The 72,089-nt window shown below is 37.2% G+C and overlaps 1 long non-coding RNA gene across 3 annotated transcripts; it reads right to left on the bottom strand.

The window, feature by feature from the left end:
- Window positions 1-17,511: 17,511 nt before the first annotated feature.
- LOC143544873 (uncharacterized) lies at window positions 17,512-58,648 on the bottom strand. 3 transcript variants are annotated; one of them, XR_013137325.1, is made up of 3 exons: window positions 58,085-58,648; window positions 55,870-56,211; window positions 17,512-17,867 (listed from the first exon to the last, which is right to left on the bottom strand). It is a non-coding gene; the product is annotated as an uncharacterized LOC143544873 (long non-coding RNA). The 3 variants fall into 3 exon arrangements; XR_013137326.1 differs by having other exon boundaries at window positions 17,512-17,706; window positions 56,164-56,211; XR_013137327.1 differs by having other exon boundaries at window positions 17,512-17,706; window positions 56,164-56,211; window positions 58,096-58,648.
- Window positions 58,649-72,089: the final 13,441 nt, after the last annotated feature.

Raw genomic sequence — 72,089 nt, 5'->3', positions numbered from 1 at the left:
TATACGCCGAACAACCTCCGGGTTTCCCTGACCCAGAATTTCCTGATCATGTGTACAAGCTCAGCAAAGCGTTATATGGTCTACATCAGGCACCACGAGCCTGGTATGCAACTCTGTCAGATTACTTGCTAGAGAATGGGTTTGAGAGAGGGAAAATTGACAGTACTTTGTTTGTAAAGAGAAATGGGGGTGATTTTCTTCTCTTTCAGGTCTATGTGGACGACATTATCTTTGCTGCCTCAAAGCTATGTGTCAAGAGTGTGAAGCAGTCATGAAGAAAAGGTTAGAGATGAGTGTCATGGGCGAATTAACTTTCGTTTTGGGATTACAGGTAGATCAGAAGAAGGATGGCATGTTCATTCATCAAACTAAATATGTCCATGATGTGCTTAAGCGCTTTAAGATGGATGATAGTACCCCGTTTGACACACCAATCTGCGTCAACCACAAACTGGGGGCTGATTCCGACAGTGATGAAGATGTGGATCCCATTCACTATCGGGCAATCGTAGGTTCTTTAATGTATCTAACTGCGTCTAGACCTGACATTATGTTTGCAGTTTGTCTTTGTGCTCGTTTTCAGGCCAACCCGAAGGAATCACACATGAAGGGAGTGAAGAGGATCTTGCGATATCTTAAAGGAAAGCCCAAGTTGGGACTCTGGTACTCGAAAGGAGGAGAACTGGATTTGGTAGCATACACCGACTCTGACTATGGAGGTTGCAATCAGAACAGGAAGTCAACAACCGGTGGATGTCAGTTTCTTGGAAGAAGATTGGTGTCGTGGCAGTGCAAGAAGCAGACCTCTGTAGCCATATCCACCTGCGAAGCAGAATACATGGCAGCATCTAACTGCTGCTCCCAGGTTTTATGGATACAACAACAAATGCGCGATTATGGTCTGAATATCACTCAAACTCCTATTTGCATTGATAACACTGCTGCTATCTCAGTAACTAACAATCCCGTTAAACATAGTAAAACTAAACATATTGACATTCGTCATCATTTTATACGGGATTGTGCTGAGAAGAAATTAATTGTGCTTGAAAAGGTTGATTCACTGGATAATTTTGCCGATCTTTTTACAAAAGCGTTTGATCGATCCCGTTTTCAAAACCTTGTTAAGCTTAATGGGATGATCAATCCCGAGTAACCTTTTTTTTTATTTTATTTTGATTTAAAAAAAATCACTATCGCTTAAAACTATGTCGGTTGCTCAAGTTTAACGGACATATTCCATATGTTTGGTCCTTAAATCTACTTGTAGACTATAAGGATAGCCAATAGCCAGACAACTGAAAGCAATTGATATTGGTTTAGGGAAATGATTTTATTTTTCAATCTATAACTTCGCAAGAAGTTTCAATATTGGTGTTAAAAATGAAAATTTATCCAACCTTGGAAAGTGATAGTTAAACTATTTTTGTGTGCCTAACTGGCGAAGTAATTAGGCCTAAAATACTCTAGAACAGTCATTATATGTTATGGTAGCTTTCTATGGTGCGTAAAAGTGAAAGTGATACAAACTAAATCTACTTGATTTACTGTGGAGAGTTATTTTGAGCTGTGGATGTCTCCACATATATCTCTCCGAATGATAGGCAGAAAAGTGATTACCCAGTCACACACGAGCCCGTGAGTGTTTTGATTCCCATGAAGATAGGTTATGTTTCTGCAGTGATCCAGAATCGGGACTTGCAGTTGTATTATTATACAAAAAAAAAAAAAAAAACATTACTTATTATTATTATCGTTAAGCCTTATGAAGATTATCTGCTTACAAATACCAAGAAAGAGGCAAGAAAGCATAATTCAAAGTATAATAGAGTTCGGGAAGACGAATCGGAAAGTTTGACATTGATCAGACACTACGGGTCGAAGTCAACTCGGGTGACCTGGGGAAAGCCAAATACGCTTTGAGAATAGATAGGAGGCATCACAATCTCTCATGTGATGTACATCTAAATTTTGAGCTTAATTGAACCTAATCCGTATCACAGAAGCAATGAAAACCATACTAAGTTTTATACCTGCCTACAACCTTTTTCTCTATGTCATAATACCGCTGAACATGGATCTATGTGACAGCCTCTTAATGAGTATGATTCCTGTACAGATCTTTTCTAAAAACATGTAGGGTTCCATCAAGACTGAAATTTGATCCCGTCCTTTTACTTAACTTTTGTTATGTGTTTTGTCTTCTGGTTTGACTTCATAAATTCTTCGTTACTTGTTTTTGAACGTTTTAATTTTAATTTATCTTCGCTGTGGGAGAACTTCACAGAAGGGCGAAGTTTACCATGGGCGAAGTTGGCTAAATGGCGAAATGTGATTACCTAGTCATACACGAGCCCGTGAGTGTTCTGATTCCCGTGAAGATAGTGTTATGTTTCTGAAGTGATCCAGATTCGGGACTTGCAGTTGTATTATTGTACGAAAAAAAACATTACTTATTATTATCGTTAAGCCTTATGAAGATTATCTGCTTACAAATATCAAGAAAGAGGCAAGAAAGCATAATTCAAAGTATAAGAGAGTTTGGGAAGACGAATTGAAAAGTTTGACATGTGAATATTGATTGATCAGACACTACGGGTCGAAGTCAACTAGGGGTGACCTGGGGAAAGCCAAATACGCTTTGAGAATAGGTAGGAGGCATCACAATCTCTCATGTGATGTCCATCTAAATTTTGAGCTTAATTGAACCTAATCCGTATCACATAAGCAATGAAAACCATACTAAGTTTTATACCTGCCTGCAACCTATTTATCTATGTCATAATACCGCTGAACATGGATCTGTGTGACAGCCTCTTAATCAGTATGATTCCTGTACGGATCTTTTCTAAAAACATGCAGGGTTCCATCAATACTGAAATTTGATCCAGTCCTTTTACTTAACCTTTGTTATGTGTTTTATCTTCTGGTTTGACTTCATAAACTCTTGGTTACTTGTTTTTGAACGTTTTAATTTTAATTTATCTTCGCTATGGGAGAACTTCACAGAAGGGCGCAGTTAACCATGGGCGAAGTTGGCTAAATCATCATCATCGTACTCAGTATATCCCACCAATAGCAAAGCTATGGTAGGGTCTGAGGAGGGTAAGATGTAGACAGCCTTAATGGCGAAGTTAATTTAACTTCGCCCCAGGGGTTTTCCAAAAGTATATAAGTGGCAACGGCGGTCAAACGAGGTCAAACTTTTATTCTCTAAACCCTTGGCGAACTTATCTTTTGAATCAAACCTCTCGTTAATCCCTTTTCGTTTGGTATCGAGGTTCGTTGGATTATACTGAGTCATAATTTCTATATTTTGTGTGTTAATCTGGTCCAAACTGTCCGTTTTAATTCGGTTTGTTTTGAAAACCCTTGAAGCCGTTTTCATGATCGATTGGAGGTTGTGGTGATGTTAACTGGTTGTTGTATCTCTTAATCGCACTATAGTATACTGGAGATCATCTTCTGATTGTTCCTCATTCAACCTAACTAAGTGTTTCAGATTCACAGTTTATGTGGCGAAGTTAAACTAACTTCGCTATCCATATAACTTCGCTGCATAAACTCTTGAATCTTGCATCATCTGCCTTACTTGTTACTGTATAACCTTGTGTACTGATATATTTATCTACTTTGCTTTCCCAGCGAAGTTTGTTTTTCAAACGAGCTTACTAACTCCGCTGCTTCCACAACTTCACCTAACTCATAATCTGCGAAGTTGTTACCTGTTCTATTACTTGTCTGACTTAATCCATTGTTTGTTCAGATATGGCTGCTCTGGCAGGTGCCGGTGGAACTGGTGGAGACGAAGGAGACGGTGATAAGAGACAATTTTTCCCAGGACACAACATGTATATCACCTTGGATCCGGATGGTCGTGGAACTAATGACTACCGTGAGATCATTACGTTTCTCATTCGCTCACGTATCTTTCATGCCATTACTACTACTCTTCCGATTTCACTACCAAATATTGAAGACTTTTGGAGAACCGTTGAATATGACTGTAGGGTTGAACCTCCAGTTATGCGTGCCACTGTCAATAACCAAGTGGTACAGTTCTCGGCTGATCAGATCAGGGAAGCGTTACAATTTGGGGTTGAGACAACTCAGGACCCTACTGAGTTTTCAGCTACTTTCAGAAATGGTGCGTTTTTACGTATGGGGTATTCAGGCCCATTGGATGACTCTCAGAGGAGAAAGGGTTTTTTGTTAGATCAGTGGCGATTCTTTATGCACGTGATGATTGTGTGCATGTCCGGTCGCAAGGCTGGTACAGATGGTATGGGTGCGACGATGCAATCTGCAATGACTGCGTTGACTTACAACAAACCTTACAGTTTCAGTCAGATGATATTCTTTAAGATTGATCGTCAGCGACGTGCAGTAGCACGGGAAAGGTTTCTGATGTACCCGATATTCTTACAGATGATTCTCAATCATGTAGCTCCCAATCTGCCACAATGTCGTCCTATTTCTTATGTGGAGAGTGTTTCTAAGAGAATTTTTTCTCAATGTTGATCATCTAGTGCACGTAGTAAGGAAGAGCTACGTCCAAGGCACACTGCATTGTTTGGTTATTTAGTGAATCCTGATTATGTTGTTCCTCCAGAAGATGAATTTAATGATCCAGTACTGCAACAGGCTGATATCCCTCAACCACCACCCGTGGTAGAACAAGCACCTCCTGCTGACCCTGTTGCAGCTCCCGAAGAACAGGTTGATCTTGAGGATGCCTTTGGAAGGCAAGGTTTCTTTGATATGGAAAGGATTGATCCTGCTGCTGAAGTTCAAGCCTCAGTAGTTGATGTGTCTGGTGTAAATGTTTCCATGGTCGGTCCATCTGTGGCGGATTCTGAGGGAATTATCTCTGATTCCTCCACTGATGATGTAGTTGAAGCACAGCGAGTTCTTGCCAGACAAGAAAGAATCCATGGAAAACGAAAGTAAGACTCAGATGATAGTGAATCAGATTATGAGGAGGATTTGTACGTTTTGTACGAAGATCTAAGAAGGCAAAAGTTGGTGAAAGCTCCAGGGTTGTCCATTTTTCTCCACCATCGTTATCCGGTATGTCTATGTTACCTGCTTCTTCGACAGTTTCATTGCCAGTGACCTCAAGTGTACCTTTGATGACTGTGTCATCATCATTTGGTATTCCTCCAACTACGTTCCAGTTTTCAGCACCGGAGATTGTTTCTTTACCACCTCCTACCCTTACTCCATCAGAGGTGGTTGCTAGATTTGTTGAGTCCACGCTGGTAGCGACTTCTGGTTTAACTGTCTCCTTACCGCCCACGGTTACTATTCAGCCTACATCTTATATTCCAGCAAGTTTGGGAATTCCACCGCCTTATGTTCAAGATATATCTCATATGCGGTTTGACTTTGATGCTACCCTGTCTGACTCTGAGCGGATTACGGCTCTTGAACGGGTTGTTGCTGAACAGTCACGGATTAATCTCATTCAGACACAAGCTATTCAGCGGCTTGTGGCTGAGAATCAGAGTCAATTATCACTTCTCATTGAACACGGCAAACTCATTGATGCTCTCAAACAGTTCTTAGCATCTCAGGGGGAGACTAGTTGCAAGGGTGATGAGATGGGGACAAAGAAGAGACAAGACAGAGACGATGATCCCAATGCATCGAAAGATGCAGGTGGTGAGTTGCCAAGAACTGAACAAAATCTTGGGACTTCCACATCTCAGAGGGAGTCTGCTGGTCTATCAGGCAGTACAGGTGGTGAGACTGTGGTGGTTGTAGATGATGAGGATGAGTTGGGAAATGACAAGGATGAGTTAGTTGATGATGTGCTTACGGTTAGTGAGATCGAGAAAGTCGGAGAACAGATAGAGATTGAAAGTGAGTTAGAGGAAGGAGAGATAGTTGATGATGATGTTGAGCATGATATTCCAAGTGTTGATAAAGTGAAGATAGGTCAAGATGAAAATGTGACTGGTGATTCAGAGTGGGGATATCAGCCAAGATGGAAAGAAGGTTGTGCTCAGTGGTTCTTCAAGACAAAGAAGCCAGCGGTACCCACATTGTTCAAGAAAAGCTACAATATCAAAGGTTATGCTGAGTCAAAGAAATGTATCATTTGCTGGTTATATGATGAACAGTTGAAGTTGTTTGTGATAAAGCATTATGATGGGGTTCAGTATTTTAAAAAGGCATTAAGATCGCTCAACACCTTGCCCGAGCGCGAGGTAAAAGATTTGGCTCGCTTGAGATTAATAAATAGAAGTGATGATAATTTTGCAAGATGGGTTGGAAAGATTGTGTGGAAGGAGAGTATTAAAGAGAAAAAGTTTGAGTTACTAAAGCCTCAGAAAGGGAAGCTGGTTGAAGATAAGGAATGTGGTATGCGGTCTGATGGTAAGCCCTGGATGGTGATGAAATACAAGCCAATTCGGTGTTTGAAAGAGGTTCCGATAAAGCTTATGCCACAAATGTGTTGAAGGATCTCAAGTGGTGGTTTGTTGACTACAAGACTGTTGAAGCCGTGATTGTAGATGAAGATGAACAGGAGATCCTGAGAGTGTATGATCCAATGCACTTGGTTAACTTGTCTCAAGCAGATTTTCAGGTACTTAATGATAAGAAGATCTTCTATATTCCTGCGTGGAAAGACGAAGCAAAGAAGTACCAGAGGTTGGTCTCTGTCTGTGTAAGACAGGGAGTTCATGCTTGCAGATGGATGGTGCATGCTTTTTGGGTTACAAGACACGTGAAAGATGATAGAGATATGAAGCTACTGCCAAGGGGGAGTCTGTTGGCGCATGATGCCAGTAGATCAGTATCTCGTGTTTATTTGTGTCTGTAATCGTTACTTTGTTCTTGTTGAACTTGTTTGGTTTACTTTGTAGTTTAGCGAACTTGTGTATGAGCGAAGTTAAGACAACTTCGAATAGCCTGTTAGGCGAAGTTGTCGTGGTATTAATATTGTAACTTCGGCTCACTTGAACATAACTTTGGACGGCTGTTTTGTGACACTCTTGTGTTACGTGTTTGTTTTCTTGATTATTACCTTAGCAATATAACAAGTATTCTCATATATACTCGTGTGTTTGTGTGTGATTTACGTGTTTATCGTCTTAGCACTCGTATCGTATACGTAGGGGATTCTGCACCCTCGTGTTACGAGATACTCCTGTGTAGATCCGGCTGGGAACCTACAAATCTGTTAATAGAGGTTTCCTGAATTTGTTAAATTGCAATCGCATTGTCTGGTTTAACCTAAGTCATCACTACTCTAGTTTCGTTACTAATGCTCGTAATTGTGCTTAACCTAATTGCAAAAATTTTGTTGTATCAATGAATTTTTTGAAATGTAATCGTTTATAAGATTTGAGGTTCATTTTAATTAGTTAGATTTATCAAAATTTGAACTGCCATGCATAATATTAGAGTTTATCAGTATACTTTTTTGTGGAACTAAAAGCAAGTAATTGTGCATAGATACTAAAGTTGATAATGGAATTTTCACCTGATCATTATTTCAATAAGAATTTATATGTAAAACCAACTTTATTTATGCATTACCACACTAATAGTTGATTAGTGGTACATTACATTGCAGATATTCTTACTAAAGTTGATGGTGCATGCTTTTTGGGTTACAAGACACGTGAAAGATGATAGAGATATGAAGCTACTGCCAAGGGGGAGTCTGTTGGCGCATGATGCCAGTAGATCAGTATCTCGTGTTTATTTGTGTCTGTAATCGTTACTTTGTTCTTGTTGAACTTGTTTGGTTTACTTTGTAGTTTAGCGAACTTGTGTATGAGCGAAGTTAAGACAACTTCGAATAGCCTGTTAGGCGAAGTTGTCGTGGTATTAATATTGTAACTTCGGCTCACTTGAACATAACTTTGGACGGCTGTTTTGTGACACTCTTGTGTTACGTGTTTGTTTTCTTGATTATTACCTTAGCAATATAACAAGTATTCTCATATATACTCGTGTGTTTGTGTGTGATTTACGTGTTTATCGTCTTAGCACTCGTATCGTATACGTAGGGGATTCTGCACCCTCGTGTTACGAGATACTCCTGTGTAGATCCGGCTGGGAACCTACAAATCTGTTAATAGAGGTTTCCTGAATTTGTTAAATTGCAATCGCATTGTCTGGTTTAACCTAAGTCATCACTACTCTAGTTTCGTTACTAATGCTCGTAATTGTGCTTAACCTAATTGCAAAAATTTTGTTGTATCAATGAATTTTTTGAAATGTAATCGTTTATAAGATTTGAGGTTCATTTTAATTAGTTAGATTTATCAAAATTTGAACTGCCATGCATAATATTAGAGTTTATCAGTATACTTTTTTGTGGAACTAAAAGCAAGTAATTGTGCATAGATACTAAAGTTGATAATGGAATTTTCACCTGATCATTATTTCAATAAGAATTTATATGTAAAACCAACTTTATTTATGCATTACCACACTAATAGTTGATTAGTGGTACATTACATTGCAGATATTCTTCCTTATAGGTCAGCTTGTATTCGAACCTGATGTACGATCATTGGTGCAAACCATATTCCTTATTGTAGCTCTCGTTTCAGTCTTTGTGGCCACAAAACTAATCTTTTGACTTTGATGACCACTTTAGGATATCATTTATGGTTGAGGCTATTTTATTCACAATTCATGTAAGTTTCTCCGTGTTATCGAATATTTGCAGTATCTGTACATTCTTCATATGAATATTGAGTTTTTGGGTATTGCATATTTTATTATTTATTACTCATATTATTTTACATGGAAAACAGAAGTATTAATACCGATAGTCTACAACTCAAATAGTACAAAAATTATCCGAATTATAGTTCCATGCCTCTTTGATATGTTTATTATTTTGATTGTATCTATTTATAATTTTCATATGTGAACTCACAAATGTTTATTTCACAGTACCCATCAATTATTATATGTTTACTGGTAAGAATATCAATTTAGCCTTATGTTTGTGTTTTCACATCGGTTATGACCTACAAGTTTTATGTATTTTTACGTGTATTGATATTAAATATATAAATTGCAGAATACACTAACATGTGACGTTTAAGATAATAATTGTGAAGACAATGATAAGCAGAATGATTGTCATTGACTTATTTACAGAAGTTGCTCGAAAAACTAGTTGCATATGCAAAAGATGTAGAGTGATGATGATAATTCAGTCTAAAATTAAGTTTTTTTACTTGTAATATACTGAAAACACTAAATTTATATGTAATATTAGGTAAAAATGGTTGTAGTAATTACACTTTTCTGGTAATTACTATATATGTTGTTATTCAAATATATTTTACATGTAAACATGCTTTAATAAGTTTAGTTCGTTATTTACTATCTTTGGGTTACTTGTAAAAAATATGTTTACAAGTAAAACAAATGAGTTTACATGTAAAATTTTTAAAAAATGTTTTACATGTAAATTACAAATGAAAAATGTCATTTGCATGTAAAATGTAATTGACATGTGTTTATTAAATGTTAATGGAATTTTTTATTTTTCATATAAAAATTTAATGAAATGCGTTGTTTTACGTGTAAAACATTAATGAGATTTGTTACTACATGTAAAATGTTAATGAAAAAAAATGCTGTTTTACATTTAAAATATTAATAAAAATGTTGTTTTACATGCAAAAAGATATTTAAAAGTGTTGTTTTATATGTAAGATCTTAAACAAAAGTGTGGTTTGCATTTAAAATTTTAACGAAAAATGTTGTTTTACATGTAAAATCTTAAAGAAAATGTCGTTTTACTTATAAATGTTATTAAATTTTATTTAATTTGCATTTACTATTTTAATGAAACATGTTGTTTTACATGTAAAATCTTAATGAGACTTGTTTTACATGTATAATGTTAATGAAAAGTGTTTTACATGTAACATTTGAATAAAATGTGTTATTTTACATGTAAAAATGTAATTAAAAGTGTCATCTTACGTGTAAAATTTTAACGAAAAATGTTGTTATACATGTAAAATGATAGTGAAAAAACTTGTTTTATATGTAAAATGCTAATGAGTTATTTGCATGTAAAATTTTAATAAAAAGTGTTGTTTTACATCTAATTTCTTAATGGTAATTGCTGTTTTACATGTAAAAGCTAAATAAAATTTGTTGTTTTACGTACAAAATGATAATAAAAAAGTTTTTACATATAAACTTTTAATAAAACGTGTTGTTTTACATGTAAAATCTTAATAAAACTAACATTTTTATCGGCGTTTTACACGCACGAGTGAACTTTATTGTACTATCGATTAATTGAAGTTCGTTATAGAATTGCAAAGCTATACTTATACGATGTTTTGTAAGTTAAAAGTGAAGATATTCACGCTCCGCGACAGGTTAAGGTCTTTATTTTTCATAAGGTTTAATCCGTTACAGAAGTTAGATAATTTTATATCATAAGCAACTACAGATACAAAAAGGTATATCACTAAAATATGTTGAAACGACTATTACCAACATTAAATAATTTATATCCTTTGCAACTACTACAGATGGAAACAAAAAGTTGTATCACCAAAATATTTGCTTGGTTGTTGATGCTTGCAGAAAAGGACTGAAATATATTTTGCTGCCTGCATGAATCCAAAAAAAAATTATATAAATGTGTAGAATCAATAGGACATCAAACATTTTTTTACCTACAAATGTAGCGTTTAAAAGCTTTACGCTCTTAAGTAACACTCAAAATTGGTGAGTCAATTGGCTTAAACTCGAATACACAAAAGTTGGCACAAAAGCACAACCTAACTAACCAATAAAAAAAGAAATTAAACTAAATAAACTTATCTTAGTCATGGTTATACTCTACAGAACAAAGTCAACACGCTAGCTTTCAATATCCTACACTTGTGATGCAGCTAACTTAGTTTTCTTGAGTTTCTTAACCGGTAAACCCATATGTTCTTCAACTTGCTGATATCATAGCCAATAAATCCATATTATGAGTAAGTAATAGTCACAAACTCCTTTGTTGTTCTATTATTATTAATTAATGCGGAAATTGCAAATACCATAAAAGCAATGAACTAACCATCAGCACCAGAAACCATGCCTATTTCATGACCAAAGCAAAGAAAATAACCATGCCCTATTTCATGAACTAAAAGCATTAACAATCATGCCAATTTCATAAGAACCACCAGAGATCTCCTTGTGAGAAACATATTTTCTAACCAATGAATAAACATATTTTATGCAAACCTTATTAGAGCTCCTAGTGTAAAAATCATCTATAGTTTTCTTATATGACCTTGTAACCCTTCTTTAAGAAGACTGCACACTGAACAAAAAAAATAAAAAATAAAGCAGGTTGTATCCATTTTTAATAATAATAATAATAATAATAATAATAATAATAATTAATAGAAAAATCAATTTAACAACATAATATAATTTTTTATTTGTCAAGTAATATGAAACAAAAACTATAAAAATTAAACACTTCATTTAGCGTGTTAAAATATCCAGGTTTACTTTCTTCCTAGACTTCTATTTGCTTTCCTTTTTATATTTCAGTTGTATCTTTCATTTGAAATTTACTTGAACCTTGCAAAAACAATGAGCAATAAGTATCAAACACAACAACCGAAAGAAACTGTAATTTTAATCTTAGAATTACATATAAAACTAACTATCTATTCAGAATCTGATCTTGAATATTTAGAAGGATTGAAATTATACCTAAACAAACTCGGATGTGGATATCGCTATGAATTACGATGCAATAGGACTGTGTAGAGTTGTGGTGTAATCAGATCTATAATGAAGGCTGAAAATAGAGAAGATGAAGCAAGTGGAAAATACTGGTGAAAGGCGATGGAGGTTAATAGAGATAGAGGAGATGGAATTGGAGAACGCTGGTGGAAAACAACAGCAAAGACGAGGGAAAACGACGATAGTGAACGGAGGTCGCTGGAGTTTGAGAACGACGTGGTATATATGACGGAGATCGATGGAGGGTGCTAAGGCAAAACAGATTTGGAAAGATGGTGGTTATGGTTAAACTAAAAAGAAATGAATTAAAAACATATAGGGTGTGTTTGGCAAAACTAGCTGAAAGCTGGTGGCTGTTGGCTTGAAGCTGGAAGCTGGTGGTTGTAGCTGGTAGCTGTAGCTTTTTAAATATATGTAAGGCCCCGTTCCCGGTGCCCTACGTTAACGTTGGATTTACTCAAAAACACAGTTCTAAATATCAGAGTTAATTAAAACTTTCGCAGAATAATATAAGTTAACCATTCGTTACAAACATTCAAAACTTGTCTTTAATACATAAAATAAAGTATCTTATTAAAATATCATTACAAATCTTCAATCATGCCATGTGTCTCTATCCCTCAAGCCAGCTGTTTCAATCTATTTACTCGCGTGCATACTAAAAGTCAGCTATGCTGAGTGAGTACTAGTTAATCAGGAAACATACAATACATTAACATACTTACATATATACGTATCCAGTGATACATATAACATACATAACTTGTTACCTTTCTTATATACTTACATACTCTCATTCTTTCTTTCATAGATATATACATGCATAAGTATACGTGTTTAAAAGAATTTCGCCCTATAACCTTCGCGGATATTATTAGGGTCTATTCCCTACGTTCGTAGACATTATTAGGGTATGTTCCCTACATACGCATATATTATTAGGGTATGTTCCCTACATTCGCATATATTATTAGGGTATGTTCCCTTCTTACTCGTACAAGCATGCATTCATACAATTTTAAAAATTTATCCTTACATGTTAATCTTCTAATGATTACCTTTTCTGGCGGTACGTGCAATACCTGAAGATCGTTCACACGCCGATAAGCATTCATTCATAACTTCAATAACTATCAAATAAATCATATATGGCATACACTTACCACTTAAGTTAAGTGTGTTAACTAATCACATCGAGTATGCACACAGCCCCGAAAACATAACAAGGAAATGGGGCTAGAAACTCACCTGTAATCGATTCCTTTATGAGTTTACGGTAACGCCCTTCTTGAGCTGTGCACGGATAACTGTGTATCAATTAACAAGTATCACTTAACTACTCTTAATTATATCGTATGTCTAAGTCATTACCCATTTTAAACGTTACCTTTCCTTATTAATTAATTGCTTATATTTTGCCAATATATCATATAAGTCCATATCTATCGTTACGTACATATACGCTGTTTATCTTTCGTTTATTTTGGAAAATCACTTTCACCCATATAAGTCTTGGGCGTATAAGTCCTTTCCCAACGTATAAGTTTTTTAGGGTATAAGTCCTACATATACGCTTCATACATACGCGTTACATACATAGACGCTTCACACATACACGGCTCGCACATACATATACGCCACATGCATATATGCTACATATATACACGACTTACATTTACATATACGCCACGTACATATGGCTATATACATATACGCCATATACTTCTGCGCTAAATACTTATACGGCCCAAAGTTCATACCAGCTTTCTTATTTCGCGTTTTTAGGGTTTTTCTTCGATTCTGGCTCCGTCAGCCACCGTTAACCACCACGGTTGGTCGGAGTGTGATCGTTTATGATCCAGGTAGCTTCGGGGTGTCCAGATATGAGCTAAGGTGACCCTTAAGCTCGTTTTTGTTTGATTAAACACCCGCAATAAGCTAGATCTAGATTCAAACGACTCTTTCGGCATCTCGGGGCTGCGGTTTCGGGTTCTAATATGTTGGGTCAGTTGAGATAAATGATTTCTACCAAGTTTCATGCAAAGCCGACTTCGTTTACCTATCCTTTTCACGAACCAAACACTACTCGTTTTACCCCCGAACGAACCAACTAACCCGTTTACTATCAAGTTCATTAAATTATAAATAATCGTGACCCGTTCAATCACCCTACCAATTTTCATGCAAATCCGTACACGAAAAGTAAATATTTTTAACAAAAATGTACCTTTGATTTTTATGTTCGAATCACTCGAATAGACCAAACCATATCAAACGAACTCGAATCTGAGTGATTCAAGTGGCCACGGAACCGTCTCGCCCCGATCTACAAACCCATTAGCTCGCCATCGCCGGAAACCACTGCTACAGTCGTCGGAAAGCTGAACAGTGGAAGGAAAATTCCATCTTTATCTTTTACGGTTTTGATGATAAAAACAGGATATCTCGACCTCTGATCGAAGATCTGATCGGTGTAAACTTCATTTATATTCCATGAACACTCAGTTAACATTTGAGACCGATCCGACGGTTAGATATCCGGGATTCGTCGTGTCTTTGTGGATTATTTTCTCAAAACGGGAATTGGAGAAGTGTGTGTTTTTTGAGGTGTGGAATCCAGATGGTTATGAATGAGATGGTGGCTATATTTATAGGAAGATGGTAGGGTTTCATGTTTCACTTTTTATCTAATGACACTTATTCCCCTCCTACTTTTGATAAATACATTTATCTTCTATAATTTAATTAATACCAATTCCTTTAAAATATTAAGCGAAGTTTGGGATGTTAAAAGTATACCAACCTTATAAGAGGTTTCGTCCTCGAAACCTGCTTAGTCCTTGTGAAAGGAATACTTCTTGTACTCACATCCTTTCTTTAGCTTCCTAGCTTACCAGTTTATCCTTTGTCTTACAATCATCGAGTGATGTTAATTAGTTTTAGCCGTACACAGTAGCTTGTCCATGAAGTCCTTGATGTTACGCTTCCTTATCTAGACTTAGTAAGTCCCCATCATTTCCTTAAGCATGCTTTTATTTGTTGTTATTCAAATTGAAACAATGCACTTACTATCATAACACTTAGCACTGAATAACCCTTTTGTCCAATTTTAACCTTTAGCAATATACTGATTTGAAATACGTTCAAAGCATAAGGAGGCATTTCCAGTTTCTCCTTAAGGATTATTTCTTGAAATACCTTTGTCCACTCCTTAAGGTAGAACACTTCTTGCAATTTTTGAGCACATCCATTGCATAACTTGTCGGAGGACTCCTTAAGTCACCATTTAAATCTTCTTTCATTCTTAGCTCTACATCAACACGTAGAGTTCATGAGTTATAGTTGTTTAAAGTACCTTGATCATGAAGTCCATGATGATACATGTTCCTTTTCTTGACTAATAAAGTCTCACCTTGTCCTATGAATCCATTGTTGTCTGCTGCTGCATATCAGGCTGCCTGATATATCATAACTATTTATCTTAACCAACTTCCTTTCCGGCATGTCTTGACCTTCATATGGACATTTATAATACCATTCTATCTTTACCGTTCTAGAGGACTTTCCGTCCATGATAACATGATTATCAGTTACACACTAATCATTCGTGTTAAGACTTAATTCCAATAACATAAGTCTAAGCCATCTCTAGGCCTTCCTTGCATGTCTTTCCAGCTTTTGTCCTCAGTTTTTTTTTTTTTTTTTTTTTTTTTTTTGTTTTGCATCCTCTTGTTGCGCTATTGTCGGTTTCACCTTCGTAACACTAGCGGTTGTTCTTGTCTGTGTAGGAAAAGTATCATGTCCTTCCAAAACTGTCACACACCACGAACTCATCTTCACTTGGCTTCTACTTAAGGGTTTCACTTTCATTAGTATCTGCCTTCACTGAAACCGACATCCTTCCTTTCGAAGCCTCGATGTAAACCGAGTATCTAGACTTTGAGCTTTATCTATGATTTGGCCTCGAAGATCTCCATGACGTGAAATATTCAGGAGACCAAATCTGATTTTTACATCATAAGTATTCTCTTCCAAATCTCGGTGTAACCCGAAAGTTCATTCATTTTTCATCTTGATCTCATCCTTTATAACTTCTACTGCACCTCGTAGATCTCGCTCATGAAATCCGAAGAGCTAACTAATGTATACAACTTAATTTTCCCTCTTCAACTTTACGACTTAGCGTGCCAGCGACCTCGTTTGTTTCACCAGGATAAAACTTGTTTCAACAATCATAATCCTTTATCAACCTTAACCATCATCTTTGCCTCATATTCTGTTCTTTCTGCTTAAAGAGATGTCCAAATTCTTATGACCTGTATCAATGGTACACCTTGAAAACCTAGCATAAAGCTAACCTTTCTTCAGCGTCTTTAACATTTCTCTCAAGTGTTCAGCATGGTCGGACTTATCCCTTGGTTATTTCAATATTATCATCAACAAAAGCAGTGTCAGATTTGTCAACCATGGGAAGACATACCCTATTCATCATAACAATATATGCTGCTGGAGCATTCTTCAATCCAAACGGTATCACGAGAAACTCTTAGTGTCCATATCGTGTCGGAAACGTTGTCTTAGGGATTGTCTACCTCCTTCACTTTCAACGGATGATAGCCTGCTCTGAGGTATATTCTCGAGAACCAACTGGCACCTTGCAATTCATCAAAAAAATCATCAATACGTGGAAACATATATCTATTCTTCACGGTAAGCTCGTTCAACTCGCGGTAATTTATACAAACTCTCATACTTCCGTCTTTCTTATTTACGAACAACACCGGTACACTTTGCAGGGAAACACTTGGCATTAAAACACCTACATCGAGGACTTCTTGCAGTTGGGACATTATCTCTTTAATCTCGGACGGTGCCAGACGGTAAGGCACCTTCGCGACGGGTTGTGCTCCTGGTATTACTTCTATATAGAATTCTACTCTTTGTTCCGGTGATAACCCTGGAAGGTCCTATGGGAACACTTCTGGATAGTCACACACTATAGGAACATCTTTCACTTATTTCATCTCGACCATAGCTTCGACAACATACGCCAAGTAGGCATTGCATGCTCGTCCTAACAAACCTTCAGCTTTTATCATCAAAATGACATCAAGCCTTGAACTTTCCTTAATACCATAAACCGCCACTATACCACCATCCAAACACTTAATCCTTATGTGACATTTGTCAATTTTTATTCGTATTTTTGTATTTGTATTCATTAAACCGACCCGTTATGTCGTTTCAATAAATTCGTGTTTGTGATTTATCATTTAATATTAATTACGATGATTTATAGTTATTATTCGTTCATTTTCTATCCGTTTAGTTCAAATAACGGATCTCCAAGCTATAAAGTCTATCAAATAATCAAAGTTTAAATATATCGAGTATAAAACGTAAGCAATCTAAATATATTAAGATATAACATGTTTAATCTAATTATGTATAGTTATAAAGTTCAAGGTTTAAAGTGTAAATTAAGTTTAAAAACATATTATAAAGGTATTCAAAGTTCAAGGGCTTGATATGTAAATTATTTAAATATTAATAATAATAAAACAACCCAGCCCAGTTCCCCATCTCTTCTGTTGGCCCTAGTTTTATGGTTTGAGCTTGTTTTATCACACCAGACCCAGGGGGGCTAGTTGTGACCGACTGGTATCAACCATGAGCAGTGGAAAAACGAAGAAACTTAAAAGGAAATTCATAACATGCTAAGAGTTTGCAAATTCAAAGATACAACTACAACAAACGGGTCAACCATGACCCATAAATTGTCTTAGATGCATAGCACCATTAATTAGTCTAGGATGTTATCTAATGATTACATCTTTATTTATCAAGTAGTCTTCCATGACTACATTACTTTATTCTTGAAATCCAAGGCTTCTACGGTTCACTAAGGTGACTAAGGCATAACCTCATTTCCTTTCCCAATGGCTAAGTTACCTGAAAAGTACATACTAAAATACGTCAACATAATGTTGGTGAGCTCGTGAGTTTAAGACACATAATAATAAAGTTGACACATCATGGTATATCACATATCAAGTCCACAATCAAACCTGCAACTAGCATAAGTATCCCCCAACTCATACTAGAAGTTATACCTGTTAGTGCACGGTTTTGCGTCTCGAGTCTTTGTAATTATCGTTAAATGTTTATTTGATTATTTTAATGTAATATTTAATGTTTGTTTATCTAATTCGTTATGTCATGTCTAGTTCGCTAGGAATGTTAGCAAACTAAGACTAGTTCTTTAAGGTTAAGTCTAGTTCGCTAGGAATGTTAGCGAACTAGGACTTTATAATGTATTCTCTCCTGATTCGTTAGGGGATGTTAACGAATCAGGGGGTGGTTCGTTAAGTTAATTAAGTTATTTAACGAAGGGGAAGCTGGTTCGCTAGGGGATGTTAGCGAACCAGATCGTCTTCTATATATAGTGAACCACTGTTCACTTGTAAAAAAAAAGAAGTTTTTTTAGAGAACTAATATTATTCTGAAATAAGTTAAAGTATTCTCTCTCTCTCACAAGCTTCACGATTAATATTATTGATAATATATATTACATAACAATCAAACTAAGGTATAGAAAGAGTTAGATCCGTTTAATTAATATCAACATATAGATCTGGATTAGATCTGAGTTATTGATTAGAACGAGTGTAAGTCAGGGGATCAAACAAGTGGTATCAGAGCTTTCGGGGCTCAATTCACTTGGTTATGATTGTTATTATTATAGTTTTGTGTTATTTTTCTGTTTGGATTGAATTTGAAACAATTTGGGTTGTTTCGGGATTGAATATGGATGAATTAGAGTGATTTTGGTTTAATTAAGGTATAATTGAGGTTCAATTGTGTGGAATTGAATTGTGAATTGGATTTGTGATGTGTATTGGTTTTCGGTTTGAGTCCGTGAACAGGGGAGTGGTTTTCGTTAAAATTGATTCGTGTATGGTGTTAATCGGTTACGAGTTATGCTGGATTGAATTCGTTTTGTGATTACGAGCATTTTGGTATATTATTTGTTAGTTTTGGTTGACAATTGAGTGTGTAATACAGATCTGGAATTGATGTATTTCTGGGTTTGAACTTCATATTTCTAGAAATTTGTTCTTGAATATTTGAAGATTTGAAGATGATGGCAATTCGCTATAAAGTTTCAAGCGATTCGCTAAGTCTTTAACTTGATTCGCTATCAACTTGTGCCATTCGTTAATCAGTTCGTTAACTGATTCGTGTGAGTTAATTAATTCGTGTTATCTAGTTCGTTAACTAGATAACTGATTCGTTTGACACGTGTTAGTCTTGGAATTTGTGCTTTAACAACTTTTTGCCACGTGGCAAAAAGGAATCAAGTTTGTTACAAACGGTTGTAACAACCTGATTCGTTATATTATAATTCGCTATAGTGTTGATTCGTTATCAACTGTAGCTGATTCGTTATCTTAATTCGCTAAGCATTCCTTAATAATTCGTTACGTTGACTTGGTCAATTCGCTTGATCAATTCGTTAAGTTGACTTGGTCAATTCGTTTTGTCAATTCGTTAAGTTGACTTGTGATTCGTTAAGCCTTTATCACATTCATTATCTGTTTCGCCATTTGGGTGATTCGTTAAACTTAGTTGTGATTCGTTAAGGTTGACTCGCTTAGTTGACTTTTGATTCGTTAACCAATTTTCCTTATTCGTTAAGACTTGATTAGTTAAGTCTCAATTCGTTACAACTGTTCACAGTTCGTTAACTAATCACCGTTCGTTACAACTGTTCACCATTTGCTACTACTGTTCACTGATTCGATAAGATATTTTATTATTTGTTTATTTTCAAAGATGGCTGGTATGTGTGCATTGGCGTCTCAAAATATGTTGATGCAACATATGTTGCAACTTGATACCGAGATTGGTTCACATTCTAAATGTCCAAGATTGATGAAATTCAGTGACTTCGCCAAATGGGAACCTCGGTTTCGTGCACATTTAGGATCGGTTCATCCTGACTGTTCATATTGTCTGGATGAGGTTTATGTTGCACCAATGATTGGTGATGATACAGCTGGGTATACTCCTAAAGTTGTCTCTCAATACTCACAAGAAGAGAAGAAAGCTTTAGAAATTGAGATAAAAGCATATTCTACATTGACTATGGCTTTACCAGAGAATATTTTTCATCAAGTTGGAAGTATCAAGAGATGTTCATCTTTGTTTCAACATCTGCGTATGAGAAGCATGGGAAACACAGCTGAGAGTAAGAAAGTGATGCTCAAGTTTCAATTTCGAAACATTAGTTTATTAAAAGGAGAAACAGTTGAAGAAATGACTACCAGATTTAGTCATTTGATTGCTGAAATGGATAAAATGAGAATGGAAATTTCTGAAAGAGATAAAATTAACACTATCAAGAGTGTGCTTCCTAGTTCCTATTCAACATTTCTCATGGTTTTGAAAGAGAATGATTATTTTCTGAATGAAGATTTGACAACACTTGAATTCCTATAAAAGATCGAAGCAAGAGAATATGATCTTAAGTGTCAAAAGTCTTCAAAAGAAAATCAAGATCCGGCTTTCTATGGTGGAAGTATGCATCTGAGTTCAACAATCTCACCTATCACTGCTTTTCTTACTCATGCCGCAAGTGAAAAAGAATCTGCTTTATTTAATGATCCAAAAGTTTTTTTCTACTCTGCTGGTAATTCAGGTGGTTCTGGAAGTTCTACTAGTACTAATCCATTTGCTACACCTCCTAGTGTGAATATGAAGGAAGCTGAGCAAAACTTTGCTTTTCTGACGACATTTATGTCTTCATTTGAAAACCTGGTGAGTAGTAAAATTGCCACGAGTGAGTTAACAGATGAGGATTGTGATCAAATAGATCCGGATGATTTAGAGATCATGGATTTAAAATGGAATATGGCCATGATCGTTCGTAAAGTTAAAAGATTCATGCAGAGAACTGGAAAAGATCTTCCAGCGTTAAACAAGAAGTTGGGTTTTGACAAATTGAAGGTGAAGTGTTATAATTGTCAAGAATTCGGTCATTTCGCGAAGGAATGCGACAAACCAAGAAAAGAATACACTGTACCTCGTGGTCAAAGTCAAAACGCTTCTTCACCACGAGGAAGTTATGCTGAAAAGAAACCGTCTACTTCTACAACACAAGCGATGTTAGCAGATGGAACTGATTGGTCTCAAAGGCTATTGTGCAATGATGTTCAAGCAAATTTAGCTATGTTTGGGTTACATGAAGATTGTCAAGATGCTACTGCTAGTGTGATGTCTTCAGATAATGATTCTGGATCTGATTCTGATGATTCTTGCGACAAGTCTTCTGAATCAATGTTTGCTTGCATGGCTAAGATCAATGAGGTTAGTAATTCTATCTCTTCTACTTCATTTGTTAAAGCATCATGTGTTGACTGTGAATCTAATAACTCTAAGTTAGAAGCTTTGAAAAATCAAAATGATAATCTTATAAGAGAAATTGCTTCTCTTAAGGACACTTATCAACAATCTCTTGAGTCTCAAATGAAATCTCGAGAAAAGATTGAAGCATTGTTGACAAGTAATCATGATCTCAAAGCCGAGTTATCTGTGAAAATGACCATTAATGACCAAAAGTTTCAGGAAATCTTGAAACATCGTTCTAAAATAACTGAGCTTGAGAATGAGTGTAACGATTCCGACTAAACCAGGTATACCCTAACCGGTAGACAATAGTTAGGTTATATTTAATGTCGGGTACATGAATTACCATAGTAATTATACGAGAATACATGGTTCACTGTATTGATTGTACGTGAATATATAATTCATCGTATTGAATATGCGATTAATCGATCGATAGTTATTGAAACCCGAACGGATCGAGGGTTTAATTATAGACGATATCTATAATATTTAGTGATTTTACGAAGCATTAATGCTTCAGGATAAGTAAAGTACGGCACAGAAAAAGAATTTCGATTTAATGGTACGTCGGTACATTAAACGAAACCTTTAATACCAAACCGAGCAAGAGACGATCGATTAAGCCGAAAAAGATGCACAATTGTTAATAATATGATGTTTTAAGTTAATAAATGTCATGGTTTAAGTTTTTAAAATTTTTAAATCGGTTTTATATAAATTTCATTTTTAAGCTGAAAACGACCGTTTTAGCCTCGTGTTAAGCCGAATTAGACATTTAACCGAAAAACGAACTGAACCAGATTATCCACAACATTATCAGGATTTCGAGAATCCAAACATGTGGCTAAGAATGGAGAGGTGGGTACCACCCCACCCTTATGAATTCCGATCGGATTGGGGGTTTCCCCCCTAGCCTCCCATTTCTTTTTTCATCAAACCATTCAACATTCATCATTTTCTCTCAACTTCAAGAGCTAAAAACCGAGATTTTAGCAAGAAAACCGAGGTAAAAAGTCGAGTTATTTACGTTTCCATCTTCGTTTCTTGAGTTTATTTGCAAGAAAATGAGGTTTCAAATATGAAAACTGATTCTTGCATGATCAAGTGATGTATACGGGTTATACAAGGGATCTTGGTCCAAGAAAGGAGTTAAACGAACCAAGAACGAATTTTTACGGTTTAAACTTTAGTTTTGGAACAATAACCGAAACTATAGTGTAAGAGGCTTAATCGTGAGTGTAACTTGCTTGGAATTGTGGTATGTTGGTTGTAGGTTCTGTATTTAGTGATAGATAAGGCGGAAAGACGAGTTTGTATCTTGTAGTGGCGGAAAACGAAAGGTATATTCGGTTTATGTTCGGTTTTGGAGTTTTTGGACAGATTGTTGATGGTTTAGAGTTAGGTCACGACATTTGACAGAGGTGTTAAACACATGAAAATATGAGTTCTGTGAATTTTTGGTAATTTTTGGACAAAGGATGAATATTTGGTGAATTTAATGCTCAGTTTTGGCTAAAAATGGTGAAAATTAGTTAAATATCATGAAAAATTCTGGAAAATTACAGATAAGCTTTTAATAACATGTATAAGTCACACACAAAATTTTAGGGCCTTTGGAGAAGTCTATGTAGGCTTTTCGGTTAAACGAGTTCTAGGGTTTTCTAGCTCGGTTTTAGTGAAAATGGCATGTAATAAGAGATTTTGGTTCTGGAAATATTACAGGGGACTATGGAGATGGCAGGGGAAATCCAGGAAAAATTTGGGATTTTTCTAAGGTCGTTTGGTATTTACGACATATTTAGTGTTTAAATGGTGTTTAAAATAGATAAATAAATTTTAAATATAAAAATTAATTATGAAAATATTTTTATAAATTTCCCCACTGCCAAAATGTTATTTGTGCAAAATCTCAAGATCCGAGGATGAACGGATATTTATTTGGAATAAAAGTAAACTTTTATAACATAAAACGCGTAAACCAGCAAAGTTCGGATAGACGAGCTGACTGGTGGATAAAAACCCTAAAAATGAACTATTTTCATATAACTGAGTTAAACAAGTAAAAAAAATCATCCGAAAATAATTCGGATGATTTGGGTAATTTTAAACGATTTAACAGTTTCCGGTGCACTAAAGACGGAAACGGGTCCCGCGGCCAATCGGGGCCATTAAACCGAGCTCTAATTTCACAACATTAAATAAATTATCAATCAACAACTACTTTCGGGTCGTGTGTGACCAAATTCATTTTGAAACGTAAAAACGGATAAACTTGCTAGGCATGCAAAACGGGGAAAACAAACTAATAGTAAATTTGACTATAGAACTCTAAACGATATTACAATCTGAGTCCGGAGAAGTGTTTCTGGGTTAACATTGTCCCCGGAATGGGTACAGTACTGGGTTAACAGTGTTCCCAGATGTCCCTAGAAGTGTTTCTGGGTTAACATTGCCCCCGGAACGGATACAGTACTGGGTTAACAGTGTCCCCAGATGTATCGGTTAACACGGTTAAAGATTATAAAAACAATAATTGTATAATAACGATCGTAGGGATCATATTACAGATTGGACGTGTTAACTGATAATGATTGTTGTTACCTGCTTGCATGTGCTAAGGTGAGTTTCACGAGCCCCTTTTTCTGAATTGTTTTTAAATACTTTCTCGGGGCGGAAGCATGTTACTACTGAAATGTTTAAGTACATACTGAACGCATGGATTTGCGTGTATTTACATATATTTTATTGTACGGGAATCGTACGGAAATGTACTAAAATGGTAATTGTCTGAGTTGCTAACATTTTAAGGCCCCAGAACACGAGTGATTAACTGAAAGCCGGTAGAGTGTGGATAGTACTATTGGTCTGACAAACCCAATTGGTCCGGCATGGATTTGCTGATGTTTCCCAGCCAGTTGCACATGTCTATTTTGTTGTTATTTATTTTGCTATGTAATGTTAGACATAGCGGTTTGGGGAAGGTCCGTGGGCGGGGGATATGTCACGGGGGTTGTGTGTGATAGTCAGAGGTTTCACTTGTGGGCTCAGCATAATTACATCGATAATATTATATTATGATAATGATTTATCATGGTTTACTCGAATTGTGAAACTCACCAACTATTCGTAGTTGACCCGTTTTCTCACATGCTTTTCAGGTACAATTAAGATGAAGTGATTGCTTACGTGCTATGTGCTTGATGTGTGTAAGATTTGCGTGCAGGATGTTATGATACGTTAGATTAAATAGAATTATGTATCGTATTGTATGATGTGTGTATCACCTAGACGTTAATGAAATATGAAATAATGTAATTTGAAGTATATTAATGTATTCAGTTTTCTTTATAAACAATGTGGTTGATATCAGAGGTGTCTGTGGCGCCCCGGTTACGTTTCCGCTGCGGTTACGGGGTGTTACAGATGTTGGTATCAGAGCCATTGGTTATAAAGAATTAGGATGTCTTTAAAAGATACCTAAAATGTAACCAGTAGATCAAGTACTATAGGATCTGAATATCAACTAATAATTTATAGTGACGAGATCTGGATGAACTTGGATGGACAAGTGAGTTATTATGGTCCGGAACATAATAACAGACTTGTCCGCACGAGGGAATTCAGCGGAAATCACGGGGTATATTAATAGGTAAAAATGGCAACATATGTGTAAAGTATATAATATTATTTATGCGTGCTAATGTGTATATATATATATATATGTACATATCTTGTGGGTACATGTATTGAGAAATAGGACTCGGATAAGGAACCGGGGGATGAAATAATAAAAGTACCGAGGATGCTGAAATTTCTAGAGCATCGGTTGATGATAAGTATGACTTATCTGGCCATAGTTATGATAGTACCAAGTTAGATCTCCCGTTTGACATTAACCAGAAATATCTAGTAACCGTCAATCCCAACCAAAATTGATAAATCCCTTACCCTACCAACACCGGTACCGTATATCCTAATAACCCCCTATGTTCACCCGAACCGCCGACCCTCACGTACGGACGGACCTGTACCTGAACCCATTCTTATTCCTTTAAGGTAAAAAAAAAATTTGATAATAAATGATCAGATAAAAATAATATATAGAAATATATATGTGTATTTCGCACTCTCAACATATGAGACATACCACCTCCAGATCGAGAATTACCGATTTTAGCGAACTTAGAACGCCTTAGGACATTGACTGAGCAAGTGATAGAGTTTCCCATAATAGTAATTTATAATATTTGAAGGCAACATGGGTTGCACGATTACCTTGAACCTTGCAACTCCCTATGTTATCCTTACATCCGTTACATGCCTATACCCATGTATACTCGAATAGAATGATTACCCATACACAAAGAGGCGTTGGAATCATTATAGCATAGTTGGTTGTTCGTTCGTAGGTGGTATACCGTGTATGCCGGATATACAAATAGACACGGATATTATAACTCCGTGGTACGTAATCGTTTAGTGCTCACGGTGAGCATGTATCGGTTATGCTGACATGCAGAAGGATATTGAAATCAAGCATCTTAAACATTAATCTTTGTTGAGAAAGATCTATATGTCAGTAGGTGACAAGGGTTATGAAACATATTTAAACATTAACCGACGTCAGGTTAAGTCCATATGTTACTATAGTTGTGGGACATATATACTAGATACTGGTAGGTGTAATATGTATGATAATATTTGGTGTGTATGTGTACCTGCTGTTATGATTGAGCTGGTAACGAGTTATACGGTGAGATTAGTATTGATTACTGCGTACGGTATGGGTACGGCAGAATGACATAAAAAGAGTAACTCCAATGATGGAGATTGATATGATTCAGTTGATTGCTCAAAGATAGCAGATGATGATACCAAATGTCGTATCACAGATCACTGCTAGTGTTGATGCAAATGTGATCGCAGAATTATAGATCGAGCAATCACATGAATATGAACTTTTCAATTCTTAGTGGTATTACTAAGAGTGATAATGTCCCACCGAATACTATTATGACTACAAGTATTAGTTATAAACTAAACATGAATAGTAGTCGTAATGAATTAGATCCGGTATGAAGGATATGTTTGTTGGTTGTGTTATGGAAATTATTAATAGTTTACTGATGGTAAAGGGAGGAATAGATTAGCGAGTGGATAGAAAAGATCGAAATGGTTAAGGATATTGGTAAGAGTCTAGAACATTGTGTAGTGAAATATGCTACAGATATGTTGGTAGATTATGTTGCATCGTGATGGAACACGATGGTGCGAAATTATAGTTAGAAAATTATTACTCAGACGATATGGTCAGAATTTAAAATTCTTGTGCTAGAGCACTTTTATTCGAGTAATTAAGTTCAGAGATTGGAAACTGAGCTAGGGAAGATAGAAATGTTGTGTGCTGATCACTTAGAACACGCTAATTGTTTGAAGGAATTGGCATGTCTGGTAACATGGCTAATTACTCCTGAAACTAAGCAAAGTGAGCGCTATATTGGGGACTAACTCCATCGATAAGGAGTATAGTCAATCCTGTAAAATATACAACCTTTGGAAGGGTTGTGTCACAAGCCAGCATTGATATATTTGACTCTATGGGAAGCGGACTGGAAGGACGTTAGGTGAGACGTCGAGTGTTAAAGAAGAGAAATGATAAAGGAAGAAGAATGTCGAGTGATAGTAGGTCACAGGTGTGGTAAAGATGGACGTAATGCCCCAAATGTAGAACCAATTGAAACCATGTGAACCGGCAACCCCAACCCATTCGTGTACAACCACTCCGAACCCAACAACTTCAATAACAATCCATTCAAAGAAACCAAATTATGCCAAACAGTTGTACTTGCTATGAATGTGACAGTACAGAACGTTTCAAGAGAAATTGCCCAAAGTTGAACCAAGGTGTCGTTGGAAGATAAACCTCATGACAAGCATCAACCTCTGATCAAGCAAGGAGCCGTGCTTTTGTGAGGAATTCGAATAAAGCACGTCATGATCCAAAGGTGGTATTAAGTATGTTGTAGTATTAAATCAATAGGCTTCAGTGATATTTTACGGTCGTTGATAGAAGTTAGTTCCTGTTAACCTCCTATCATTTGGAAAGATACCGATTAGTGAAACTATGGAACCCTATACTGTAGAATCGCTAACGGTAAATCCCTAATGGTTAACTAAATTGTTCGGAATTGTCCTATTATTCCGAACGATTAACATTTCCTTATTGACCTAAGACCAGTAAAGTTAAGAAGTTTTACGTAATAGTTAACATGGATTGGCTAACTAAACATGAAGCTGAAATCAAATATGAAAAGAAGATGATTAGAAGCTCTCTTTCGGACGATGAAGCGATTAGATACAGAGAAAAGTGTACGATTTAAAAAAAAACATATAGAAGATATCCCGGTGGTACGCGAACTTCCACAAGTTTTCCTAGAAGAACTTCCTGGATTACCGCCAACCCGACGGGTCGAATTCAGAATCGATTTAATGCCTCAAGCTGGGCCTGTTGCTAAAGCACACTACCGACTTACACCAACTGAAATGCAAGAATTATTGGATAAGGTTTTATACGACCTAGTTAGTCACCATGGGTTGCACCAGTGTTATTTGGGAAATGAAGGATGGAAGTGTTAGGATATGTATTGATTAGGGAGAATCGAATAAAGTGACCATCAAGAATAGGTATTCACTTCTTCGAAGTAAATGATCTGTTTAACCAACTGCAAGGGGCGATGTATTCTTAGAAAATTGATCTTAGATATAGTTATCACCGAATGAAAAATCCAAGAGGAGGACGTTGCAACAACAGCGTTTCGGACTCGCTATGGCCATAATGAATTCTTAGTTACGCCATTCGGACTAACAAATGCGCCGGCAGTGTTCATGGACCTCATGAATCGAATTTGTAAACCCTACCTCGAAAAATTCGTCATCGTGTTTATTGACGATATTTTGATCTACTCGAAAAGTAAAGAAGAGCACGAGCAACACTTAAGAATAATTTTAGAACTTCTGAATCAGGAGAAGTTGTATGCAAAATTCTCCAAGTGTAACTTCTGGTTACAAGAAGTGCAATTCCTCGGTCACGTTGTAAACCATCAAGGAATACACGTTGATCCGAGTAAGGTTGAAGCAATTAAGAATTGGCAAGCGCCTAAATCGCCAAAGGAAATCCGCCAATTCTTTGGCTTAGCTGGATATTATCGTCGATTTATAGAGAATTTTTCCAGCATCGCCCAACCTTTAACTCTCCTGACTCAAAAAGATCGAAAGTATGAATGGGAAGAAGAGCAGGAAACGGCGTTTCAAACGTTAAAGAAAAAAAAAAAATCGTGCCAAGCGCCGATTTTAAGTCTCCCCGATGGAAACGATGGTTTTGTCGCGTATTGTGACGCATCGCATAGAGGGTTAGGATGCGTGTTGATGCAGAATAATAAGGTTATAGCCTATGCTTCCCGACAGTTAAAAATGCACGAGAAAAATTACACTACTCATGACTTAGAACTGGGAGCGGTTATCTTCGCACTTAAAATCTAGAGACATTATCTCTACGGTACAAAGTGCACCATCTTCACCGATCATAAAAGTTTGCAGCACAAATTCGATCAGAAAGAACTGAATATGAGGCAACGAAGATGGGTCGAGTTGTTAAACGTTTATGACTGCGACATCCGTTATCACCCCAGCAAGGCTAACGTCGTAGCCGATGCCTTGAGTTGGAAAGATCGGGTTAAGCCATTGCGAGTGCGAGCGCTGGGGATGATAGTCCAGTCGAACCTTTCGGACCTGATTCGAGTCGCTCAACGTGAGCCGTTGAAAGAGGAACAATTGGAAAAGGAGGGACTTTACGGAAATGAGAAGAATTTCGAACAGCGCGTGGACGAAATTCTCTATTTCAAAAATCGGGTTTGGATCCCGACCCTCCATGACCTTCGTGAATTAATCATGAACGAAGCGCATAGATCGAAATATTCCATACATCCGGGATCGGATAAGATGTACAAGGATGTGAAGGAGATCTACTGGTGGCCGAGTATGAAAAAGGATATAGCAACGTATGTCGATAAGTATACGACTTGTGCGAGAGTTAAGGCGGAGCACCAGAAACCCTCGGGGATGTTACAACAACCGGAAATTCCCGAATGGAAGTGGGAGCAAATCACGATGGATTTTGTGACACATCTCCCTAAGACGTCCCGAGGACATGATGCAATTTGGGTAATCGCGGATCGATTAACCAATCCTCGCATTTCATCCCAATCCATGACGATTACCACAATGAATTCTCGCCCAAATTCATGATGGTGAAATGGTATCTCGTCGTGGAGTACCATTTTCAATAATCTCAGATCGAAATAGTCATCCTACTTCCATTATTGGAAGGCGGGGAAGGAAGCATCGAGAGCTTGAAGCTTTCTATGGGTGAAGTAATTATCACCAATTTGTTAAATTGAAAATGGGCGTCACTCAAGCCATAAGATTTGAATTAATTCGAGAAACAACCAATCGGATTTATAATATTTAAGATAAGTTGAAAGCAGCGCGAGATTGGCAAAGGATTTATGCCAACTTTCAAAGGAAACCATTGTCACCGGAAGGAGGTGATAAGGCATTTTTAAGGCATCACCTTCGAGAGGTGATATGAGGTTTGGCAAAACCGAAAATTGCTCCTTAATAAATTGGACCTTATGAGACTATTTCCATGATTGGTTATTTAGTTTATCAATTAAAGTACTCCAGGGGCTAAATACTATACATGATGTTTTGCCATGTATACGGATTGAAAAGTACCTAAGCGATGAGGCAACGAAAGTACTAGTAATGGAGGTACTCATAGAAGTCATACTTGATATCATAAATAATTCCGTAGAGATAGTAGACGGGAAAACTAAACAGTTTGGACATACGAAGCTTTACTGATTAAGATTAAGTGGAATTCACAGCGAGGACCAGATTATACCTGGTAACGCGAGGGTGAATTCTGAAGGAAAAACCCCCACCTTTCTCTCGGAAGGGGATAGTGGGCGTGTAAAATTTCGAGGACGAAATTTCTTAACGGGGGGAGAATGTAACGATTCCGACTAAACCAGGTATACCCTAACCGGTAGACAATAGTTACGTTATATTTAATGTCGGGTACATCAATTACCGTAGTAATTATACGAGAATACATGGTTCACTGTATTGATTGTACGTGAATATATAATTCATCGTATTGAATATGCGATTAATCGATCGTTAGTTATTGAAACCCGAACGGATCGAGGGTTCAATTATAGACGATATCTATAATATTTAGTGATTTTACGAAGCATTAATGCTTCAGAATAAGTAAAGTACGGCACAGAAAAAGAATTTCGATTTAATGGTACGTCGGTACATTAAACGAAACCTTTAATACCAAACCGAGCAAGAGACGATCGATCAAGCCGAAAATGATGCACAATTTGTAACACCCCGTGACCGCAGCGGAAACGTAAACGGGATGCGACAGACACCTCTGATATCAACCACATTGTTTATAAAGAAAACCGAATGCATTAATATACTTCAAAATTACATTGTCTCGTCTTTCTTTACCGTCTAGGTGATGCACACATCATACAATACGATTCATAATTCTATCTGTTATAATGTATCCTAACGTCCAGCACGCAAACCTTACGCACATCAAGCACTTAGCACGTAATCAATCACTTTATCTTAGTTGTATCTGAAAAGCATGTGAGAAAACGGGTCAACTACGAATAGTTGGTGAGTTTCACAATTTTAGTGAACCATGATAAATCTTTATAATAAACATAAATAAGTGATGTAATTATGCTGAGTCCACAAGTGAAAACTCTGTTAATCCCGAAAACATATCAAATAACCCCTGGGGACACTGTTAACCCAGAATACTTCCAATAACCTCTGGGAACTCTGTTACCCCAGAATCACATTTAGTAACCTCTGGGGACACTGTTAACCCAGAATACTTCCAATAACCTCTGGGAACTCTGTTACCCCAGAAACACATTTAATAACCTCTGGGAACTCTGTTACACCAGAAAACATTTAATAACCTCTGGGAACTCGGTTACCCCAGAACACTGTTTCGGGCCTTACACTGTTAGCAACTCAGACAATTACCATCTTAATTCATTACCGTACGATTCCCGTACAATAAACCTTATATAAATACGTTCATTTCCATGCGATCAGCATGTACTTAAACACTTTGATAAAAACATGCTTTCCGCCCCGGGAAAATATTTAAAACAGTTCAGTAAAAAGGGGCTCGTGAAAACTCACCTTAGCACATGCAAGTAGGTAACAACAATCAATATCAGTTAACTCGTCCAATCTGTAATATGATCCCTACGATCATTATTATACAATTATTGTTTATATAATCTTTAATCTTATCAACCGGTACACCTGGGGACACTGTCAACCCAGCACTGTACCCGTTCAGGGGCAAGGTTAACCCAGAAACACTTCTCCGGACTCAGATTGTGATGTCGTTTAGAGTTCCAAGGTCACAACTACTATTAGTCGTTTTTCTCGTTTTGCGTGCCTAGCACTGTTATCCGTTTTTATGTTTCAAAAATGAGTTTGGTCACACACGACCCGAAAATAGTGGTTGACGGATAATTTAATTAAAGATGTGAAATTATAGCTCGGTTTAGACGTCCCGATTGGCCGCGGGACCCGTTTCCGTCTTTGGCGTACCGGAAACTATTAAAATAGATTAAAATTACTCAAATCATCCGAATTATTTTCGGATGATTTATTTTTACTTGTTTAGCTCATTTATATGAAAATAGTTCATTTTTAGGGTTTTTGTACACCAGTCAGCTCGCTTAAGCGAACTTCACCGGTTTACGCGTTTTACTTTAAAAGTTTGATAATTAGCACAAATAATTATCCGTTTACTCTCGGATCTTGAAATTTTGCACAAATCACTTTTTAACAGTGGGGAATTTTATAAAAATATTTCCAGAATTAATTCTTATATTTAAAATTTACTTATCTATTTTAAACACCATTTAAACACTAAATATGTCGTAAATACCAAACGATCTTAGAAAAATCCCAAATTTCTCCTGGATGTCCCCTGCCATCCACATAGTCCCCTGTAATTTTTCCAAAACCAAAATCTTCTTTTAAATGCCATTTTTACTAAAACCGAGCTAGAAATCCCTAGAACTCGTTTAACCGAAAAGCCTACTTAGACTTCTCCAACGGACCTAAAATTTTGTGTGTGACTTATATATGATATGAAAAGCTTATCCACAATTTTCCAGAATTTTTCATGATATTTAACTATTTTTCAGCATTTTTGGCCAAAACCAAGCATTAAATTCACCAAATATTCATCCTTCATCCAAAAATTACCAAATATCCACAGAACTCATATTTCCTTGTGTTTAACACCTCTGTAAAATTTCGTGACCTAACTCTAAACGACCAACAATCTGTCCAAAAACACATACACCGACAAAAACCGAATATACTTTTCGTTTTCCGCCACTACAAGCTACAAACTCATCTTTCCGCCTTATCTACCACTAAATACAGAGCCTACAAACAACATACCACAATACCAAGCAAGTTACACTCACGATCAAGCCATTTCTTTCATGGTTACGGTTATGATACTAAAACAAAGATTTAACCGTAATAATTCGTTTTTGACTCTTTTAACTCCTTTCTTGGACCAAGATCCCTTGTATAACTTGTATACATCACTTGATCATGCAAGAATCGGTTCCATCTCGGGTTTTCACCCTTTTTCACTTGGAAACCTCATTTTCTTGAAAGAAAACTCAAGAAACAAAGATAAACACGTACATAACACGATCATTACCTCGTTATTCTTGCTAGAATTGTCGGTTTTTGCATCATGAACTAGAAAGAAATGAAGGATGTTGAGTTGGGATTGTGTAAAAAAAGAAAAATGAATGTTTTGGTGGTGTTGGAGTCCGATTGGACTAGGTTAAGGGGTGGGGTGGGACCCACAAGTCCATTCTTGGCCACTCATTTGGATTGTGTAATCCGGATAATGTTATGGATAATCTGGTTCAGTTCGTTTTTCGGTTAAACGTTTAATTCCGCTCAAAACGAGGCCAACACGGTCGTTTTTCGGCTTAAAAATAAAATTTATATAAAACCGATTTAAAAACTTAAACCATGACATTTATTAACTTAAAACATCATAGTATTAATAATTGTGCATCTTTTTCGGCTTGATCGATCGTCTCTTGCTCGGTTTGGTATTAAAGGTTTCGTTTAACGTACCGACGTACTATTAAATCGAAATCCTTTTTCTGTGCTTTAATCCACTTATTCCGAAGATTTAATACTTCGTAACATCACTAAATAACATATATCTCGTCTATAATTGAACCCTCGATTCATTCGGGTCTCAATAACTATCGATCGTTTGATCGCATATTCAATACGGTGAGTTATATATTCACATACAATCAATACAACGAACCATGTATTCTCGTATAATTACTATGGTAACTTATGTACCCGACGTTACATATGACGTAACTAACGTCTACCGGTTAGGGTATACCTGGTTTCGTCGGAATCGTTACATTCTCCCCCCGTTAAGAAATTTCGTCCTCGAAATTTTACATGCCCACTATCTCCTTTCGAGAGAAAGGTGGGGGGGTTTTTCCTTCAGAATTCACCCTCGCGTTACCAAGTATAATCTGGTCCTCGCTGTGAATTCCACTTAATCTTAATTAATAAAGCTTGGTATGTCCAAACTGTTTAGTTATTCCCGTCTACTATCTCTACGGAATTAGTTATGATATCAAGTATGTCTTCTATGAGTACTTCTATTACTAGTACTTTCGTTGCCTCATTGCTTAGGCACTTTTCAATCCGTATACATGGCAAAATATCATGTATAGTACTTATCCCCTGGAGTACTTTAATCGATAAACTAAATGACCAATCATGGAAATACTTTCATGAGGTCCAATATATTACGGAGTTATTTTCGGTTTTGCCAAACCTCATATCACCTCCCTAAGGTGATGCCTTAAAAATACCTTGTCACCTCTTTTCAGTGACAATGGTTTCCTTTGAATGTTGGCATAAATCCTTTGCCAATCTCGCGCTGCTTTCAACTTACCTTAAATATTATAAATCCGATTGATTGTTTCTCGGGTCAATTCAAATCTTATGGCTCGATCGACGCCCATTTTCAATTTAACAAATTGGAGATAACTGCTTCACCCATAGAAAGCTTCAAGCTCTCGATACTTCCTTCCCCTCCTTCCAATAATTGAAGTAGGATGACTATTTCGATCTGAGATCATTGAAAATGGTACTCCACGACGAGTTAGCATTTCAACATCAGGAATTTGGGCGAGAATTCATTGTGGTAATCGTCATAGATTGGAATGAAATGCGAGGATTGGTTAATCGATCCGCGATTACCCAATTTTCCTCATGCCTTTGATATATCTTGGGAATTTGCATCCCGAAATCCAGTGTAATTTATTCCCACTATCATTGGCGAATTTTCTGTCATTGTGGCATTCCCAAGGGTTTTCGGTATGCAGCCTTATCTCTTGCATAACTTAAATTTTCACCAACATACGTAACCATATCTTTCTCCACTCTCGGTCATTAACAAAATCTTTTCAGATATTCGTATCATCAATAGTCCAATCCGATCCCGGATGTATGGAATATTTCGATCTATGCGCTTCGTCCATGATTAATTCACTAAGGTCATGGAGGGTCGGGATCTAAACCCGATTTTTGAAGTAGAGAATTTCGTCCACGCGCTGTTCGAAATTCTTCTCAATGCCATAAGGTTCCTTCTTTTCCAATTGTTCCTCTTTCAACGCCTCACGTTGAGCGACTCGAACCAGGTTCGAAGGTTCAACTGGACTATCATCCCCAACGCCCTCATTCGCAATGGCTTAACCCGATCTTTCCTACTCAAGGCATCGGTTACGACGTTAGCCTTGCCGGGTGGTAACGGATGTCACAGTCTTAATTGTTTAACAACTCAACCCATCTTCGTTGCCTCATATTTAGTTCTTTCTGATCGAATATGTGATGCACACTTTTATGATCAGTGAAGATGGTGCACTTCGTATCGTAGAGACAATGTCTCCACATTTTAAGTGCATAGATAACCGCTCCCAGTTCTAAGTCGTGAGTAGTGTAATTTTACTCGTGTACTTTTAACTGTCGGGAAGCATAGGCTATAACCTTAATATACTGCGTCAACACGCATCCTAACCCTTTACGCGATGCGTCACAATACGCGACAAAACCATCGTCTCTATCGGGGAGACTTAAAATCGGCGCTTGGCACAATTTTAATGGTTTCTATCTTATTTGGTTCTATGTGAAATCCTTGTTGCTTTACAACATGACCAAGGGATTATGCATTCTTTATTCAAAATCACATTTCAAAAATTTCGCGTACAACTCCTCTTGCTTTAACATTTCCACAATTTTCCTTATCCGTCGCTCGTGCTCTTCTTTACGTTGCGAATATATTAAAATATCATCAATGAATGTTATGACAAATTTGTCAAAATAAAGTTACAGACTCGGTTCATGAGTTCCATGAATGCTGCCGGCGCATTTGTTAGCCCGAAAGGCATAACTAAGAATTCATAATGGCCGTAGCGAGTCCGAAACACTGCTGTTGCAACGTCTTCCTCTTGGATCTCTCATTTGGTGATAACTATATCCAGGATCAATTTTTCTAAAAATAAATCGTCCCTTGCAGTTGGTTAAACAGATCATTCACTTCGAAGAAGGGAGCACCTACTCTTGATCGTCACTTTATTCAATTCTCCCTAATCAACACATATCCTAACACTTCCATCCTTCATTTCCCAATTACACCGGTGCACCCCATGGTGACTAACTAGGTCGTATAAAATCTTATCCAACAATTCTTGTAATTGATTGGATAATTCTTGCATCTCGGACGGTGCAAGTCGGCAGGATACTTTAGCAACAGGGCCAGCTTGAGACATTAAATCGATTCTGAATTCGATCTGTCGGGTTGGCGGTAATCCAGGGAGTCCTTCTGGGAAAACTTGTGGAAATTTGCGCACCACCGGGATATCTTCTGTGTGTTTTCTTTTAAATACTTTGGCAATCACGTTTGTTAAATACACCACGTCTTCTTGTCGTAAATATTATAACATCTCAAGATGAGATTAGAGTGGTAACATAATACCGTATACTTTTCTCTGTATCTAATCGCTTCATCGTCCGAAGGAGAGCTTCTAATCATCTTCTTTTCATATTTGATTTCAGCTTCATGTTGAGTTAGCCAATCCATGTTAACTATTACGTCAAAACTTCTTAACTTTGCTGGTCATAGGTCAAAAGGGAAAGGTTAATCGTTCAGAATAATTGGACAATTCCGAACAATTTAGTTAACCATTAGGGATTTACCGTTAGCGATTCTACAGTATAGGGTTCTATAGTTTCACTAATCGGTATCTTTCCAAAGGGTAGGAGATTAACAGGAATTAACTACTATCGACGACCGTAAAAATATAACTGGTGCCTATTGATTTGAAACTACAACATACTTAATACCACATTTGGATCATGACGTGCTTTATCGTATTACTCACAAAAGCACGGCTCCTTGCTTGATCAGAGGTTGATGCTTGTCATGAGGTTCGTCTTCCAACTACACCTTGGTTCAACTTTGGGCAATTTCTCTTGAACGTTCTGTACTGCCACATTCATAGCAAATACAACTGTTTGGCATAATTTGATTTCTTTGGGTGGATTGTTATTGAAGTTGTTGGGTTCGGAGTGGTCGTACAGGAATGGGTTGGGGGTTGCCGGTTCACAAGGCTTCAATTGGTTCTACAATTGGGGCATTACGCCCATCTTTACTACACCTGTGGCCCACTATCACTCGACATTCTTCTTCCTGCCGATAACCATATATTTTCCACATTCAGGGAAGGACCCTTTATGCGGTTCATGGTTACACACCAGAACTAGTCTTAGTATAATTCTGGGTTTTAGGACATACCTACTTATTCACAAGTCTATCTTGCACTATACCTTTATCATTTCCCTTCTTTAACACTCGACGTCTCACCTAACGTCCTTCCATTCCGCTTCCCATAAAGTCAAATATATCAATGCTGGCTTGTTCCACAACCCTTCCAAAGGTTGTATATATTTTACAGGGTTGACTATACTCCTTATCGATGGAGTTAGTCCCCAATCTAGCACTCACTTTGCTTTGTTTCAGGAGTAATTAGCCATGTTACCAGACATGACAATTCCTTCAAACGATTTGCGTGTTCTAAGTGATCAGCACACAACATTTCTATCTTTCATAGCTCAGTTTCCAATCTCTGAGTTTAATTACTCGAATAAAAATGCTCTGGCACAAGAATTTTAAATCCTGACCATATCATCTGAGTAATAATTTTCCAACTATAATTTTTTGTACCATCGTGTTCCATCACGATACAACATAATCTACCAACATATCTGTAGCATATTTCACTACACAATATTCTAGACTCTTACCAATATCCTTAACCATTTCGATCTTTTCCATCCACTCGCTAATCTATTCCTCCCTTTACCATCAGTAAACTATTAATAATTTCCTTACCACAACAACAAACATATCCTTCATACCGGATCTAATTCATTACGACTACTATTCATGTTTAGTATATACCTAATACTTGTAGTCATAATAGCATTCGGTGGACATTATCGCTCTTAGTAATACCACTATGAATTGACATATTCATAATCATGTGATTGCTCGATCTATAATTCTGCGTTCACATTTGCATCAACACTAGCAGTGATCTGTGATACTACATTCGGTATCATCATCTGCTATCCTTGAGCAATCAACTGAATCATATCAATATCCATCATTGGAGTTACTCTTTTTATGTCATTCTGCCGTACTCATCCCGTACGCAGTAATTAATACTAATCTCACCATATAACTCGTTACCAGTTCAATCATAACAACAGGTACACATACACACCAAATATTATCACATATATTACACATACCGGCATCTAGTATATATGTCCCACAAATATAATAACATATGGACTTAACCTGACATCGGTTAACGTTTAAATATGTTTCATAACCCTTGTCACCAACTGACATATAGACCTTTCTCAACAAAGATCAATGTTTAATATGCTTGATTTCAATATCCTTTTGCATGTCAGCATAACCGATACATGCTCACCGTTAGCACCGAACGATTACGTACCACGGAGTTATAATATCCGTGTCTATTCGTATATCCGGCATACACAGTATACCTCCTACAAACGAAAAACCAACTATGCCATAATGATTCCAACACTTCTTTGTGTATAGGTAATCATTCTATTCGAGCATACATGGGTGTAAACATCTAACGGATGTAAGGATAACATAGGAAGTTATTAGAATAGGCGGTACCGGTGTTGGTAGGGTATGGGATTTATCAATTTTTGGTTGGGAGTGACGGTTACTAGACATTTTTGGTTAATGTCTAACGGGAGATCTAACTTGGTACTATCATAACTATGGCCCGATAAGTCAGACTTATCATCAACCGATGCTTTAGAAATTTCGACATCCTCGGTACTTTTTATTATTTCATCCCCCGGTTCCTTATCCGGGTCCCATTTCTCAATACATGTACCCACACGATATGCACACATATATATATATATATATATATATATATATATACACATTAGCACGTATAAATAATATTATATACTTTACACATATGTTGCCATTTTTACCTATTAATGTTCCCCGTGACTTCCCCTGAATTCCCTCGTGCGGACAAGTCTGTTATTATGTTCCGGACCATAACAACTCACTTGTCCATCCAGGTTCATCCAGACCTCGTCACTATAAAGTATTAGTTGATATTCTGATCCTATAATACTTGAGCTACTGGTTATATTTTAGGTATCTTTTAAAGACATCCTAATTCTTTTATAACCAATGGCTCTGATACCAAGTTCTGTAACACCCCGTGACCGCAGCGGAAATGTAAACGGGATGCGACAGACACCTCTGATATCAACCACATTGTTTATAAAGAAAACCGAATGCATTAATATACTTCAAAATTACATTGTCTCGTCTTTCTTTACCTTCTAGGTGATGCACACATCATACAATACGATTCATAATTCTATCTGTTATAATGTATCCTAACGTCCAGCACGCCAACCTTACGCACATCAAGCACTTAGCACGTAATCAATCACTTTATCTTAGTTGTACCTGAAAAGCATGTGAGAAAACGGGTCAACTACGAATAGTTGGTGAATTTCACAATTTTAGTGAACCATGATAAATCTTTATAATAATCATAAATAAGTGATGTAATTATGCTGAGTCCACAAGTGAAAACTCTGTTAATCCCGAAAACATATCAAATAACCCCTGGGGACACTGTTAACCCAGAATACTTCCAATAACCTCTGGGAACTCTGTTACCCCAGAATCACATTTAGTAACCTCTGGGGACACTGTTAACCCAGAATACTTCCAATAACCTCTGGGAACTCTGTTACCCCAGAAACACATTTAATAACCTCTGGGAACTCTGTTACCCCAGAAAACATTTAATAACCTCTGGGAAGTCGGTTACCCCAGAACACTGTTTCGGGCCTTACACTGTTAGCAACTCAGACAATTACCATCTTAATTCATTACCGTACGATTCCCGTACAATAAACCTTATATAAATACGTTCATTTCCATGCGATCAGCATGTACTTAAACACTTTGATAAAAACATGCTTTCCGCCCCGGGAAAATATTTAAAACAGTTCAGTAAAAAGGGGCTCGTGAAAACTCACCTTAGCACATGCAAGTAGGTAACAACAATCAATATCAGTTAACTCGTCCAATCTGTAATATGATCCCTACGATCATTATTATACAATTATTGTTTATATAATCTTTAATCTTATCAACCGGTACACCTGGGGACACTGTCAACCCAGCACTCTACCCGTTCTGGGGGCAAGGTTAACCCAGAAACACTTCTCCGTACTCAGATTGTGATGTCGTTTAGAGTTCCAAGGTCACAACTACTATTAGTCGTTTTTCTCGTTTTGCGTGCCTAGCACTGTTATCCGTTTTTATGTTTCAAAAATGAGTTTGGTCACACACGACCCGAAAATAGTGGTTGACGGATAATTTAATTAAAGATATGAAATTATAGCTCGGTTTAGACGTCCCGATTGGCCGCGGGACCCGTTTCCGTCTTTGGCGTACCGGAAACTATTAAAATAGATTAAAATTACTCAAATCATCCGAATTATTTTTGGATGATTTATTTTTACTTGTTTAGCTCATTTATATGAAAATAGTTCATTTTTAGGGTTTTTGTACACCAGTCAGCTCGCTTAAGCGAACTTCACCGGTTTACGCGTTTTACTTAAAAAGTTTGATAATTAGCACAAATAATTATCCGTTTACTCTCGGATCTTGAAATTTTGCACAAATCACTTTTTAACAGTGGGGAATTTTATAAAAATATTTCCAGAATTAATTCTTATATTTAAAATTTACTTATCTTTTTTTAAACACCATTTAAACACTAAATATGTCGTAAATACCAAACGATCTTAGAAAAATCCCAAATTTCTCCTGGATGTCCCCTGCCATCCACATAGTCCCCTGTAATTTTTCCAAAACCAAAATCTTCTTTTAAATGCCATTTTTACTAAAACCGAGCTAGAAATCCCTAGAACTCGTTTAACCGAAAAGCCTACTTAGACTTTTCCAACGGACCTCAAATTTTTTGTGTGACTTATACATGTTATGAAAAGCTTATGCACAATTTTCCAGAATTTTTCATGATATTTAACTATTTTTCAGCATTTTTGGCCAAAACCGAGCATTAAATTCACCAAATATTCATCCTTTATCCAAAAATTACCAAAAATTCACAGAACTCATATTTCCATGTGTTTAACACCTCTGTAAAATTTCGTGACTTAACTCTAAACGACCAACAACCTGTCCAAAAACACATACACCGACAAAAACCGAATATACCTTTCGTTTTCCGCCACTACAAGCTACAAACTCATCTTTTCGCCTTATCTACCACTAAATACAGAGCCTACAAACAACATACCACAATACCAAGCAAGTTACACTCACGATCAAGCCATTTCTTTCATGGTTACGGTTATGATACTAAAACAAAGATTTAACCGTAATAATTCGTTTTTGACTCTTTTAACTCCTTTCTTGGACCAAGATCCCTTGTATAACTTGTATACATCACTTGATCATGCAAGAATCGGTTCCATCTCGGGTTTTCACTCTTTTTCACTTGGAAACCTCATTTTCTTGAAAGAAAACTCAAGAAACAAAGATAAACACGTACATAACACGATCATTACCTCGTTATTCTTGCTAGAATTGTCGGTTTTTGGATCATGAACTAGAGAGAAATGAAGGATGTTGAGTTGGGATTGTGTAAAAAAAGAAAAATGAATGTTTTGGTGGTGTTGGAGTCCAATCGGACTAGGTTAAGGGGTGGGGTGGGACCCACAAGTCCATTCTTGGCCACTCATTTGGATTGTGTAATCCGGATAATGTTGTGGATAATCTGGTTCAGTTCGTTTTTCGGTTAAACGTTTAATTCCGCTCAAAACGAGGCCAACACGGTCGTTTTTCGGCTTAAAAATAAAATTTATATAAAACCGATTTAAAAACTTAAACCATGACATTTATTAACTTAAAACATCATAGTATTAATAATTGTGCATCTTTTTCGGCTTGATCGATCGTCTCTTGCTCGGTTTGGTATTAAAGGTTTCGTTTAACGTACCGACGTACTATTAAATCGAAATCCTTTTTCTGTGCTTTAATCCACTTATTCCGAAGCTTTAATACTTCGTAGCATCACTAAATAACATATATCTCGTCTATAATTGAACCCTCGATTCATTCGGGTCCCAATAACTATCGATCGTTTGATCGCATATTTAATACGGTGAGTTATATATTCACATACAATCAATACAACGAACCATGTATTCTCGTATAATTACCATGGTAACTCATGTACCCGACGTTACATATGACGTAACTAACGTCTACCGGTTAGGGTATACCTGGTTTCGTCGGAATCGTTACACAATTGTTAATAATATGATGTTTTAAGTTAATAAATGTCATGGTTTAAGTTTTTAAAGTTTTTAAATCGGTTTTATATAAATTTCATTTTTAAGCCGAAAACGACCGTTTTAGCCTCGTGTTAAGCCTAATTAGACATTTAACCGAAAAACGAACTGAACCAGATTATCCACAACATTATCCGGATTTCGAGAATCCAAACATGTGGCTAAGAATGGAGAGGTGGGTCCCACCCCACCCCCTTATGAATTCCGATCGGATTGGGGGTTTCCCCCCTAGCCTCCCATTTCTTTTTTCATCAAACCATTCAACATTCATCATTTTCTCTCAACTTCATGAGCTAAAAACCGAGATTTTAGCAAGAAAACCGAGGTAAAAAGTCGAGTTATTTACGTTTCCATCTTCGTTTCTTGAGTTTATTTGCAAGAAAATGAGGTTTCAAAGATGAAAACCGATTCTTGCATGATCAAGTGATGTATACGGGTTATACAAGGGATCTTGGTCCAAGAAAGGAGTTAGACGAACCAAGAACGAATTTTTACGGTTTAAACTTTAGTTTTGGAACAATACCCGAAACTATAGTGTAAGAGGCTTGATCGTGAGTGTAACTTGCTTGGTATTGTGGTATGTTGGTAGTAGGTTCTGTATTTAGTGATAGATAAGGCGGAAAGACGAGTTTGTAGCTTGTAGTGGCGGAAAACGAAAGGTATATTCGGTTTATGTTCGGTTTTGGAGTTTTTGGACAGATTGTTGATGGTTTAGAGTTAGGTCACGAAATTTGACAGAGGTGTTAAACACATGAAAATAAGAGTTCTGTGAATTTTTGGAAATTTTTGGCAAAGGATGAATATTTGGTGAATTTAATGCTCGGTTTTGGCTAAAAATGGTGAAAAATAGTTAAATATCATGAACAATTCTGGAAAATTCCAGATAAGCTTTTTATAACATTTATAAGTTACACATAAAATTTTAGGTCCGTTGGAGAAGTCTAAGTAGGCTTTTCGGTTAAACGAGTTCTAGGGTTTTCTAGCTCGGTTTTAGTGAAAATGGCATGTAAAAAGAGATTTTGGTTCTGGAAATATTACAGGGGACTATGGAGATGGAAGGGGTAATCCAGGAAAAATTTGGGATTTTTCTAAGGTGTTTGGTATTTACGACATATTTAGTGTTTAAATGGTGTTTAAAAATAGATAAATAAATTTTAAATATAAAAATTAATTCTGGAAAAATTTTTATAAATTTCCCCACTGCCAAAATGTTATTTGTGCAAAATCTCAAGATCCGAGGATGAACGGATATTTATTTGGAATAAAAGTGAACTTTTATAACATAAAACGCGTAAACCAGCAAAGGTCGGATAGACGAGCTGACTGGTGGATAAAAACCCTAAAAATGAACTATTTTCATATAACTGAGTTAAACAAGTAAAAATAAATCATCCGAAAATAATTCGGATGATTTGGGTAATTTTAAACGATTTAACAGTTTCCGGTGCACTAAAGACGGAAACGGGTCCGGCGGCCAATCGGGGCGTCTAAACCGAGCTCTAATTTCACAACATTAAATAAATTATCAATCAACAACTACTTTCGGGTCGTGTGTGACCAAATTCATTTTGAACTGCTAGGCACGCAAAACGGGGAAAACAAACTAATAGTTAATTTGACTATAGAACTCTAAACGATATCACAATCTGAGTCCGGAGAAGTGTTTCTGGGTTAACATTGCCCCCGGAATGGGTATAGTACTGGGTTAACAGTGTCCCCAGATGTCCCTAGAAGTGTTTCTGGGTTAACATTGCCCCCGGAACGGGTACAGTACTGAGTTAACAGTGTCCCCAGATGTACCGGTTAACACGGTTAAAGATGATAAAAACAATAATTGTATAATAACGATCGTAGGGATCATATTACAGATTGGACGTGTTAACTGATAATGATTGTTGTTACCTGCTTGCATGTGCTAAGGTGAGTTTCACGAGCCCCTTTTTCTGAATTGTTTTTAAATACTTTCTCGGGGCGGAAGCATGTTACTACTGAAATGTTTAAGTACATACTGAACGCATGGATTTGCGTGTATTTACATATATTTTATTGTACGGGAATCGTACGGAAATGTACTAAGATGGTAATTGTCTGAGTTGCTAACATTCTAAGGCCCCGGAATACGAGTGATTAACTGAAAGCCGGTAGAGTGTGGATAGTACTATTGGTCTGACAAACCCAACTGGTCCGACATGGATTTGCTGATGTTTCCCAGCCAGTTGCACATGTCTATTTTGTTGTTATTTATTTTGCTATGTAATGTTAGACATAGCGGTTTGGGGCAGGTCCGTGGGCGGGGGATATGCCACGGGGGTTGTGTGTGATAGTCAGAGGTTTCACTTGTGGGCTCAGCATAATTACATCGATAATATTATATTTTGATAATGATTTATCATGGTTTACTCGAATTGTGAAACTCACCAACTATTCGTAGTTGACCCGTTTTCTCACATGTTTTTCAGGTACAATTAAGATGAAGTGATTGCTTACGTGCTATTTGCTTGATTTGTGTAAGATTTGCGGGCAGGATGTTATGATACGTTAGATTAAATAGAATTATGTATCGTATTGTATGATGTGTGTATCACATAGACTATAATGAAATATGAAATAATGTAATTTGAAGTATATTAATGTATTCAGTTTTCTTTATAAACAATGTGGTTGATATCAGAGGTGTTTGTGGCGCCCCGGTTACGTTTCCGCTGCGGTTACGGGGTGTTACAATGAGGTTATTGAGTTGAAGAACAAGTTGGGTAAATTTCGAAATTCTTCGTTTTTATTGAATGAAATTATTGAAGTTTCTGGAAAACAAAAAGATTCTAAGAAAGGTATTGGTTTTGTTAAAATTCCACCACCTTTTCATAATGATTATAAAATTAATCATTTTGCAAGAAAAGAAGAGGATTTGATTCAAAAGGAATCTGTAATTTCTGAAAAACCAAAAATGGTTAAACCTGAAATTGTCAAACCCCAAGTTGCTCCTCAAAAATCTCATGTCCAAAGCAAAAGGTGTTTGTTGAACACAATGACGAGGTTATTATCGAGGATGTGTTTGAACCAGAGATTATACACAAGAATAAGAACATTTCCAATTCTAATCATATTCTGTGCGAACCTCACGAATTTGAGGAAGCAGTGTATGGTTCACACAAACCTCAAGAGAAAAAGGAAAATTCAAAGAAAGAGAACTCTATGAAGGCAAAGAAATCAGTTAAACCGAAACTTTCTGATGAGGATCTAATGCGTTTCATTAATCCTTCTAGTTCTAAGCCATCTGCTGCTAGGGTTTTTAAGTTAAAAGGAATGGACACAATGTTCACTGAAAAAGATATTCCAATTAGTATCATTAAGCCTGAGCTAATTGAGAGTGTGTTTTACAATGAAACTTCCAAGGTTCGTGAACTTGAACGTGTGTATGCTCAAGCGAAAGCATCAGTCTCATCTGATCCATTGACTAAGGCAAAACAATTTTTAAAGCAAGCTAAGAAGATTAATTTTGTTAAGTCAACTGGAACAGATACACTACAAAGTTTTTCAAACAATTCTAATTTAGATTTTTATTTAAAGAAGAAATCTTAATTATCTGATGAGTTTGCTAAGAGCATGACTAAGAATGTGAGTCATTATAAATCATCTATTCCAATTACTTCTAAACATCATCTTGTGGATATGCGAACGTGTTTCTTATGCGGTCAACAAGGTCATGTTGTGAGAAATTGTAATCAACAGAACTTTCAGAATCTTCATCCTTTTATCAAGGACAAATCTAAACCAATTCCAGTGGTCAAGGAGATTCTGAAACGACCAATGTCTTATGCTGATGATACTCATATCTTGTTCTCTGATGTGAATCCTCGGAAGGTGTTTCAGATCAATGAGACACACGGTCAAGTGAAACCAAAATTCGTTCCAACTGAACCTTTATGTCAAAACAGGAATTCAAACATTGTTCAGGCAGCTTATTTAAGACGAAAGTCTAAGAAGCCTGTAACTTATTCCCAAGTGGCTGAACAACAATTGAAAACTGTTAATGTTAATGATCAAAGAGAAAACCATAAGGTGCCCAAGACTGAGGCCTGGGCTGCCTTTTTGAACTAATCAATTTTGTTTATGTGTAGGGTTCATCCAAGACCATTTCTGGTGAAAACTGGATCATGGATAGCGGATGTTCTCGTCATATCACCGGAAATCTCGACCTTTTAACCAATGTAAGAAATATTCAAGGTGGTTATGTAGATTTGCTGGGAATTCTGGAGGCATGATCACACAAGAGGGTGATGTTTCAAATGGTCATATTACATTTGAAAAAGTAACTTATTGTGACAAGGTTGATCATAACTTATTGAGTGTATCGCAGATTTGTGATAAAAAGTACACTACAATATTTACTGACAAAGAGTGTCTTATCTTGAAACCAGGTTACGTGATTCCCGAGGACATGGTTATCATGCGATCACCACAATCAAATGATATTTATGTCTTAAACAAGAGTTCTAAGATATCAACATCAATTGAAACATGTTTTGTCTCGAAAGCAACTGAGAAAGACTCGATTCTGTGGCATCGACGAATGGGTCACATTCATGTTAGAAAGATGAATTATTTAATGGCAAATGACTTAGTTGAGGGTGTCCCGCTAAAGAACTTTAAGTTATCTGATCACTGTGTTGCATGCAAGAAGGGCAAGCAGAAGAAGAAGACACATCCATCTAAGTTATTGAACTCCATTAATACTCCTCTTGAACGACTTCATATGGATTTGTTTGGTCCAGTGAATCGTGCGAGTATTTCTGGAGACTGGTATTGTCTTGTCGTGACAGATGATTATTCAAGATATTCACGGGTGTTATTTATGAGTTCAAAAGATCAAACACCTGTTTTGGTACAAAACCTTATTACCAAGATCGAATCACTGTACAAACAAAAGGTGAGGAGAATCCGGTGTGATAATGGTACTGAATTCAAAAACACTATTTTGGATTTCTTTTGTATTCAAAAGGGAATTCATCGAGAATATAGTGCACCTTATGTACCACAACAAAACGGTGTTGCTGAAAGGAAAAATAGAACTCTGATTGAAGCTGCACGTATAATGCTTGCTGATTCAAAGATTCCTATTCAATTTTGGAATGAAGCAGTGAACACAGCTTGTTATACACTTAATCGGGTTCTAACAGTTAAACGACTCAAGAAGACAAGCTATGAAATTTTTAATAACAGAAAACCTAATTTAAAGTACCTAGAACCATTTGGGGGTCCGTGTACAATGTTGAAGAAGGATTCGGGTAAATTTGATGAAAAGGCTATGGAAGGATATTTCTTGGGCTATGCGTCTCCAAAGAAAAGAGTATTTAATTTTACATCTGGCTGTGTTGAAGAATGGTACCATGTGGACTGTCAAAAGTACACAACTCTTCCACAAGGGAAAGGTCCAGACTGGATGTTTGACTACGATAGTTTATTTAATTCGTTTACTCCTTCGACTGATCACATCGATGAAGATCTGGTTAGAGCCTACTTTGAAGAACAATTGAACAATCCAATCTCTTCAAATACTAATGCAGATGAAGTTCAACCCGATCCTACAACTGAAGAATCTCAAGTTGTTCCTCCAGTTGTTATTGATAGTGTCTCTACCTCTTCCGATGATGATCAAGCTGAGATTCAAGTTATCGATCTTGATTGTGATAATGTCTCATCTCCCGAGTTGGGTGAACATTACACTAATTTATTTGACAATATTGTTGTTACTGAAAATCCTACTCTTCGGATTCATGGATATCATCAGGACAATATCATTGGAGAACTTGATCTGACGGATAATGACTTCAAACGAGGAACTGTTGACTGCACTTTATTTCATAAAACTGTTGGTGATGATCTTCTTCTAGTCCAGATTTATGTTGATGATATTATATTTGGGTCTACAAACGACACTTTATGTAAGGAGTTCGAGAAGTCCATGCAAACAAAGTTCGAAATGAGCTCGATGGGAGAGATGAATTTCTTTTTAGGGCTGCAGGTTCATCAATCTGATAAGGGAATCTTCATTCATCAGACTAAGTATGTGAACGACGTCTTGAGCCGATTCAAGATAACTGTCGGAAAAATCCCTTCAACTCCTCTTCCAGTGGGTCACAATTTATCACCGGATGAATTGGAGGATACCGTTGATCCGACCCTTTATCGTGCTATGATTGGTTCTCTAATGTATTTAACTGCTTCTCGACCCGACATAATGTTTGCTGTTTGTGTGTGTGCTAGGTACCAAGCTAGTCCCCGAGTGACTCACCTGGCAGCGGTCAAGGGTATTTTGCAATATCTACGGGGAAATCCTGACATCGGGTTATGGTACCCCAAAGATAATTCTTTCGATTTTACTGGCTATTCAGACTCAGATTATGTAGGATGCAAGATCAACTTCAAATCAACGACTGCAGGTTGTCAATTTTTAGGAAACCGGCTTGTTTCCTGGAAGTGTAAGAAGCAGACAACGGTCTCTACTTCAACCGCCGAAGCTGAATATGTTGCAGCCTCGAGTTGCTGTTCCCAGGTTCTGTGGATACAACAACATCTTCGCGACTACGGTTTGAAGTTTCTTAATACTCCCATCTTGATTGATAATTCTGCTGCTATAAGTATCACCAAGAATCCCGTACAACATTCTAAAACGAAACATATCGAGATTCGATATCATTTTATACGGGATTGCTATGAAAAGAAATTAATTGATCTTGAGAAAGTACACACAGATTTTCAAAAAGCCGATCTATTTACCAAAGCGTTTGATAAAACACGTTTTACTTTTTTGCTTGGTTTAAATGGATTGAAGACCCTTGCTGAGATCCTAAAATTAGGATAATTATCTTTTAATTGCTTTATAGATTTAGTCTTATTTTTTTATGTTTTAAATTTTAGGGGGTGAAAAGTATAGAAAATACAAAAAGAATGTGCTTTCGTCTGTATAGATAAAATACAAAAACATTAAAAAAGATTTTCAAAATTCAAAAATATTGTGATTTCTCTTCTTTAATGTTTTCCCTTTAAATATCTAGAAAAACCAAAAACTTTTTAAAATTTTTGAAAAACCAAAAAGAATGTGATTTATGTTTTTGTACAGAAAAATCTAAAAAAAAACCAAAAATATTGTGTTTTAAAGTTTGTACAGAGAAAAACCAAAAAGATTTTTAGATTATTTTCTCGCTGAAAATTATGTCAGTTATTTAAGTTTGTGAAACATGCCTGCATGTCTTGGTCCTATGATTTACTTGTGGATTGAAGGTTAGCCATTTATTTATTAACTTAAGTTAACTGGGGCGATTAAATTTATCTTTATTTTGTTTTTTATGCCCCTCAAAATATTGAGTTTTTGAAGCAAAAAGAGAAAATGATAGTACATTGATTATTTTGACCCCAAGTTCAGCAAAAAGTAAGCTTAAAAGACTGTGTGCTTAATTGCATTGGTGCATTGGTAGGTCTTAAAACAACCCAGTAGAGTAAAGTATGTGATATAAACATAAAGAAACGCCAAATTGAAAGGGGTGTTAGTCTCTAGCAAAAGTCTTGGTGAGGATGGCAGAAATGTAATAACCAGTCATACTCAAGCCTTATATTTGTTGTCACCCAAAAATCAAATAAAGCAAATAACAAGCGTTAAATTTCTGGATATTGTGAGTCTTTATGCGGTTTAACCATCTGGGTATTCATATGCATGAGTATTTCACTCGCTTTCTAGAGCAAACCCAAAGTCATTAAACTTGGTCACTACTGTACCTCGTACAATTTACATTACTGACTTGATCAAAATCCGCTGTTAGTCATACAAATTGTTCCTCCCTTGCGTGCGTCTTAATACCATTAAGAAACGGACCCCCGGGGATACAATGTATGTAAGCCGACAGATGGACTCGTGCATACTCACTCACAGTTAAGGAAACTTGATGCATTGCTCAAAATTTCTACAATTGGTATCAAAATTTTGATCAACAATATAATGGTTTAAGTCAAGTTGGGGTGATTTGGCAAAAATCAAACTACGCTTGAACCGAGATTAGAGGCTGATAATTTCTGATATTCTGTGCTCTAATTGAACTATTTAATCATATCACAAAAATACTTGAATGTGTGTTATTAGACTTATGTGGACAACAATACCAATGACTGAATTATCGTCAGTCATAATATCACTGAAATATAAAACTGTGATGGAAGGGCAATTTGGTCAATATGATTTTCTGCTCAAACTCGACAAAATTACAAAAATATGTACTGCTTTTGATAAAATCTTTGAAAAATACAAAAAGATTGTCTATTTTTAATAGTTCGGATATTTTTCTGTAAATACATTCTTTAATTCTTAAATGTTTACAAAATACCAAAAATAGTTTTGTAAACAAAATTTAAGTTATGTTTCAGAAATCTGAAACAATTTTAACGTATTTGGTTGTCGGGATATTAGGATTTCTCGATAATTTAACTTATTGATTTATTTCATTAATTTATTCATTTATTTATTTAATTTAAAATTAAATAAAAAGGGTTTAATTCGTTAAAATCCATTCGTTATTTGTGGATAACGAACTAGGTGATTCCTTAGCGAACTAGCATCTGGTTCGCTAACGTAATTCGCTTCCGTACTCTGTAACGAATCATCCCTTCGTTATACATATTTAACGAATCATGACACGAATCGTGTCTTGATTCGCTATCTTTAATTTAACGAATCACATTGTGATTCGCTAACATAAGGTAACGACTTGAGTTAGCGAATGGGCTAATTCGCTAATTTTAAAGTTAAGCGAATCGTCTGAATCGTGCAAGCTGTACCTAGGGTTTCGTGAATCGCTATATAAGACAAGATAACGAATAAGCATTTCACTGTTCGTCTTCTTTCTTCATTTTTAAGTAACTGTTCAAATTCTCTGATATTTTCGATTTTTAAAGTTGAACATTTCAAAGATCAATTTGAGTGACTAAGGTATACATGTGTTTGGCGATAGCATTTTCGTCAAAAACGACATTGATTTAACTGTTAAATTATGATATTTCAGGGGTTTAAGGGTTTTGAACTTTTGAAATTCATTTGTGTATAATTTATGTTATTAATTGTCTGATTTTGATATTATTTTGATCGGAATCACATTCCGATACCTTTGGTGAACTCTAATCATCTTTTGATTATTGTGCTGGGTTAATTATGATTATGTGTTCTTGATGGTCACTGTTGGTTCGTTGATCCTTAGGACACTTAGGTAATGAGTCTCAATCTCATTCACCTACATTAACGAAGGTGTTTCCGAGCTCAACGAGCTGATTATCGTGTTAGTTCAACGATGATTATGGCCAAATTGAATCTGGGTTTCGATATTGACTATTATTGTTCTTGACAATTTTGAGTTTGAGTTAGTAGAGTCAAAGAAAAAGTCATAATTTTGACCATTCGTTAGTCTTAGCGAATTGGAACTGTTTCGTGTCCAATTCGTTAAGATTTCATACGAACTAGCTTAGCGAATAAGTCGTAGTACGAATCAGAGTTTGATTCGCCTAATATATAACGAACTAGAATTTAGTTCGTTAAACTCATTTAGTGATTCGCTAGGCCCAGTTCGTTAAAATATTTACTTGATAGCGAATCGACTGATTCATTATCTTTGTATAACGAATCAGTGTGATTCTTAACGAATGATATTTAAAGATTAAAAAAAAATTAATTAATTAATTAAATTAATTTCTTAATTAAGGGATTTAAAAAAGTCTAATACGCGTAACTACATTTATCTTTTGAATTTATATGGTGATATCTATTCTCATATACGTTTTATCTATACAGTACATCATGGCTGAACAAGAACAATCACAGGAACAACCTCGTCAAGAACAACCACAAGGACAACCACCACAACAAGCTCAACAAGCTGAAATGGTCTTATTACCGTTCGATAAGAAGCACAACATCTGTGCTTATGTCGATCATGATGTGGCTGATTTAAGGACGTTCGGAGCGATGTTGAATTTCTTACGCCGTTCAAAGATACATTATGCAATCACTGCTAAACCTAAGGTGTATCTTAGTTTAATCAGGCAGTTCTGGAACACAGCGATATATGTTGAGGAAAATAATTGGGTTAAAGCTACAATTAATCAACTTCCGATCACGATTGATGTAGAGGTCAATCGTCGGGTACTTAAGTTTGACGATAGTGACGATTACCCGAGTGAGTTTGACAGAACGCTGGTCAGGGGTTTATTTACAAGATTAAATTATGGGGGTGATATTCGTCGGTCCATGTTGAACAAGAATGGGTTGTGTCCACCTTACAAGTACTTGTTGCATGTCTTGCTTCATTGCTTGAGTGGACGTCGCGGTGGTTTCGATGAATGTAGACTGAGCCTACAATCGGCGTTTGTTTCTTTAATTCTGAACAAGCCATTCAACTATTCAGAACTCATCTTTGATCATTTGAAAGAGCAAGTTCAGCAAAATCTACCATCAAAGAAGTTCTTGATGTATCCACGATTTCTACAATTAATTATTCAAGATTTGATACAGGATTTGGTGATTGATCGAACGTTGGTGAATGATGTTCTTGATATGGAACATATGAAAGCCGAAACGGTGCATCGGATGTTAATTTATCAAAAGGATAAGCCACATGACAAAAGGATGATTGGCCATATAATCAACCCTGATTATGTATGTCCTCCTAATGAGCGCTGGATCCATGATGATTCGGATTCTGAGCGTGAAGTGGGAGAAGGTGGGAACAATGATGGTGGGGATGATGATGGTAACGATGGTGATGATGGAGCTGGTGAGCGAGCTCTGAAAGAACAACAAGATGCAGTTGATGCTGCTCTAGCTGCCACCATAAAAGCTCAGCAAGAAAGAAAACGAAAGGGTAAGGCTGTAGCTACTGATGAGCCACCTAAGAAGCCCCGTGTGTCCTCTGGGGCTGGTGTAATTATTGGTGCACCACCACCTCGTCAATCAACTACTCAAAGCTCGGCGGTGCCGCTAACTACTAGCACCCCGATGCTCACATTAACAACGACGATAGGTGTCACATGAGAGGCTCGGCATAATTCCTTAAACGGCGTTGACCGAGATGCCGAGGCCTCCTGCTGTGCTGTCAACCGTTTCTTCCACAACTACAATGGGACCTCCTCCTCTGCCAACAACTACATTTCCTCCATCTCTGCCTAGTGATGTCTCTTTCATGAGAATCACTCGGCCTCAGGGTCCTATTCAACCAGTTCATCCATCTGTATACAATTTGTCACCTGGACGTCAAACAGAAATGCTGCTTAATCTGTTACACTTATATGAAAACCAAATGGCAGCTGACCGACTCAATCAAGAACGACTCATGGAGAATCAAAGAAAAATGATGAGTTACATTTCGTTTTGTCAGAAGGAGACCAAGTCGTTGCGTGCGATTGTTGAGTCTCAGGGGGGTGAAATTGAAAGAACAAGATGAGTTAATTTTACAATTAACATGTAAAGAAGATGCCCTCAAGAAACTCAAAAATGATGATGATGATCCTGAAGAGTCTGATGCAAGAGGTGAGCCTAAACAACCACATGGTTCATCCTCTGGTGCTGGGGTGAGTGGCGCTGATGATTCAAACAAACAGATAATTTCATTTCAAGATCCAACAGCGGCCAAGCCGATAGAGATGATTGAGGCTAACACGGTAATATTTATTGATGAATTGGGGATAGTTAGAAGTATGGTGAACAGAGATGAGATACAGATTGGTGAGTTTGTGGTTAGATCTTTGACAAGGGAGCAGATCTCGATTCTACTTGGGCTGAATGACGATCAGCTGACTACATTACAGACTGAGCTCGATGTCGAAGTGATCAATGAAGAAAAAATGGAAGATGATCCGTTATTTATGAATACGGACTTTATTTATGAGAACGGAGAGATTGAAATGGAGGATGTTACTGCTGAAGAGTACCCGGACTTGTATCAACACGCAAATGCTGATCAAGGTGCTCCGGTATTTCATGAAGACATAATTAAAGAAACTGAGGATGATTTGGAGAAGATTGTGCAGCGAACGGTTCCTTCACTCAAAGAAGTGACTGATGATGACATTGAAAGATGGTTCAAACGCCAGAAAGTGGGTAAGATCATCAGTGCTTTTCGGTATGTAGATAAAGAAAGAAAGGATACTGCTGCTGCTTGGATTGAGGCAAATCAAATGACTACCTTCAAGACAGTTTCTAAGCTACATGGTGACATTGTCTCCTGGCTCTATGATTCAGACCTGAAGGTATGTATTGTGAAATAGGAAAAAGGTGTGCAATATTACGAGAGGATAACGGATGTGTTAACATTACCGCGTTGGGATGTACGCACCCTCGTGAAACGTCCATTTATCAATCGTGGGGGCAACGGAACTGCTGAGTGGTTTCATCAACACTTACTGTTTGAGGTCAATCATGGCTTCAAGTTCTTCAAGCCCCAGGTCCCAAGACGTAAACGTTCTGATGAGATTGATCCGAGGACTGGCTGGAAGAAACTTGTTTTGAAAGTGAAGCCACCAAAGACAATGAAAAGAGTTCCTGTAAAGACAGTGCTGCAAGATATTTATCTGTCTTTCAACCGTTGGTACTATGACAATCGTACTGGCGAGGCCGTTATTGTTCGTGGTCAAGGACTACAGACTGAGCTCATCAAGATAATAGATCCGATGTGGTTGGTTAATTTATCAGAGACAGACAATGACGTGCTACACAGGAAGCAAATTTTGTTTGAACGCCAAGAAGATTACGACCTGGCTATGCAATTCCAACGTGTTGTTCGTGTATGCCATGAGCACGGGATTCATAGTTGCAGAGATTGGCAGACAAAGCGTTTCAAATAAGTTAAAGACAAAGAGCTCAAGACGAGGGGGTGTCTGTTAGTGCACGGTTTTGCGTCTCGAGTCTTTGTAATTATCGTTAAATGTTTATTTGATTATTTTAATGTAATATTTAATGTTTGTTTATCTAATTCGTTATGTCATGTCTAGTTCGCTAGGAATGTTAGCGAACTAAGACTAGTTCGTTAAGGTTAAGTCTAGTTCGCTAGGAATGTTAGCGAACTAGGACTTTATAATGTATTCCCTCCTGATTCGTTAGGGGATGTTAACGAATCAGGGGGTGGTTCGTTAAGTTAATTAAGTTATTTAACTAAGGGGAAGTTGGTTCGCTAGGGGATGTTAGCGAACCAGATCGTCTTCTATATATAGTGAACCACTGTTCACTTGTAAAAAAAAAGAAGTTTTTTTAGAGAACTAATATTATTCTGAAATAAGTTAAAGTATTCTCTCTCTCTCACAAGCTTCACGATTAATATTATTGATAATATATATTACATAACAATCAAACTAAGGTATAGAAAGAGTTAGATCCGTTTAATTAATATCAACATATAGATCTGGATTAGATCTGAGTTGTTGATTAGAACGAGTGTAAGTCAGGGGATCAAACAATACCGTCCCAGACTATCGCCCTGCTAAAGCAATAATCAAACACGTAGGTCATATGCCGCAACGATCCGCAAATCTCAGTGTGGTTTACCCAACATAGGGTCACTGTGCGTGGGGGTCTCCCAAATAGTACTATCCATACAAGCCTCCGGCCTATCCCCTCGGGCTAATGATTGTGTAAAAATTTGGGACAAAATTTAGCAGTAAAACACCCCGATAGTTCCATACCATATAAAAAGTTTAGGAGTATGTACTAGTTCCCAAAAATTTAAGTAAAAAGGGATTACACGCGAGACTCACCGAATTCTCCAAGTAAATCAACGACTAACTTCCCGGAAGTGATGGTTCCTATGGTAAATAACGAATTATAATACTTAACTCAACTAGTTTTAACCTCAATAAAGATCCAATGGTGAAACGAGTATTTAATTCTAAGCGTTGGCCCAAGTGTTAAGTTCCCGGTGGATAAAGTTACCTTTTATGGAAAGTTTACACTTATACAATTTATAATGTTGGTGATGTGTGTTCAAGTATTTAGTTTAACATCTAAATGTGTTAGATATCTCGTTTTACTTGACCGGGTTTTAATAAAGTTTCTATATTTAGAACGTTCGGGCCTTAGGTTCAGTTGCGGTTTACCGTACGACCATAAAAACAATGTAATTCATTCACATCAGTACCACGGTCACTTCTGGTTGGAAATGTCAGGCCTCGGGTTTTCAAAAGTTAACAGTACAGGTAGTTATCGGTGTTGTCGGTTTTTAACGACAAGCCTTTAAAATATGGTTTTCGTAAACAAATTCCCTTGTAATTAAAATTCCAAACTTCCAGAAATTAAGGTATACGAAAACATATTATTTTCAGATCTAAGATTTCAGAAAGTTTGGTGATGTAAGGACTTAGTTCCCGTATTTTTCGTTTATCATTCGTGTTGGTGAAAACCGGGTTTAAGACTTGGTTGAATTTTAGGAAAATAAGTAACACTAAAATTATAACTTTATTAAAACATACTTACTATAAAAAAAAATTAGAATGTTCATATCTTTGTATTTTTAAATCTGCCCGTTCGGTTTTAAACGAAACAACACTTCAAAGTTTGTAAACAGGCCTGTTTTGTAAATCCAACTTCCCTTAAACATTTCATAGCTTATATTTATCTTTTTAAAATTATAAGCTTCTGTTTTAAAGGTCCGGTTTTATAATATTCGGAAGTTACGGTTTAACTTGATACGTTGTTCCAAAAATACCCTTTTTAAACGAAAACCCACTTTTGGTCACCAAACCACTTAAGACCAGTTTTGATACATAAAAATAAGTTGGTTTTAAATTACATAGGTTTTAAAAACATAACCTTGGCTGTATTAATGCTAACGAACTCGGTTTCGGCCCGTTTAGCTTTTAGTTCGATTTTTAATGCGAGGTTTCGCGAAAGACAGATTTGGGCCAACTTATTATTTTTTTAAAATATCATTTTTAAAGCTGTACAATAATGTCATAATCTTATTTAGGTTTACGAGCTTATTTCTTAGTTAAACGAGTTATAAAATACGGGTTTTATAAAGGTTTTTAATATACGGTTGATGTTACTTTCCGGGGCTGAACTTGTGCAGGTTACTGGGATTATTTTTACTGTTTTATACTTCTAGAAATTATGTTAAAATTCAGAAGTTAAAATGGTCTCTTATCGGTGCGGTTTTCAAACTAGTTTATCTATTAAACGAGTTACCGGACGGTTTATTGTTAGCTTTTGGGTTTCATTCTATTCCAGGTTTAAAAACAAAAATAAAATACTTTTAAACTTCTGGAACTTGTGCTAACAGTTCAGAATTTACAAATCACATATTTGCTCGGTTTTCGAACTAGTTTGACTTTAAACGAGTAACCGAATGGCCATTATTTTGGCCACGGTTTTGGGACTGCATGACATGTGATTTTAAAGGTTCAGACCAGTGATAGATTCTGCAGATTCTGGTTATTATGCAAACGAAGTTTTAAGATTCGGTTTCTTGGCCCGTTTTGTTTAAAAACAAGGTTTTTGTTTATAAATTTCGAACTTATTCAGAAAGTTAATTTACTAATGCTCTAAATCAGATTTATTAATATGTTTAGATAAATTTTAAGCAAATTTATTTACTTATTCGTTCTCGGTTTAACATGCGGGTTTAACATGGAGCCAAATCTTAGAATCTTATACAAACAAAACGAGTACGGGTTGTGATACCTGGTGCACACTAGGGATTTCACGAGTAGCTCGTTCTCGCCTTTGGGCTGGTTCCACGAGCAGTAGCGAGAGACAACAAAGGTTAGGGCTACAGTATTTGACCAGGGAATTAGAAACAATCAGGTTTTAGGATCATTAGAATAGAATGAGGCATATCAACGAATTACCGGTCTTTTATCTCGGGCAGAATTCACGAATACAAAGCTTGGGCTGCAGATTTCCTTGGTGTTTCTTGGCTGTTACAGAGAGAGAACAGGGAGTTATGGGGATTGCAAGAAGTGAAGTTTGATATTGATTATAAAGACTGAGATGGAGATTTGGTACAGAGGATTTGTTGGTTTGTGAATCCATGCAATGACTCTTATTGGTGCTGCAGAGGAAACATGAATGGAGGACAAAGAAGAAGGTGTTCAGGGTCTTCATTGGTGCAAAAGATCTGATCAGGATTTTGATGATATATTATATTTTGTTATGTATTATTATTTTTTTTTTATTTGTATATAATTAGTTAAAGTAAAAGAGTTTTAATTATTATAACAACATAGGTCATGGTAGTTTATGATGTGTCTCAAATCTCATGTTTCAGTTTAGCCCTATATTTGGGGTTGTCACATGTTTGTACTTAGTTCTAGCTATTGGGCTTGGGTTTTGGGTGCATATGTAAACTGAGAACACTCTTGTGTTCTCGGTGGGCTTTTTGGAGTTTGGGCCGGCCTTTTGGTTGTTATCCCTATATATAGAGATGTGATGTATAGGGTTATGGTTGTTCATTCTTATTATTCCCAAGTATTGTAAGTGCTTAAGCACCCGACGTATTCAATAATGTACGTGTGTTTTGAAGCAATCCCGTGTTACTTTTACAGTTCTTATTCGTGTTCTTGAATCACCGAGTGTTGGTATTCCGCACCGAGTGTTGGTACTCATTTAGTTGATATCATATTGCAGTGATCCAGATTCGGGACTTACAATTGGTATCAGAGCCTTTGACGAATTCAGACTCGTTATTGTGATATTAACATATTCAAGATATTGATTTGGTGGTGGCTGCGTTGGTTTTTCCGGTGAAAAGGGTGATCGGAGAAGAAAGAGCTATTTTTGGGAGAATATGGACTTTGGTTTGGAAATCAAATCAAACTCCCAAATTCTCGGAAGTTTGTTGCTGCCAAAATCCAGAAGATTTGGAGATTTCGGCCAAAACCCAGAAAGTTTAGAGTTTTTGGCAAGGATCAGATTGTGGCCAAGCTTAGTTTTCGGCTTCACATTCCTATCCAAGCTTAGTTCTCGGCTCTCATTGATTCTCGGTTTACATTAGTTTTCAGTTTACACTGTTCTCGGTCAAAGACTTGGTCAACAAGCTCTGTTTTCGGTTAACAGCTTGTCAACATATCGAGTTCTCGGTCAAGGGCAGTTTTCGGTCAAGAAATTGGTCAACAAGAGTGGTTTTCGGCTTAGTTCTCGGTTAACTTTACGTTCTCGGTCAACATATCTCAGTGTGCTCAGCCCAGACTGTTAGTTTGAGCTTGCCTTCTTGGACTTAGATATTGGACTAAATTTTTAATTGGACCTAAAATCAAACTCTAATAAATTTGAAATGGCACAATTAACCAATGGCAGCAATTCAACCAACTCGTCACTTCACCAAGAACTTGATTCCATCATGGGCACCGCTACTCGCATACCCCGTCTGTTATCCCACGAGGGGTTCAGTGAGGGGAAATTCTGTTTCGAACATTATGCTAAAATGAAAGATTTAAAGATTTGGAAAAGTATCGTGAGGGGACCTCAAAGGATCACCTATCAAAGGGATGGTTCAACTGAGGTTCTTGTGAAACCAGTTGCTCAATACGATGATGATGACTTTGAAAAAGTTGAAGAATATTAGAAAGCTTTATCACCTCTAACCATGGCACTCTCACCCGAGATTGCTCTCCAGTTTAGAGAGCTCCAATCAGCTAAGGAGTTGTGGGCTGCACTGATAGAAGTTTATGAGGGTAATGAGGATATGAAGAGAAGTCGCCAGGATTTGTTACGACAAAAGTTTAATATGTTCAATCATGTTCTGGGAGAGACATTGGAATATCAACTTCAGAGGTTTATATCCCTCGTAACTGAAATGAGAACCGCTGGGATTTTTCTACAAACCTCAGAAATTAACAAGTTAGTAAACTCTCTGCTGAAAAATTGAGACATGAATGTTGCAGTTATCAAAAAGACCAAAGATCTTAATAGAATGAGCATGACTGAAATGATTGCCACCAATAAAGCATGCGATATGGATGATAAACAACGAGCAATAAATCATGCGAGTTCCTATAGTGTTGCTGGTTATAACGTTGCTTTTAATAGTGCCCTCATGTCTCAAGATAGCTTCTTACTATTCAAACCCACTCAACAACCACAGGGAAATTTTCAGATGTTTTCGTCCACCCTCGGTCAATCATCATCATCAAACTCACCTAATCCAGCTCCAGTATTTTTCACCAAATCTGCTCAGTCTACAAATGATTTAGCTAAATCCACTTCTAGTCCAAACCCCAGTCAAATTCCCTCCATACCTAAGGAAACTCAAGAGAATATCGCTCTAATGGCGGGTTTTATGAACTGCTATCACGCTTTTCTGGCCGGAGACTTGGATCAACTGGTGGTTACTGTTGAATTAGATCAAATTCATCCCGATGATGTTGAAGAAATGGACATCTCGTGTCAAATTGCCATGGCAGTCTTTCGTGCAAAGAAATTTACCAAGAGGACGGGTAGAAATAACTGGAACATGCCAAATAATCAAAAGGTGGGTTTTTACAAAGAAACTCTCAGGTGCTACAACTGTCACGAGCCGGGTCATTTTGCTCGTGAATGCACTAATCCAGCTAAGGATGGGAATACGGAAAGGGCCTTGGTTCCAGTTGGGAATGCTCGGGGTGAAGCTGGAGGTAGTTCTGGAAATGGTAAAAGAGGTATGTTTGCTCAAACGTTCTCATGGAAAGGTCAGATGGCTGCGTCGAATTGGAAATCAAACTACTAATTTCACAACAGTTGAGGAATCTGAAGAGGAGAACACTGATGAGGAGAAGGTCAAGGAGCTCCAGTTTGCATACATGGCGTTCACTTCTCCGGATTCATCTGAGGTACGTTTTCAACCATGTTCTTTAAATTGTGGTGAGAAGATAGAAATGTATCAACTTCATAATGATAGTCTAATCAGAGATATGGAAAGAATAAAATCTGAAAATTTCAAACTTAAGAAAAATGAAAAGGGTTTTCTAGAAAAAATAGAATCTCTTAACAAAGACATTAAAAAGAGTTGTCACCATCTAAATGCCATACAAGAAATCGCTGAGTTGACTGCTAAATTGGAGGCCTCTAAGTCTGAAATTATAAGTTTAACTAGCAAGTTTGAAAAGGCTGAACTTGATTTTAAGAAATTCGATGGTTCCAGTAAAGTTGTCAACTCAATGATTGAAAATCAACTACGGTGGAAAGAAATTGAAGGTGAGGGGAAAGGATTCAGTCAAGTTCCCCCATCATACAACCACAATTATTTCCCCACTCCTGTAACTAAAGAACAGGAAGAAAAGATAAAGAACATGAAATATGGTAAACAAGATAAGGATGATGGGACCGGCTCTGCAAATACTGGTCCATCCATCTCAAGTATGAACGATTCTAATGTGTCTACTTCATGTGCAGAAAAAATAATTGTGAAGGAGTGGACTGATGAGGATGACGACCCTAGCTTTGATTTTGATAATAATTTTATTTCTAATGTTTCTTTAGAACTTCCTGTTTTGAATTCTGTTATTCCGACTGTTTGTGTGGGCTCTGTTTTAAAGAGCAAGGATACTTGTGTGATTGATTCGATTGAAACCTCAAACTTTAATAATGTGATTTCTGATAAAACCAAAATCTCAAAAAATTCAAAAACATCAGAAAAATATGTTGCACCTAAGTTTGTCAAGGAGGGATGCTCTAATGACAAACAAGGTGATAAGTTCAAAAAGGAAAATGTGAAATCTCGCAAATCTAAACAGACTGGTCCACACAACCAGTCCAGACAAGGAGCTGACCAGAGTGAATTTTTCATAAAACGTCAGACATGTTTTAACTGTGGCACTCCTGGTCATATTGCCAGAAACTGTCCACATCGACCGTACATTCCATACTACGGATTTTATCAAAGGAATATGCCATATGTGCCACATAATGCATATAGGCAAGGGCTTAGACATTATTCGGCTAGTTCCTTTGACGATGATTGGAATCGAAACAAATCTGGCAGGTTTAGTCCTCATCAGACCAAACCCATCATGATCAAAATATGGGTTAGTAAGGGTGTTTCAAGTTCAAAATTTCATATAAACACTAACACTAGACCTAAACAGGAGAAGAAGACGGTTTCATCTAATCATTATACGTCTAAAACACCGGAGATCATGGCAACCATTCGTACTTATAAATCCAAATCTTACAGACATAAATGGTTACCTAAGTCTCCGGCGAAAGCATCAAATCATTCTATTTTTTATGATTAAAAGGATATGTCATGGCAGTCAGTGTCGATCATAGATGAGTTAGGGTCACCCAGTGTAAGAATGGATTGGGTACCAAAATCTAATTAATCCCGCGCTTCGTGCAGGGTCAGCTATGGAGGAATATCATCAGACCTTGGTATGTTGATAGTGGCTGTTCCAGGCACATGACAGGGGACATCACCCAACTACACGACATTCATACTTTTAATGGTGGGTATGTGTCCTTTGCGGGAGGAGAGAAAGGAAAGATCACTCAAAAGGGTACTGTAAGTAACGGTGTGTTGAAGTTTGAAAATGTTAATTTTGTTCCAGAATTGAAGCACAGTATTTTAAGCGTGTCGCAAATTTGTGACAAAGATTTTTCAACTCATATTACTAAAAAGGAGTGCTTGATTCTGAAACCTAGTATAATCATACCAGAAGAATGGATTCTTGTTCGATCACAACGAAAAGATAATGCTTATGTGATCGACATGAATAAGAATGTTCCTGACGAAATTACCTGTTTATTCTCAAAAGTGTCAGAACATAATGCGATGCTTTGGCATCGTAGGCTTGGTCATGCAAATACTAAAAACCTGAATCGTCTTGCTAAAAACAATCTAGTGCGTGGTTTACCAATCAAAGACTTTGTGACTTTTGAAAAATGTGTGGCTTGCGCTTTGGGAAAACATCATCGAAAATCTCATAAGCCTAAGTTAAATAATACCATCTCGTCAGTCTTCCAATTACTTCATATGGACCTCTTTGGGCCGGTTCATGTTTTATGCTTGTCTCGTAGTTCTTATTGTCTCGTTATTACTGATGATTACTCACGTTTTACATTGGTGTTTTTCTTGTCAAATAAGAGCGAAACTGCAGATCTGATCAAGAAGTTTGTGGTATTAATGGAGAATCAACTAAACCTAAAGCTGAAAGGAATCAGGTGTGACAATGGAACGAAATTCAAGAATGCAGTTCTAAATCATTTTTGCTCAGAAAAGGGGGTGCTTCGTCAGTACAGCGCTCCAAGGACACCGCAACAAAATGGTGTCGCTGAAAGAGGAAACAGAACCTTGATCGAGGCAGCGAGAACGATGCTATGTGACTCCAAACTGCCATTGTTTTTCTGGGCCGAAGCCATCAATACAGCCTGTTATGTCCAGAACCGGGTGATAATCAATAAGTCCAAGATGAAGACTCCGTATGAGATCGTTTATGGTCATTGTTTTGGAAAAAAATACGCTAAGGATCAAGTATCCAAATTCGTAAAAGTGAGGTATAGTGCTAACACGATAATGATGAGTGTGTAATCGTAATCTTGGTGAACACAATGATTTGATCACGAGGGAAAAAGCCCTTAGTTACGATAATCTTACTTCGGTCAAAACTTAACAAGGCAATCTTTGATAAAATGACTTTGGTCAAGGATTAACAAGATAATCTTTGGTCGAATCACTTTGGTCAATGATCAACGAGGTAAACTTTGGTCGGATAGTACGTGACTATAGTAATCTTCGGCACAAAAAACCCTCGGATGGTGAAAACTATCACCGTCAATTTTATTAATATGAAAAATAAGGATACAAGGTTGGAGATTATGATCAATGATACAATATTTACTAAGTGTGTGTGTGTGTATTGTTGTTGTATTCGCAGTGGATTGTGGGTATTGGGGATGTGTTTCCTAGCTGATCATAACCTCTATTTATACATAAATGGTAATAACTCTAAGGAGTTATGAATAATAAAGATTATTAACTAATAATCCTTAAAAATCCGCCATTGCCGTCAATATAACTCTTTCCTTAATTATCCACACGTTTATTAATTTGATGGCGAGATTATAGCTTTGACTTGGTCATTAGCCGTTGTACCTACCTAAAATATCAACATAATAAAGGAAAATCGTTAATAAGTAATTAGTACTGAGGATTACTGATCCTGACAGGATCTGCAACATATTCTAAGGATAACTGATCCATATTATATGCCAACATATCCACGGTGTCAAATTTCCGTTCACTAACAATTGCCCCCAAAATGGCGGTTGTGATAAGATCACAGCTGTCATTTTGCCTTTGAAATCAGACTTCCTCCAAAACAGATGAGATTTGACAAGCTGGATATAATAATGAAGTTTCATTGGGAACTTTCCTTCCGGCTTTATATCCAACACTATTAAGTTACCATAAGTGTTGATCCTTCTGTTATCCTTGTAATTGAACTTAGGATACCTAATGCAAATAACTTATGATATTAACTGGGATTAAACCCAACAAACTGGGGACAAGCCAAATAAACTGGGGACAAGCCCGTGCAACTGAGGACAAGCCCGTGTAACTGGGGACAAGCCCGTGAACTGGGGACAAGCCCAAAAACTGGGGACAAGCCCTAACTAGGGACTGGCACAAAGATACGGATGTTAACTGGGGACTCGCCCAAACCGGGATTTAGCCCAAACGTGAGATAACGTGAAAACGTTATAAACCGGTGGTATGGTACGTCTACCATAAATCGTAGGATCCTCCATGTATCCGAAGACAACGAAATTGTCAGCCACTAAGCGTGTACTGGTCCCGCTGCCTCGGACTATACGTTGGATAGCGTGCGCTCTAGGCGAGAGTGTAGAAACTCTAATTTATTAGAAAGGTGAAAACCTTTAAACCTTAGGGGATATGACCATCGGGGTTCATATCCAATCGTGGGCTAGGCCAAGGGAAATAGTAAAGTACCTTAAATTTAAAGGAGAGTTGGCCAACCTCTTAAACATTGAACCTCTTATTGAAATCTGCATTGCTATTTAAAACTTGGAAAAAGACAAACGTTAAAAATATATTATCCTTATATTAATAAGAATCTGAAATGAATAAGTGATCGGATAGATATTACCAATTTTAGGATCCCTGATCCTTCAGATAATACTTGATTTTGATTAGAAAAAGTATTTCCTGATATGAATAGCATTCCATGCTCTAGGTAACCTGTTGCCTTCTATAGTCAGCAGGTGATATGCCCCCTTTCCGGCTTCTGACTCGATCAAGTAGGGGCCTTCCCACTTAGGTGCTAGCTTTCCATCCACTGGGTTGGTTGTATTTTGGAAGGCTTTCCTCAAAACTAGATCTCCTTCTTGAAATCTTCAAATCCTGATATTCTTGTTGTATGCCCCGGCTACCCTTTGTTGATATGCAGTTATTCTGATCTTAGCTAGGTCTCTGAGCTCATTAAGGGTATCCAGATCTTGGAGAAGGATTTCTTTGTTGGCTTGAGGATCACGGATGCTTGTTCTGGCAGTAGGAACCACCATCTCCGTAGGGATTACAGCTTCTAAGCCAAACACCAATGAGAAGGGTGTTTGACCTGTTGCATTCTTTGGTGTTGTTCTGTCAGCCCAAAGAACATATGGTAGCTCTTCGGCCCACTTTCCTTTCTTGGATCCTAGTTTCTTCTTCAAGTTGTTGATAATAATCTTGTTACTTACCATTAGCTTGAGGATGAATTGGTGTGGAGGTAATCATCTTAATGCCCAACTGTCACAAAAGTTAGTGATTATTTTCCCGATAAACTGGGAACCATTGTCACAAATAATTTCTTAAGGGATACAAAATCTAGTAATAATATTTATTTTAATGAAGGATATCACCTCTTTTTCGCGGACTTGAACGAAAGCTTCTGCTTCTATCCACTTTGAAAAGTAATCAGTCATTGCAAGCATGAATACTTTTCCTCCTGGCGCTTTAGGTAGCTTACCCACGATATCCATGCCCCACTTCATGAAAGGCCCTGATAAGGATATATGATACATAGGCTCTGCTGGTTGATGCAGAATATTGCCATGTCTTTGACATGAATCACACTTCTTTGAGTACTCAATGGCGTCTCTCTTCATGGTAGGCCAGAAGTATCCTCTTCTCAGAATCCTAGAGAATAGGGCTCTACCTCCGGTATGATTACCGCAATCTCCTTCGTGATAGTCTTTAAGCACCTCTTGAATTTCAGGATCTTCGATACATCTTAAGTATGGACCTGCAAGAGATTTCCTATACAGAATATTATTTAATAAAATGTATTGTGATACCTTAAGTTTGAAGGAGTTAGGATTCTCTGTGGCTGGAATTTCTCCATTTTGAATGAACTTCTTGATCGGGAGGATCCAAGATCCTTGATTACTTGAGGATAATGGATCCAAAGGCACAATATCTTTGTCAGTTGTTATCTTCCCAACTTCTTGTTCTCCTATTGCTGGTGAGAGTACATGGATAATTGTGATCTTCGTATCTTCTGGAATCTTCAATGATGAAACTAAATTAACTAAAGCATCTGCCCCAGCATTCTTTTCTATTGGTACATGTATAATACTAAAAGAATCGAAGAACTTTGATAGTTCCTTCACAAAATCTAGATATTTGATTAGTTTTTCACCTTTAACAACATATGAGCCATTAAAGTGGTTAGTCATCAATAACGAATCTACATATACTTGAAGATACCTGGTCCTCATGTGTTTAGCTAATTGCAAACCTGCGATCAGAGCTCCGTATTCCGATTCATTATTGGTGGCTTGGAATGCACACGCAATGGACTGGGGTATTATGTCCCCCTGTGGCCATTTTAGTAGGACACCCAATCCTGTTCCTCTTATGGATGCTCCATCAGTAAAGAGGATCCAAGGATCCTTGGTTTCTTCCGGTTTTTGAACCTCCAAATCAGCCTCCTCTTGTATGTTATTACTGAAATCAGCCACAAAGTTTGCAAGTGCTTGTGACTTAATGGCTGTTATGGGCTCATACTGAATATCATATGGACTCAATTTCACAGCCCATTTGGCCATCCTTTCTGACAATTCTGGTTTTCTAAGCACATTCTTAACAGGATAATTAGTTCTTAAAATAATAGTATGTGTTTCAAAATAGTGTCTCAACTTGGTTGAGGCCATAATCAAAGCAAGAATTAATTTTTCAAGGTGAGAATACGTGATCTCTGCATCTAACAGGCTTTTACTTACATAATATACCGTGTGCTGTTGTCCTTCATGATACTTGGCCAGAACAACACTGATTGCATTACCTGACACAGCTAAGTACAGAGACAGCGGCTCATCATCTATTGCCTTCATCAAAGCAGGCGCTGAGGATAGATAATACTTAAGAACCTTTAGTGCATATTCATGCCTTTGAGTCCATTCAAACTTTTTATTTTCCCTCAAGATATCATAGAAGTCTTTGCACTTCTCTGAGGATCTGGAAATGAATATGTTGAGAGCAGCTATTCTTCCCGTCAGTCTTTGGACATCTTTAGCATTCGCAGGAGACTTTAAATTAATGATGGCTTCTATCTGCTCGGGGCTCGCTTCTATTCCCCTTTTGGTCACCATGTATCCTAGAAACTTTCCATCCTTAACACCAAAATGGCATTTTGACGGGTTCAGTTTCATGTTATATTGGTCAAGGATATTGAATGCTTCTTCAAGATCTCTGAGGTGATACTCGGCCCTCTTCGACTTCACTACCATGTCATCTATTTACACTTCCATGGTTTTGCCTAACTGATCCTTGAACATCATATTGACCAATCTTTGATATGTTGCCCCTGCATTTCTTAGTCCGAACGGCATAGCAATATAACAATATATGACGGTAGGAGTCATGAATGCTGTATCCACTTGAACAGATGGTTCCATCTGAATTTTTTGAAATCCAGAGGAAGCATCCATAAAGGTAAGCATCTCATGCCCTTCCGTTGCATCCACCATGGAGTCTATATGTGGTGACGGGAAAGGATCCTTGGGGCATGCCTTGTTTAAATCGGTAAAATCGACACACACCCTCCACTTTCCATTCTTTTTAAAAACAACAACCACATTAGCCAACCATCGAGGATACTTAACCTCTCTGATCATACATGCCTTAAGAAGTTTTTCAACTTCTCCTTGTATGATCGCGTTCCTCTCAGGAGCGAATTTCTTTCGCTTCTGATGGACGGGTTTAATAGAATAATCTAGGCCCAACTTACGAGTAATTACCTCCTTAGAAATACCAGTCATGTCTGAATGTCTGAATGCAAACGTGGATTTTCGTCGCATTAGGAAGGATACTATATCCTCCTCGATCTTGTCAGGGATACAGGATCCTAGGAACACCTTCATGTCTAGATTTTCAGGATCTAAAGATACTTGTTTTACATCTCGCTCCCGAGCTTCGAGCACATCCCTAGGATGTTGCTGTAATTTCTATGCTACCGTTTGTTTAGCTGTCGGCTTCATTGATGAAGAATAATAATTCTTGGCTTCCACTTGGTCATCATATATCCTTACTACTCCCCAAGGAGTTGGTAGTTTGATGCACTGATGGTAAGTAGAGGCTACAGCCTTCATTCCATGTATCCAAGGCCTGCCAAGAATAACGTTGCAACAAGAAAGACTGTCAATAACACAAAACTTTTGGTAAGAGTTTAACCCTTCGATGTATATTGGAAGTTTGATGTCCCCCAATGTTTTCTTAGTTTCACCACTGAAACCCACTAGCACCGACGTTCTCGGGACGATTTCCGAGTCTGGGATGTTCATTTTCTGTAGTACGTCATATTGGATGATGTTGACCGAGCTTCCACCATCGACTAGGATCCTGCGCACATAATGGTTAGCAATAAATAAAGTTACAATCAAACCGTTGTGGTGAGGATCCTGGATGCTTGTCTTATCTTCTTCATCAAAGAAGATTCTCTTTTCAGTCGTCAAAGTAGTGGATATGGCTGGTCGGTCTCCGTTCTCCAACTTTGTTTCTTTGGCGTGTCTTTTTGCTGAGGAGAAAGAAGTACCGCATATATCTGAGCCACCGGAGATGAAGTTGATTACTTGTGCGTCTGGTGCGGGCGGAGTTGCTTTCTGTGGTACATCTTCAGGATCCTGGATCCTAAGACTTTTTTCTTCCCAAGAGCTCTTTGAAATGACCCTTGCTCAGGAGGTATCCAAATTCCCTCCTTAAACTAATACAACCTTCTGTCTGATGCCCAAACTCTTCATGGAATGCACACCACTTGGATTTGTCTTTGAAGGATGTTGTTTTCTCATTTTTTTCGAGGCCACCTCGCTTTCTCTCCAAGATCCTTCATGGCACAAATCAAACCATAGGTATCAACAGATAAGCAATACTCAGAAATACTTGGGTAGTCCTCATCGTCTTCTCCTTCTTCAACTGCCCGAACAGTTTAATTGTTGAATTTGGAGTACGACTTTGATTCGTTGTTCCTGAATGAGGATCCTTGTTTCTGGTTAGGTGACTCTTGTTTCGTTGGAGCTCCTAACCACTCTTGGATCTTCTTGTCATCTTCTAGTCTTATAAATCTGAGTGCCTGTTTCTGACTTTATCTAAAGTCCTGCATGGAGTCATTACAAGATCATCATAAAATGGGGAGCCCCTCTGAAGTCCCATCTTGAATGCTTCAACAGTCGTAGCCATATCAAGACTAGGGATCTCTAGGGCTTCCCTGCCAAATCTTGTAACAAAATCCCTAAGGGACTCATTATAAGGTTGGACAACTCTATACAAATCACTAGTTAACCTCTCAAATTTCCTACTACAAGAAAATTGGTTGTTGAACAAGTTAACTAAATGCGAAAAAGAAGTAACTGAATAGGGAGGAAGACTTAGAAGCCATTTAAGGGCAAATCCTGTTAGTGTGGATCTGAAACCCTTGCATAGACATGTTTCCTTGAGTCTTTCAGGAATTGGATTGATCTCCATCCTCTCCCTATATTGAGCCACGTGCTCTTCGGGATCAGTTGTCCCATCATACACCTTCATGTTGGGGGTCTGAAATCGTTTTGGGACTTCAGCATCATAAATAGGTGGGGCAAATCTGGACAACTTGTGGCTTCCTTCTGGTATTTCAGGGATTGGACGGACCACTCCTGGCATGCTGGATATCATATCCTTAAGCTTCTGAAGTTCCTTAGCCATAGCTTGGTTGATGCATGTATCCTGCATAGAGCCAAGGTTAGTGTCTAAAGATATATGATTATACATGTTACCTCTCGGTTGATTGAACGTTGGCATTCCAGAAGTGTAGTTAAGATAAGAGGCATCTGCTACAGTAGCAGGTCCACTAGAGGCAATGGTCTGCATGGGGATGATGTCCCCTTCATGGACCTCTGAAGACCTTTGATGGTGAATTCCTGAGGATCATTGATTCTGCCAGAAGGATCCTTGAGGTTGGGAGCTGAAGGATCCTTGAAGATACAACCCAGAGGATCTTGGTTGAAGGATGGATGATCCTTGCTGAAAGAACGAGGATCCTTGAATTTGTTGACCCATGGACCCTTTTTGAAAGATAGATGATCCTGGCCGAAAGAACAAGGATCCTTGAGTTTGTTGACCCACGGACCCTGGTTGAAGGATGAATGATCCTTGCTGAATGAACGAGGATCCTTGAGTTTGTTGACCCACGGACCCTGGTTGAAGGATGGATAATCCTTCCTGAAGGATCGAGGATCCTTGAGTATGTTGAGCCACGGATCCTGGAGTAGTGAAATCCAGCACCCTAGGCATCAAAGGAGTCTGATCCTCTGCAGGCCTCTTTCTTTTCTTGAGATCTTCAATTTCATGTAGGATCCTCTGGTTGGTTTTGTTCTGCTGCTCCATGTATGCCTTAACCTGTGAAAACATAGAAGAAACATCATTGTTAGAATTAACCACCGAAGTGGCAGCAGTGCTCTTTGAGCTCTAGAAGACTGGAATTTGTGTCTTGTTTCCAGCAGCAGCAGCCCTCGGTGCTACCGTGATTGGAGGAGGCATCGGCGGCAAAGATCTTGATGAGAGAGGAACCGAAGATGGCATGGTTGATGAAACAGAGGTTGACTGAGAGGCCATTGATGGTGATATGGGTATGAAAGGTTGAATATTGATAAGGTATTTTCTGGATTATAGCACCAATTGCCACACGGTGGGCGCCAAATTGTTTTGGACAAAAATCCGCTAAGGATCAAGTATCCAAATTCGTAAAAGTGAGGTATAGTGCTAACACGATAATGGTGAGTGTGTAATCGAAATCTTGGTGAACACAATAATTTGATCACGAGGAAAAAAGCCCTTAATTACGATAATCTTACTTCGGTCAAAACTTAACAAGGAAATGTTTGATAAAATGACTTCGGTCAAGGATTAACAAGATAATATTTGGTCGAATCACTTTGGTCAAGGATCAACGAGGTAACCTTTGGTCGGATAGTACGTGATTATAGTAATCTCAGGCATAAAAAACCCTCGGACGGTGAAAACTATCACCGTCAAGTTTATTAATAAGAAAAATGAGGATACAAGGTTGGAGATTATGATCAGTGATACAATATTTTCTAAGTGTGTGTGTGTGTATTGCTGTTGTATTCGCAGTGGATTGTGTGTATTGGGGATGTGTTTCCTAGCTGATCATAACCTCTATTTATACATAAAAGGTAATAACTCTATGGTGTTATGAATAATAAAGATTATTAACTAATAATC

This window comes from Bidens hawaiensis, unplaced genomic scaffold, assembly GCF_021521415.1.
Source record: "Bidens hawaiensis isolate Kalapana, Puna unplaced genomic scaffold, B.hawaiensis_p1.1 tig00013771_1, whole genome shotgun sequence".
Classification (NCBI taxonomy): domain Eukaryota; kingdom Viridiplantae; phylum Streptophyta; class Magnoliopsida; order Asterales; family Asteraceae; genus Bidens; species Bidens hawaiensis.
Note: the sequence above shows the minus strand (reverse complement) of the source record. Positions and strands in the feature narration are given on the sequence as shown.